The sequence below is a fragment of the Elaeis guineensis genome, chromosome 8 (assembly GCF_000442705.2).
Source record: "Elaeis guineensis isolate ETL-2024a chromosome 8, EG11, whole genome shotgun sequence".
Taxonomy (NCBI): domain Eukaryota; kingdom Viridiplantae; phylum Streptophyta; class Magnoliopsida; order Arecales; family Arecaceae; genus Elaeis; species Elaeis guineensis.
This window is the reverse complement of record NC_026000.2, coordinates 129,487,716-129,549,314: the sequence shown is the minus strand read 5'-3', so window position 1 is coordinate 129,549,314 and position 61,599 is coordinate 129,487,716. Positions and strand designations below refer to the sequence as shown.

The 61,599-nt window shown below is 37.3% G+C and overlaps 3 protein-coding genes and 1 non-coding gene across 5 annotated transcripts; 2 read left to right on the top strand and 2 right to left on the bottom strand.

Moving 5' to 3' along the window:
* Window positions 1-1,315: 1,315 nt before the first annotated feature.
* On the top strand, window positions 1,316-6,055 carry LOC140851263 (70 kDa peptidyl-prolyl isomerase-like). The gene is made up of 13 exons (XM_073242849.1): window positions 1,316-1,684; window positions 1,830-1,916; window positions 3,423-3,683; window positions 3,771-3,845; window positions 3,933-4,013; window positions 4,114-4,308; window positions 4,396-4,485; window positions 4,582-4,757; window positions 4,842-4,964; window positions 5,078-5,224; window positions 5,325-5,452; window positions 5,536-5,656; window positions 5,773-6,055. The coding sequence occupies exons 1-13, from the start codon at window positions 1,498-1,500 to the stop codon at window positions 5,824-5,826; spliced, it is 1,725 nt and encodes a 574-aa protein (XP_073098950.1). The 5' UTR covers window positions 1,316-1,497; the 3' UTR covers window positions 5,827-6,055.
* Window positions 6,056-8,884: 2,829 nt separating this feature from the next.
* LOC140851264 (FK506-binding protein 2-like) lies at window positions 8,885-19,463 on the bottom strand. Its single transcript, XM_073242850.1, has 6 exons — window positions 19,311-19,463; window positions 19,148-19,197; window positions 16,842-16,904; window positions 12,387-12,477; window positions 9,566-9,670; window positions 8,885-9,306 (listed from the first exon to the last, which is right to left on the bottom strand). Exons 1-6 carry the CDS (start codon window positions 19,360-19,362, stop codon window positions 9,212-9,214), a joined length of 456 nt encoding a protein of 151 aa, XP_073098951.1. The 5' UTR covers window positions 19,363-19,463; the 3' UTR covers window positions 8,885-9,211.
* Window positions 19,464-21,296: 1,833 nt separating this feature from the next.
* LOC105032406 (uncharacterized) lies at window positions 21,297-28,601 on the bottom strand. Its single transcript, XR_012134013.1, has 5 exons — window positions 28,404-28,601; window positions 28,114-28,305; window positions 27,900-28,025; window positions 23,777-26,043; window positions 21,297-22,317 (listed from the first exon to the last, which is right to left on the bottom strand). It is a non-coding gene; the product is annotated as an uncharacterized protein (transcript).
* A 23,886-nt stretch (window positions 28,602-52,487) lies between these two features.
* On the top strand, window positions 52,488-59,779 carry LOC105032405 (protein TIC 22-like, chloroplastic). Of its 2 annotated transcripts, XM_073242520.1 has the most exons (7): window positions 52,493-53,108; window positions 55,295-55,369; window positions 57,745-57,801; window positions 58,964-59,023; window positions 59,103-59,183; window positions 59,274-59,309; window positions 59,400-59,779. In XM_073242520.1, exons 1-7 carry the CDS (start codon window positions 52,593-52,595, stop codon window positions 59,487-59,489), a joined length of 915 nt encoding a protein of 304 aa, XP_073098621.1. In that variant the 5' UTR covers window positions 52,493-52,592; the 3' UTR covers window positions 59,490-59,779. The 2 variants fall into 2 exon arrangements, with proteins under 2 accessions (XP_073098622.1, XP_073098621.1); XM_073242521.1 differs by lacking the exons at window positions 55,295-55,369; window positions 57,745-57,801; window positions 58,964-59,023; ... (1 more) ...; window positions 59,274-59,309; window positions 59,400-59,779 and adding an exon at window positions 53,570-53,872 and having other exon boundaries at window positions 52,488-53,108.
* Window positions 59,780-61,599: the final 1,820 nt, after the last annotated feature.

Sequence of the window (61,599 nt, the reverse complement as noted above, 5' to 3'; positions counted from 1 at the left end):
ATGTTTGATCAAAGATGTGGAATATGGATGATTTTTAATAATTTTTTTAACAATATATATGCAATTTTGATTTTAAATTTTTATTTTCATCAAGGTTACTTGTACCTAACTTGTCAAAATATTTGCATTCACTAACTTCTTGACATAAGATGTATTATATTTGGAAATGATTTGATGACTCTAAGTAGGAGGATTTGTATGTGTTACCCAAAAAAGATAAATGAATTGAAAAAAAATTTGGTTCTATGAGTAGTAATAGATTTTATCAAATAAGTAATCAACAAGTTGTCAAATAAATAATCAATAAGTGGAGTCATTTTGTAGTATTTTTTGATATATATTATAAAGAGAAAAAAATAAATATAGAGAAGTAAGTATATTTTTTTTTCATATAAGGTATATTTTTTTTTTTTTTGAAGGATTCTTCTAATTATATTTATAGCAATATTTTGCCTAATGGCAACTCTAATTTAAAGATATTATCTATAAATTTAATTATAAGTCATTGATTTCTCTACATATATATTTGATGATTTTCAAAAAATCTTTGATGAATTATATTTTATTAATATTTTTCTATTTATAGAATATTGATATCTTTGTAAATCACTTATGAGCTTTTGTCTGCAAAGTCAAAAACTCATTTTGATTAGGTAATTAAAAAAATTATATTATCTCCTTTTTTTTTATAATAAAAATATGAAATCTAATGCAAAAAATATATTTGATTATTTTATTTATATTTTCATATTATTTAAATAATTTTTATATAAAAAAAATGACACATGAGAATAAATTTTCATCCTTCTTGTCCCAACTCCTACTTCTCCATCAACTTGATTTTTTCATACAACCACTAGCTCTTTAGGTCTTATTGGTCATCTCTCCATCCAATATCGAGCTACTCCTCATTCTCACTTTCTTTTTTTTTTTTACCACTCCTCCAACTTTTTTTTATTCCTGTCTAGGACATTATCCCTATCCCTCTTCCTCAATTATAATTGATCTTTATTGTAAAAAAAAAATACCAACAATACATATTTTTTATTATAAAAAATTAAAAAAAAATTTAATTTTTTTTTAAAAAATCCGACAATAATGCTCAAATGCAACCTCAACGGGTTTTTTTTTATTATCTTCTAGATTGATTTAGTAATACCAAAATTTTAAAAAAAAAATTTGAGGCCCACCCCACACACGTGACAGCCGTAGCGCGATAAAAACCCTAACTGCGAGTATTGCCAAAAAATAAAGGGCACACTCTAGAAGCATCAGGGCCCTTCGGATCGCTCTCGGCCCTTTGGAACTCTCCAGAAGACTACGATCCCGTCTTCTCGCCCTTAAAATCCCTTACCCTCTCCTCACTCTCTTCTCGCCCAATCCAATCCAATACGATCCGATCGCTCTCTCCCACCATTCGCCATTGATTGCTCGCTGTTTCTCTTGCTCTCGCTTCGATCTCTTTGGAATCCGTAGGAGAGATTTGGAGGTGTAGGGATGGACGATGACTTCGATCTCCCGGCGGGTGATGAGATGATGAACGAGGACGCCATGGATTTCGCCGACGAGAGCCCCGTCCTCAAAGTCGGGGAGGAGAAGGAGATCGGGAAGCAGGGCCTCAAGAAGAAGCTCGTCAAGGAGGGCGAGGGCTGGGACACCCCCGAGGTCGGCGACGAGGTCGAAGGTATAGCCAAAAGGCTATTTTGGATCTAAGTTTCTTCGATCTTTCTTACTAATCTTCCGCTTCTTCCATGCGCTTTTGGGATGTGGGTGTTGTTTATTTAGCGTTTTTCTGCTAGCTTCTTGAACTGTGAGGTGTTGGATTGTAGTGCACTACACTGGAACACTGCTTGATGGGACAAAGTTTGATTCGAGCCGTGATCGGGGGACGCCGTTCAAGTTTAAGCTTGGACAAGGTAGGCTTTCTCTCCTCCATTGATTTCATTTCTGTTTGATTGATCTCTGGGGTTTTCTGTCTGATGGGAAGATATGTGCAAAACTTTAAACATTGAACCGGTTGTGTTCTTTTTTCTTGACTGAAGTATATAGATTGGATGATGCTTCTGAAATGGAGAAGCGAATGTAAGGTTTATTTATAAGATTTAGCATGTATGGATCATGCGAATTATATTAAATGTGCATGTGAGATGATCCTTTTAGAGATCTGTACCTAAATTAAGAAAGTTGGTAGCTATATTGGATGTGTGCGTATCTTTTGATTCGATAACTTTTTTATATGGGCGTAAACTTACGGCAGGAACAATAGATGGTAAGTGTTATTCTTGTTGACGAATACTAGATCTTCGTTCTTGGACTCGTAGTATAATCCTCCATGGGTTTGACGAATTGGTCGAAAAGAAAATTAGATGGACGCTGTGTTTTCTTATCATTATTCTGTGACGTATCTCTCATTATCCATTCATTTATTTCAAAAAAAAAAAAAAACTAATAAGCATTGTGTTTTGCGGGTGAAATTTCCATTTTAGGCTCCAGTGAACTGGATTTTCATGTCTAGTTAACTGTTTAGGGCTATGACTTGGCTAGCGTGTTATTTTCCGTGGTATAATTTCTAATATTCGTAACTTTTGTAATCTAATCTAATACTTACTGACAATTGTGTTGGCATGCGATATACTATATTCTGTATCTTATTTGCCTAAAGTCAGAACCAGGTATGTAATGTTATCAATGGCTCCTGTGAGCATCCTGATGTCATGCTTCTTCCGACTGGGCCCACAATAAAAGAGTTATGCTGTAACATGCAAATCTTTTTAATTTTTGTAGAAAAAGAGAAGTTATCATTCTGATTGGTGCTTTTATGAGGAATTTAGATATGTGGTGAATGTAAGTAAACGACAAAGCATACAATTATCTAGACCTGAAGATGTTTTTGCCAGTGGAAATTTGGACTTTATCAGGTGCTAGAGTAAAAGGAAAGTTCTGCAAGATTCTAGTTTTGTAGTAGTTACTTACCTACGGAGTCATATCTGTTTGGCATGCAGCAATCAATTATCGAAACTTGTCTTATTATCATTTGACTATCAAACCAAAACTTTGTGCGCTCTGTCCATAAAGGTCCAGCCAATTACCTCTTCTAAGTACTCCTATGTGAACCTGTAGTTCTAGTTTTGCTTTGAGAGATGGGAACAGGAGAAGTTGCAGCTTCCAAACTTAAGCGTAATAATAAGATAATGAAAGTCTTTAATTATATTGGAGGATTGCGGACAGTTGTAATACTTGTCATGCCCGCTTGTGAGGATCAATATTCTTGTGCTTTTGCCCTTTTTTTTTTTCTTTTTTGAATGGAGTATTTGTTACTGAAATGCTAGTCCCATGTTTGGAAAGTATAGGAAGGAACCAAATAATGTTTCTTTAACTTTCTTTTACTTAATAAATTTTTGCTTTCTTTTTAACTGTTGCAGGCCAAGTGATAAAGGGATGGGATCAAGGTATCAAGACGATGAAGAAGGGTGAGAATGCCATCTTCACCATCCCTCCTGAGTTAGCTTATGGTGAATCTGGCTCTCCTCCTACGATTCCGCCCAATGCCACACTCCAATTTGATGTTGAGCTACTCTCCTGGTCAAGTGTTAAGGACATATGCAAAGATGGAGGCATTATCAAGAAGATCTTGAAAGAAGGGGAAAAATGGGAGAATCCTAAAGATCTTGATGAAGTACTTGGTACATTCTGTTGCTCTCAATTGCTTGTCACTTCCATTATACTTCTGCCTTGCTCCTGAAACTGACAATTCCCTTCTATGAATGTAGTGAAATATGAGGCCCGGCTGGAGGATGGAACTGTAATATCAAAATCTGAGGGAGTAGAGTTCACTGTCAAAGATGGTGAGTACTGGTCATTGATAGTGTGCATGTAGTCTTTTAGTAAACTGGAGGTTTAGTAACTTAACAGGAATATGTTTTTGGAACCAGGGTTTTTCTGTCCTGCATTGGCCAAGGCTGTGAAAACCATGAAGAAGTCTGAAAAGGTGCTGCTTACTGTGAAACCACAATGTAAGTTTGTAGCATAGTTAATTTGAAATGCACTTCTGTTCTGATGCTCAAATAGTTCTTTTTTTTAAGATCTTTGTTTTGAATTCTTTCTTGAGGACAGATGCATTTGGTGAGAAGGGTAGACCAGCTTCTGGTGATGAGAGTGCTGTGCCGCCAAATGCTACCCTTAACGTGGAGCTGGAATTAGTCTCTTGGAAGACTGTTTCAGAGATAGGGGATGATAAGAAGATCCTTAAGAAAGTTCTTAAGGAAGGAGAGGGATATGAACGTCCAAATGATGGTGCAGTTGTGACAGGTGATAATTTAGTGCAATGATTTCTTCCATGTTCGGTTGTTTGTCATATATTCGGGTTCTAATTTTATTTGATTTTGATGTTGGCAGTGAAATTGATTGGGAAGCTTCAAGATGGGACAGTGTTCGTGAAGAAGGGTTATGATGATGAAGCACCCTTTGAGTTCAAGACTGATGAAGGTAAAACCTATTTCATCATTCTATGCATTTGTTTCTTCTTTATCTTTTTTTTTTTTTCACATGATAACAAGAGTCAGTGCACATTGTTACGGGCAGAACAAGTCATTGAGGGTCTGGATCGAGCTGTGATTACTATGAAAAAGGGGGAAGTCGCTTATATCACAATCCCACATGAGTATGCATTTGGTTCCGCTGAATCAAAGCAGGATCTTGCAGTGGTTCCACCAAATTCCACAGTGATTTATGAGGTTGAGCTTGTATCCTTTGTTAAGGTATGCCTGATCTTGTTTCCACCGACTTGATTGCTATAGCGTGCGAGTGTGATAATCTTGAGTAATGTAATTTCTTGCTTTCAGGAGAAAGAGTCTTGGGACATGAACAATGCAGAAAAGATTGAAGCAGCTGGTAAGAAGAAAGAAGAAGGAAATGCACTTTTCAAAGTGGGCAAATATGAAAGAGCTTCCAAGAGATATGAAAAGGTACTTTTACTCGGTATTTTGTTAAGCATGCCCTTCTTTAGCCTGCTCGTCACAGTTTGGTGATTTGGTTGTCCTTTTTTTTTTTTTTCCTTAAAAAAAAAAAAATTATACAGGGTGCCAAGTTCATAGAGTATGATAGCTCATTTAGTGACGAGGAAAAGAAGCAATCAAAAGTGCTGAAGATTACATGTAACCTCAACAATGCTGCCTGCAAGCTTAAGCTCAAAGACTACAAGCAGGCAGAGAAACTTTGCACAAAGGTACTGATGATTGATTTGCAACCCATCGATGAGAGTTGCTAGGTGGCATCTCTTTTTTATTGTTATCGTCTGAATTTGTGGATGTTGTGAAACATGTCAGGTGCTGGAGCTTGATGGCAGGAACGTAAAGGCCTTGTACCGAAGAGCCCAAGCTTATATTCAGCTCGCAGATCTGGATTTGGCAGAGGTGGACATTAAGAAAGCTCTTGAGATTGATCCTGACAATAGGTATGCAAACTAGCAATAATCTGCCTCATCCTCTGCTTATTGTAAATGATAATATTAACAACCTTCTGATTTTGTGGCCTTAGGGATGTGAAGTTGGAATACAGAACTCTGAAGGAGAAGGTGAAGGAGTATAACAAGAAAGATGCTAAATTCTACGGGAACATGTTTGCCAAGATGAGCAAATTAGAGAATGTGGAAGCCCATGTAAGGCATTCAACCTGGGAAAATCTTCTATTATTGACTCCTGTTTCTGATGGTTCAGCATTGGGTATGCATATAGCTGCATTTCTAACTAAGTTTTTACTTTTGGTTGATGGTAGAAGGATGCACCAAAGCCGGAGACAGAGCCCATGAGCGTTGACAGTGCGGCTTGAGTTTGTAATGAAGCTGACTGGGATCTGTGAGTGGCTTCCTTTTTGTGGTTAAGCTGCATCCTTTGGAGTTTTAAGTTAGGAGACCTGGATTATGAAGCGCCTGAGAGAAATTGCTATAACGTTGTTATTATTGGACATACGAAGTAGCGATCTAATGATACGTAGAAAATTGCGACTTTCTGCGTATTTGTGGTTGAGAGCGCAATACTTAATCTTGCTGGTTCTCTAATTGTTTGGCCGTTTAAGTAATCCCTTTTTTTTTTTTTTTTTTTTTCTCATTCTCAAGACATTGTGTCTCTCTTGTGGTGCTTTGTCCCTGGTTTAGTGGCTTGGATGGTTTTCGAAACTTTTCGACACAAATTAATCGTTAGTCTCCATTTCTCATTTTTTGAGGTCTCTGCTGTTCTAATGCGGCATGGGATCCACGTATTGCGTGCTGCATGTTTTATAGCGAGAACATCTTCAGCATCCTCAGTTAATTGGCTTTGGCAAATGTGATGCCATGTCGGCTTTGTGCTGCATCTCTGCAGCGTTCTCAGCTTTCGGGTACAGATTGTCGCACCGTCCTGCGTAAGCCCCTGGAGTTCTATCGACCTATCCACTGTAGGTGACACTTAACGTATCTCAACGTGAGGGCGGAGCCGCGTGAGCGGGTTTGTTTCTTTTTTTTTTGTTTCTGGGTAGATATTATTTTTTTGATGAGATTTTAATTACTGAAAACTCTAATATCACCATTACTTTAACCCCAACAGTCCATGTCACTTTTCCAAGAGTCTCGGTTTATTTGAAACTCCGTAGGGTTCTCCTTGCTCTGCGATTTCTTCTTCTTTTTTTTTTTTTTTTTTTTTTTTTTAGTCTATTAATATCTTAGGCTTCTTGATTTGGATTTTTTTGGCTCTGCTTGCTACATTGTTTGAGCCCCAAAATTCCGTAGCAGAGGTTTTTAATAGTATTTTAGCTGTTGGCAAAGCACGACTTTGGATTCTACCATTATTCCTCGGTCTGCCTTGTCGGTCCTAATTAATTTCCTTAAAATTTTAGATTTTTAATGTGGATTTTTTTTTTTTTTTATCTTTATTGTGATACTACCATACTTGTCATGAATGCCGGTCTCGTTAATCCAGTGCAATTATTTAATATTTCTAATCTATTTATTTTTAATTAACTTTAACTAATTTTGATTGATCTTATAATGAGATGGATATGATTCTCTTACTCCTTGGATGCTTCGCCCCTCAAAAAAAAAAAAAAAAAAGGACTTGGTCTGCTTCTGTGAGACATGAGTGAACTCACATTGGACTGCTGAGTCCTGTCGCTGGGAATTGGCTTTATCTAGTGGCATTGACAGGTTATACCAATGGCGGAGAAACTAGAAGGATCATTGGTGCTAATTTGATAACAAATTGAAGGAGAATCGCAGGACCTTTGTAAGATCACTTTTTCCCAGCTCCAAAGTGATGGCTTTGAAATGTTCTGAACCCGAAAACCTGATTAGACTTAGAAATATCTGATCAAAGACTAGAATAGCGTCTATTGACTTTATCCCATCAAAATTGAGCTTCAAGCTCCTAGATTTTTTTAGTCATTTCACCAAAGAATGCAGGACTTCCATGATTCGCACTCTCAAGATCGCTAGATAGAGATCACGTAACATACGAATGAATATCCTAAAAATTTGAGATTGGGAGAGAAGTGGCCTTACTGATTCTTGACTCTCTGAGTGTTTCTTCTACCATTTCACTGATGTTCCTTCCACCATTTCAGTGACCCCCAACTGTGGGAAATATAAGATGGATGGCATGATTAAGCGGTACGTCTTTTTGGAAAATCATGTTAGGTAGCTTTGAGTTACGATTCAAGATTGCATAGCTTCGGAGTGGCTAAAGGCATCCTATAATTGATCTGTTCCAGTAAAAAGTCAGTTGGAATGGTGTACCCTGCACTGATGTTCTTAGCGGAAGTCCGACGCTAGATAACCATGGTGACTTGTGTGATTGCAGAATGTAGAGAATGTTAGTCATTTGCAGTCGCAATGTTCAGTGACCATAAGGCTGTGCCAGCTGGTGCCAATTCATCATTGCAGTTGCCATTCATTTACCTCTTAAGATATAAATACAAGGAGCTACTAATGAAATCGTGGTTGAATTTGCTTCATAATTAGAATTGAAATAGATTGAAATAAAAATCAGAATAGCTATTTTTTCCGACACATGTTTCATGACTGGAATAGAACCTGAATACTGAGAGCCTGAACTGGGTATCGAGCAGAGTGATGTATTTTTATTCCTCCTTAAAATCATAATAAGACTCCTCGCAACTAAATAACTGGAATAAGAGTTGTTCATTCCCATTTCCATCCTAGAACCCAATTTCTTCGGCCCAATTACTTCAAGGGCGGGCATGCCATATTCTTTTCCTACATGACTTTCTCTTGTTTGCCGCAATGCCTTTTCCTACATGACTTTCTCTTGTTTGCCACAATGCCTGGAGCCTTCAGGATCAATTTAGATGCTTCAGACAAAGGTATAGGAAGAGCTGGGTTGAGGTTAGCGCATGGCACTTCTCCCCAACTACAGTTCCTTAGGCGGAGCTAAGAGCTGCATGGAAGGATCTGGCCTAAGCAACTGGCATTCTCCGTCAATAATGTGTGGCTAAGTGGTGGCTCCATCTCAGCAGTTAGATGAATTTCTGAGTACCCAAATGGTGATTATGATCCACTTCTGCTTTAATTTCTTGCATATTTCCTCCAAAGCCGTGGACAGAGGTCCCTTCCAGCTTACAGATTTTCTCAATAACTGATAGGCGTGGTTGTCTGCGCTGTTAACTATTGTAGACAGTCTGGAATGCAAACTGTGATGCACAGTTGAGGGATCCACTCAAGATAATGCCATCCGCTCATGCGCATGGTTCACCCTTTGGAACCTTGCAGGCATGGTTAGGGTTGCACAAGTTACTCCCTTTTACCATCCTATCATGTTTGTGTGATGTATAAACAGTTATTGCCTCTTATGATACTTGTGAAATCTTCAAATTCTTTCAGAGAAAGAGAGAGAGAGAATTCAAATCAATTTGCCCATGCTCGGACTAAACTTATGAGAACAGATATCTAAAGTCTGCCAGCTGAAATATTGTAACTCAATTAGCTATTTTCCTACAAGAAGATGACCTAAGTGCTGCATAAGGTCAAGAATGAACCTTTCACACCATACGAAGAGTCATTTCCCAAAGATAAGATTGCTGCTACTTAGGTCCTATGCCGAAGTGCCACAATTTATCTCTATATCCTGTCTATTGAGTTGTGTCCATCCAGTTTAGGAGTGCAGTCCTCAAAGTTGAAAGCTAATGAAAATTAAGTTGGAAGAACAAGTGCCAAGCTCCTACAGAACTATAGCTCACTATTGCCCTCCGTGGATTTGTTGTCATCTGATGTCTTCCCATTCACGGCCACAAGCTCTGTGTCGAATATGAGTGTTGCTCCGCCTGTCAATTTTCAGGATCATTTCAGAGAAGCATTCAAAAAACTAGCATGGAGATTGAATATGAGACTAATGAAAAAAATCTATCTTCAGGATACTTCCCTTCTAGATTTTACAGTAATTATCATTGGCTTGGTTCACTCTTGAAGAGTGAGCAATGCGTGAAAAGCTTTCAAAAAACTTTAAATATATTTCAGAAGTTACCAATGTAATCGATCATATCATACTAGTAACTGCAACATGTAAAAAATATATATATATACCTGGGATGGTTGGAGGGGATCCTTGAGCTCCATAGCCAAGTTTTGCAGGTATCTTTAGCTTCCGTTTTTCACCCACGCACATCCCCAAAAGACCTTGGTCCCACCCTATGGAGCAGTATTATTTTAGTTCATGGATGAGTGAAATAGTTTTATCAAAATTAAATGCCAGAATCCTGAATGACTGAATGAGTCTGAAGCACATAAATACAAACTGTTTTACAGAAGAAAAGCTAACAGATTGATTATCATGAAACAATCGACATCTTAAATTATTATGATACAATTGATATCAATTTAAGACAAAAACATTGTGCTTTTGGTGCTGTTAACATTAAAACCAAGCTTTATACAGTTTGATGGATGCAGAACTGAGAGAAGCCTCTCAACGCCAAGACATCAATCTCTGACATTCCTAGGATAAAGCTTCTAGCTCTTTGTTTGGGGAAAAAAAAGAAAGAGAAGCTAACAAATTGGGAAAATTATCTTTTCTGTTACCATCTCCAAGATCATATAACAGGCAAGATCATATTATAGGTGCAAATTTGATAACAAGCATGATCAAATAACTAGTAGCATGCCTTGTTGAAATAGCAGCTAATCAGCTATACTTATGCTAAGCAATTAAAACTCACTGACATTGCAGGAGACTTATTAAGGAAGCTTAACAATGTGCTAGGAATCATGGACATTAGAACTCATTGACAAAAGCTACGATGACATATTTAAAAGTTCGGTAGAGCTGACTGCAACTCAATAATTAGGAGTTCCTTTTCTCAGAGGATAATTCCCTGTTCTCCCTCCTCTCTCTTCATGTCTACCCTCTTCCTCTAATCATTTTCTAACTGTCTCACACAATTTATCATCCAACCTCATTGCACTCCATCGCAAACTTTTCTGAACCAAAGATATCCTTGTATGTTCCTTTTCAGGAGGATAGAGGGGAATCTGGTTTGTAGACATAACTGAGAGGGATGCATTGGTTCTTCAGACCGATGCAAAGAGGGAAGACAAACTGTAGGGAAGAAATAAAGGAGATTAGATTTGGGGGGGATGGTCAATGGACAACAATTGCAAACAGGGACATGGGTAACCGGGCACAGGAGTTGAAAAGAAACAAGCAATAAAATAAGGGTATACTTGGAAACTGCTATTCTTTTACCGAAGGAACCAGGGGATGGTTTTCTGTCTAGCTGTTCCACTTTTGATGTTGGCTGGGCTCAGTTTTAGGTAAGGCATGGAAGGCATGGGAAGTCAATGCTTGGATACCTCATACCTAGCTTCCCTCTAGAATATTTGAGAGGTCTTTTGCTTAATAGAAAGGAAATGTTGTCATTATCGTCCTACAACTACAGTCTTCAAATTATGATGAGGCAAACGTGCTCAATCTACTTAATAAAAGATTTAGAAGTACACAATGAATTGCCGTCTAGGGATGGCAAAATCGACCTGACCCGATAGGTATGCACCCTATCCAAACCCGGTCAAACCCGAAAAATCGAGTTTGATCAGGTTTAGGTAAAACCCGAAAACTATAGCGCGGATATAAGTAGGGTACGGGTAGTACTGTTTTCTATCCGAACTCGAACTCGAATCCGAATCCGATCCGAACCTACAGGTATGGATAATATCCGAACCCATACCCGAATATATATGTTTATAATTCTGTTTTGGTTGATAATATGCATAAAATTATTTTGTTTATTTATATGTTCTATGTTGAATTGTAATTCTATTTCTATGTTTGATTTCTATAAATTTGGACTTATAAATTATGTTCTATGTTGAATTGATAATTTTATTTTGATTGATAATATGCATAAAATTATTTTGGTTGTTTATTTTTTTTGGATTTGGAATAGGCATGGGGCGGATATGGGTTGGATATGGAGAAATGGATTATCCGTGGGTATCTCCGAACCCGTTGGATATAGGGATGGGTATCTCTTTTCTTACCCGATCGGGCATCGAGTAGGGTTTGGGTATATGGTATTAAGTTTGAGTTTGAAGATGGATAGTACAATATCCGACCGAAACCCTACCCATTGCCATCCCTATTGCCGTCTTATCTACTCCTTGAGTCAAGAAATCCAATATCATTTCTTGCCTCTCTTCTCTCAGCCCTCCTCTCTCCATTCTCCTCCTTTTCCTCCATCCATTTTTATTTTGCTTTATCTTCATTCATCCTTTCTGAGTGGAATGATGTTAGTGCTAAATTTTGTTGATTGCCATAAAGTCTGGAAATCCATGACAGGTTCAACTCTAATTATCAAAAACGCCACAACTTAGGTAGGTAAAATTATTGAGTTGGTCATGTTGGCATCTTTAGTGTATATTCCATAATATTTATCACATAGCAATGCTATATTACAATAGATAGTTATTCTTATAATTTTGAAAAGCAAAAAAAATAAAAATAAAATAAAATAAATAGCATAGCTCATCATCTATGTGCATGACAACTTGTAAACAAATAATGAATAGCTTATAGCAATTGTAATTTCTTTACAAAGCACACATGCCTAACAACAACGAATTTCAAAGTTCAGATACTTAATTCCTAAATAATTATGTGTGAAATACAGACCTTAAAATACTCACATTCCAGATGATATTGGATTTAAGGATAACCTAAGACGGATGAGGCTCGAGTTTCTAGTTGCTATTTTGCTGCCATTTTTCCCAAGAATTGATTGAGCCCTTAAATGCAAATGGTATATATTTTGTCTGTCACCCATATTTTCATGGTATGCTCTTCTTCTTTCTATATCTCGAGACATTGTTTAAAGAGAAATTGACACAATGACTCGTTTATCAGAAATACCTTTAATCACTTGACCACTACCAAGCTCGAATTCAATTGGATCACCTCTTTCAAAGCTGGAATCAAATACTGTTCCATCGGTGAGCGTCCCCTGCAACATCAATAACCAGTGGTTGAGAGAATGACGATAGTACGAACCCCAAAAATTTACAACTCAAACACATATAGATAATTAAATATGATGACTCAAACATCAATGAGTGTTAGGTAGCTTGAAATGCAAATATTTAGGAAAAGATGATAACATTAATTTTTTGACTGAACATTATTATTCAGTCAAAGATCTCACAATGCGCTAACATCAAGCAAATAATCAATGAGAAATTATAAGCCAAGCTATGAGCTACCAAAGCATAAAATTTACAATGTGCAGTATAAATGACCTATTAAGTAATGAAGAGGATCAAAAATTGCTCCAATTTTTTATTATCTAGATCTGGATTACTAAATACCACAGCTGTATTCAAAGAGCAAAGAGTGACATGATGCAGATAGAGAACACAAATAATAATAATAATAATAATAATAATCATAATCATAATAATAATGCATTGGTGTCAAAAATTATAGCTAAATAACTCCTAAAATGCATTAAAGGGTGGGAAATGATAGTTGCGATGGACAAGAAACAACAAACAAACCACCATATATCAAAGGTAGATGAAGTGTGAACTTCAGCTTCAATTTGTGAGTACACCATTTGCTGGTGCAGTAGAACATTTGTACACCGCTATCATTCATGGAACCACCAATATAATGAATCTAATGCAAGACATCTACATATTGAGATGGACTACCCTCCTCTTAAGAGGAGAGGGCATCTAATTCTCTCACTTGTCCACCTGTTGGCTTTGCATTTACATGGTTCAGATCTATTCACTTTTATGTGCTTTCAAACGAGAGGTTTATGGAGTTAAACAGAATTAATCACTTTCGTTTAGAGTAAATTACTTGGTTTTGTGACAAGTGCCAAACATTAAGAGGTTGGCCGCTAGCAACATGGTTTACTTTTTTCCCTCCATCTTCTTTTCACTTCCCTTCTTTTCTTACATGTTCATTGTGGAGAGCCACCATACCAAGACAACCTACCCACCTATCATTGTGGCATGCCTTTTTCCCTTCTCTCTTCTTTTCTCCTCCAGTCTTCTTCCACCTTCATCGGCAACAACTCCATCTTCCCTACCACCATTGACTTGCATCAACTCAAGCACTTGATCAGCCCAGTTGGTGCTCCCCGCCATGTCGCTTCACCATCGATTAGCTTAACTCCAGCCACTCCATGACTACACTTTACACACCAAATTAGCATAGTAATGGCATTTTCCACCACCAGCCTTGCATCCAAAATCTTTGGTGCCACCAAACACACCATTTTGGAATGCCAAGCACCACCAGAGCCGCATATAACTCTTCCTCTCACGTCTCACCACTCCTCTTTCTTCTCTGACCTAAGCTACATCCAGTATCATCAAAGAAACACAACCAGCGACCATCACCCCAGTGGAGCTGACTTCCACCCAGCCCATGAGAATTCTAATGTTGGCCAATGGCCCTAGTTTCAAAGAAAATTTTCTCAAAAAAGGAAAAGAAAGAGAAGTTCCAGAAAAAGAAGAAAGGGAAACAGTAGTTTCATTTTTTTATTTTTTTTTCTATTTCTAAATGAGAGAAGTCTATACATGGGGCCAATGAAATAGAATAAAAGTTAGAGGCCTGAACAGCGAGAAGAGCCCAACCAGACCCTCCAAAACCTAACATCAATTAAAAATATTGCATCAAAAAGAGCTTCAGACTCCCGCCCAAATCCTTGGCTTGTCAAAAAAGAAACAAGAGGGAAAAAAATGAAAAAATACAACAAATACCCCTAAAAGAAAACGTAACTCCTGAGAGGCACCAACAATATGCCCCCTCCCGCACCCCCCTCCCCCCCGCCCCAAAAAAAGGGGGGGGGGGGTCAAGCACATTAAATGAATAAGTGAGGCATGGCCTTGAAGTAGTAGACATTAAGCAATAAGGGTCAGGCACGGCCTCATGAGCAGATCCTTAATGGTGGGGTAGTACTGAAAAGATGGTGGGTGTTAGGCAAATAGGAGGCAGGGCGAGCTTGATGTGGTGGCATTGTACAACAGAGAGGTGGAAGAAGAAAGAAGAGAAAAGAAGGAAAGAGAAAGCAAGCCATGATGCTAGCAGCCAGCCTCTTAATGTTTAGTACAAGTCAAGAAATCAAGTAATTAACTCCTATCTAAAGTACTTGGTCATGTTTAAGTCCACAAACCTATCTCTTCAAAAGCATATAAAAGTGAATAAAATAAAAAATCCAACAGCTAGAAAAATGAAAGGGCTAGATGCCCTCTCCTCTCAAGAGAAAATGGTCCATCTCTCTATTCATGAAAACATCTACCCATGGGTCATTGTTAGTATTTGGGCCAAACAAGAGCATCGATACTACAGACCTATATATTAATCAAACTATTTTATTTTCTTTCTTCGAAAGGTTCTAATCTTGTGCAAATTTATTTGATCAGACAAGCATGGAATGGTGGTGAAAGGGATTGTCCATGACAAAGCGATATAGATATAGATAAAGCACTAGCATATTTATGTGAGCGCAGCATTTCATTTTAGCTGTTTCATAATGGTTGGAATATAATAAAATATCTAGAAGAGCATAAAGGTCCAATTTTTGGCTGCCTTGTTAGGGAGAAATAATTAGTTAAGCTAAACCCAGTACTATAAGGAAACTATTTGTCACATAACTGCAATCACATCTGTTCCATACATGATTAGGGATCAGGTGCTGCCTCATAGTGTAGTGATGTGTCCACATAAATGCATATCTACTCTGTCATTGTTGCCATCCATATTTTGATCAAACAAGTGAAAAATTAGCATCCTCTCGCCAAAATTGTGCAGCCTACAAATCAAATGAATTTGCACTAGAAAAAATGTCACAGAAAAATAAAAAATTGTTTAATTAATCTTTAAGACCAAAATATTTAATACTTTCTTGTGCTTGTTAAGGTACCTACTCCTAGTTATGCCTTCTTTTGATACACCAGTTTGCTTGCTTTTTTGTTATTGATAACCATGAATTCCAAACACTAAGTGCATGCTCTTTGTGCCTGTTCTATACTATATCATGAACTCCCTTTGTTACGTCTAATTTTATGTGGACATAACCTTCCTATCATTTTTTCAGTGCATCCCAACCTTTGGCCCCTCTCTTGTTTTAAACTTGACCTTTGCACCGTACAACTTCCCCCATCTTTCTTATGTTCCCCCAATTGTCTCAATTCTCCACAATCACAATATCTTCTGAAGTCATTAAACATACCAGGATGAAATAAAACACCCATGGCTACATCAATGGAACTTGAAACATTTTTCAAAATACTTAATTAAGATTATTTGCTAGTGGGTTTGCTCCAGTATATGGCAATGATGAAAATGTCCCCAGTCCCCACAGCGATTTAGATGACAAACATGGTGTACTTCATTGCAATAGTGATTGCTCACACATGACCACTTGACTGTATAAAATTTAAAAATACTATTCCTTTACAATGATGTTAAATGGAGATCCCCATTCCATGACAATTGTTACTAATATTGCAACATAACTCCAAACTCACTGCTTAATGGTCATGCCTGCCTCATAGACTATCAAACCACTAATGGAGCTCCTTTTCAGATTTGACCTCCCAATGGCAAGCCACTTTTCATCCCTTGTGCAGTGATCAACTCATAAGCTTAATCTTCTTTGCCTTTTCTTCCCTTTACTTTCCCTGCAAATGCCATACCATAAGATCTCTGCTGCATCTTCTACTGCATCAATGAAGTCACAGCTTGTTTGGTTCTCCCATCATATTCATCTTCCTTCAAGTTCAATCTTTCAACTATGTTGGTTAGATTGCACATTCAACTTATAGACACTCAATTATCTCAACTAACCCTCAATAAATCCCTTATCTCTTGACAGTGTAATAGTAAGATGGTGCCTCTAACTAGTGATATTAGAACTAAGACCAAGAAATATGTGGTGGCATCATCGCTTTTGAGTTTAGTTAGCATTAGCATCTTCTTCATGGCCTCCAAATTAACCCTCAGCCTTTTTTGTCGCCTCATGATGAGCAGTGAATTTTGGGTAAAGATTTGCCCACTTCTCTCTATCATGAACTTTGACATTCTAAAGAAACAAATAACAAACTTGAGGCTGAGAGCTTCTTGATTCCTACTTATTATCTATAGTATATTATAAGACCATGGTGGATTACACAACACAACTATATTAACCCTGGCCCATTAGGTTTTACTCAGTAGGTCCAGGAGAAGGAAGGCAAATAGAAAAAGACAGAAAAAACAAAACATATATAGTGGAATATTTGAATCTCAGAGGCCCTAATTTATTATCTATTGCAGCATCAATTGTATGGATACATAAATTACATTACTACTTACACGATAGTGTACTTTAATTCTGTCACCTTTGTGAGCTTGGATGCTGCATGATTCCGGCTTGTACTGCAAATATGAAAGCCAAAGTAAATAAATAGATAGATAGAATAGTGCAAACAATAGAGCCGAAAGCCCTAGATATAAAAAAAATATGTATTCTACTGCATCTGTATGTTTTAGCAACTTGCGTGATCACACTGCCTTTTGGGGCCTGAATGCTGCAAGATTAAAACTCATACCATGAACAGGAGAAACCAAATCGTATTATGAGACAATGGCAATAGTGCAAACAGGAGAAACTAATGATCCAATAAACAAAACATTTTACATGGCATGTGTATCTTTAAGTTTGTATAGGCATATTGCACAACTCATGGATTTCCAGTAATGGATTGGCACATATTGAAAGAAACCTAAGTACATCTGACAGAAGCGTCATGATTTTTTCATTACTTAGTATATGAAAATATCCATCACGATTCACCATGGTGATCTATGGCAAATTTGCCATTTTACATGACTTATTATATGATAGAGCTTGTTAGGTAGTAGAACTGGTTACCAAGTCATCTCCAAAGATGAAGATAAGTTCAGATATCAATCTGGTTCCACCTGGACTTTATTAAAATGTTGGAGCACCATCTTGAAGCCTTGTAAAGAACAACAAGAAATGTACACATTTCCCTTTTCTTTTTTCTCTTCTAGAGTGAATTTAGCATGTGTCAACTACTATAGATGCATGCTGCATTATTTTCCCTACTTTAGCATTTTATGGACACATAACTATCTTTTTTATATGATAGTATATTTATGGATGTTTAAATTTTTCGGAATACTTACTTATATTATACCACAGTAGCATATCTCTTTTAAGCAGCTGTCACACATGGTACCACATGATGAAGAAATGGCTTAGAGACGGACAGCATAGAAAAAATTAAAAGCAGTAATGTGCAATACAAAGAAATCTTAGACAAAGACTTCTTCCTAAGGATTAATAAAACAAAATGCAAGAACAAAACCTGCAAAACTTTGCTGAAGAAAGCAATAGTTGCTCCAACTGAATGAACAATGTCCTAGTTCTTTGGAACTGATAGCAGGAAAAAAAATGAAAAATAGAACAATCTATGGAGTGGGGGAACAGATTTGTTGTTGCATTACAGGTTGATCTTAGTGCTCTCCCTTATCAGAAAGAATGATTACTGATTGTTGCTCAAAGCAGAAAATTAGCACCTAACGAAGGGCTGATTCATCCCTTAATCAGTCCCTTAGAACAAGGAACTGCAGCTAGGATTCTTGTTGCAGATAAAGAATGTACTTTGGATTAAGAATACACTTGACATTCTTGCTAGCTGGTCCCAACCAATTCAGTAGTGTGCAACAGCATCCAATACAATCAATCAGACCTTTGGAGCTAGCAGCGAAGTTATCAGATTAGAAGATGAGCATAAACCTCACAACTGCAACCACCGCCATGCACATCATGCAGTGAAGAACTGTTGAATATCATTGCACTTATCTCATTGACGAACTTAATGCCAAGCACACCTCTCTGAAATCATGGGTTTGGGGTATTTATATGCAGAAAAGTTTCCATCGCTCTTCCCATAATGGAAATTAAAGAATTGTATTCTTAGGTTGTCCTCACTGCAATTAACTGATCAGACCTTTTACACCCGTTGAAGTAAAATTGGTAACTAGCTACATGAACTAACTTATCGCTCCATGTTATCTGAAAATGATGATATGTTTGATCTTTCAGCAGACTGTACAAACTACAAAACCTGACCATTCCCCCAAGCATGTAATACCCCTCAACAGAGTAACATCTACATTATTTAAAAATAAATAAATAAATTCTACCGACATATGATACAAGTCTTATTTAAGAATAAATAAATAAATTCTACCGACATATGATACAAGTCTAAGTCTCTAATCTTTATCATTAACAACGAATCTCAAAAAAAAAAAAAAAGAAGAGAAAACCGAAAGGAAAAAAAAATCAACTATTCTCTTACCTCATCAGAAAAGGGAAAAGAATCTTTTTTCTGAACCAAAATCCAAATTGATCTATATTCGTTCAAATAAGATCTAATTTTTTGATTGACAAAGGGTCCCAAAAATATGATGTTCAAAAAATATATTATTTTCTTATATCATTAAATTAAAGAAAAAATCTTCATTTTTTAACCAAAAATTCAATCTAAACTATGTCCATCTATTCATCCCCAGCATTTAGAAGTCAGATTTGGAATATGACAACTGAAATGATGGAATTATCGAAAGAAATTGAGTTAAATATTTACCTTCACACCGATCTGGAGTTCCGTTACATCCCCGGATTTCTTCGCGGAAACTAAAGAAAACAAGATCGGATCAGATGGAACAAATCTCGAGAATATCGGAGAGATCAGATTGCATGCTTCGAAGAAAAAGAAATCCAGGAGTAAGACTAAAGTGATATCTCACCAAGTAGGATTAAAGCGGCAACGAAAACGACGCAGAGATGAAGCTTCGCCATGGTTTTCTCACTCGGAGCCGGCAGCCTCTAGACGTTCTCGTCTCCGCTGCTATTGAAGGGGCCTGAGGAGATATAATGCTCCGGCGGAGCACAGTTAAGTAGTAAGATCCAATGTAACGCTTTTCTCTCGTGGCGCGACCAATTGCCGACTGCCACATAAGATGGGTAAAAAGGCGGACCGGCGGATGAAAGTCACACGGAATAAAAGGTTCAGAATAATTAGGTTAAATAAAGTAAATTAGAGGGGGAAATGAAGTATTAAATTATTCCATCTTTTGTTGAAGCATGTTATTCTGATACTATGGCCAGTTTGGAAAGGCCATGGGATTTGACAATTTTATGAAATTTTTTTTTTCTTTCCTAAGTATGAATAATTTAATCATAGGATAAAAAAGCAACGAAAAGTGATTAATTTCATAAAAAATAATAATAATCTTCAAAATTATTATTTTTTTTAATGATTATCGGGCTCACCCTTTCCTTCCCTTCCATCCCCCCTCAATCCCTCATGGCGACTCCTCTTCGCACATGCGATCTCCTCCCACTTCTCCCCTCTCCAACTACGCCTCCTCCTCTCCCTCCCTGATAGCCTTGGTCTTACCCTTCAACTCTCCACTATCTTCGTCAGCCAACATAAAAAACTCCTTGATCTTGCTCTCTTTCGTCAAAGATCTCCAAGATAAAAAAAAATAAAAAAAAATATCAAATTATGTAGGAAAAAGATCTTAATTTTTTTGTCTTTGCTTTGTTTTCATTGATTTTTTCTATGTTTCCCATGATTTTTTCTCTATTTTTATGGTTCTCTGAGTCTTAATTAGGTTAATGGGTCATTTAAGACAAATGAATCGAAAATAGGGATGGCAATTAGACCAGGCCAAACAACATGTAGATTGAGTCGGATACATAGATCTAAAATCTATAAATCTAAATCTGATTTATTTATTAAATAAATAAAAATACATATCTAAGTCTGATTATTTTATTAAATAGATAATATAGTTTGATCTATAATGAGTTGAATAAGTTAAAGAGATCAAATGGTTAAGCATCGCCACCTCTAATTGGTAGGAGAAAAAAAAGGTAAAACATCTATGATGCACTTTTTTCCAAAATACATATTCTATCTTCGTTGGAAGTGCTAATGATTACTTGGATGATAAGAGTGGGAACAAGTTAAAAGGCTTATTCATCCCTATTCTGCTTCCAAACACAAGATTAGAGATTAGCACCAAGATGGCCAAGATACCTGAGCCTCCACAAACGTTATCATTGGTTAGGTCACATGTGTGAAAACCCTATCTGTTTCACCCGTTATTTTATCTGTTTGGTTTTGAAGGCTGTTTCCTCACTTAAGGCTATATATGAAGCTACCCAGAATCCCCTCATACGTTCCTAATACGAAGCTAAGCTAATCCTTTTGATGAACTAGCAACATCTGTATCAAATTTTTTTCCTGTTGGGTTCCAAGCATTCTTGCAAGAACAAAGACATCAATGAATCAGTACAAGCTAAAAGCTAATCTGAGATTGAACTGGAAAGCAGAGGAAAATCTAAAATTCTAAATGCTTTTTTAAGGTGTTCTATCACTAAACTTTCTTCAATCAATATATTCATTGTGAGGACAGGGTTTCTTGCTTCAACGGTAAATTGGAAGGCTAAAGAAACGAAATCGCTTCAGACATCCAGACTATGTGCTTGGTTAAATGGGCATCGCAACACCAGTTCTTGATCTGCTGAAGATATCCATGAATGTGTTTGCCAGCTGCAGTCTGACCAAAACCACACTTCAAAAAACCTTGGGTCCTCTGGACTCAGACCACTATAATTGATTTCTAACCCAACCACTAGCACCAAGTGGTCTGCAGGGTGATCAAATCTGTGCATGCAAACAAGCTAGTTTTCCGTAAATTAAACTGAAACAAAAAAGGCTGAAGTGTAGGAAGGCAGAAGAAAGGTGATCGATTATTAAATATGAAATAACAAGGTAAACCATTCATAATTTGGTTTAATTGAAACAACATCAAAAGATGCCTATCCAAGGATATGATACCTTGTACTAACTTGACCATTAGCATCAAAATTGCGCTAATTGACGACATAGTAGAAGTTCTGATGCTAACACTATACAAAAGCCAGAAAGGAAAGGGAACACCAAATCACCAACAAAGCTAAATACTTACAGATATCAGCAAATAAGACTACATCCAAATCTGCAATATCAGAACTCGAAGAATAATGGTTCTATATTGCAACAGCAGTAAGCCAAGTGGTGAGGCTACTGCTCCACTCAAGATGATCTGACCAGCCTATGAGAGAGCAGCCACGGGGCACAACAGATTCAGTAAATGGATTGGCAGCAAATAAATGGTATCCATGGTTGTTTTCCTTTAACTCTCTTCTTCTGGTTCTTATTGACAGGAAGCCTCGCAGGAGAATTCCATTCTCTGTAATCTGCTTGACTAAGAGAGGACTCAGTAGGCCTCTCAGAAGCTATTTTGGAACTCCAGGCCTTTGCTGTGCATCCCTCATCCTGCAAGGCCCGACTTTTGTTGTCCTCCAATGGTTTGTCATGCTCTTGGGCATTTGTTACCTTTGGGTTCTCAAAGTTCGCCTCAGCAAGGAGGGTTTTCAAGGGAACATGAACTCTTCCAGAATTTCCCCTTACAGCCTTTGCAGCTATCTCTTTATTCTTCTTTCTGGCCTCAGCTTCAACTTGTGAGCTCTGTATCGACTGGATCTCATGAGAAACTGATCGTCTGCCAGGTTCCACTTGGGTCATTAAAGATGGTTCCTTGAAAATAACACTGTTGATGTCACCGCTCTCTGGAAGAGCACCTTCTTCTACATTAGAAGCACAAAGATCTTTTGGAGTCTGGGTATTTGTGGGCAACAGAATTTGTGGATCAAGGATGGGTATGTCATTGGTTTTGTATCTTATGGATGGTACTGTTTCACCTGTAGCAACAAACAAACAAACAAATATAATTTCAGGAAAACAAGCTGAGGGCTGAAAATAAGAAAAAGCTTTATGGATATTTTCAATTGATTACATTGTTGGAATCCAAAATGACATGACAGTATACGTGTTCAAAAGCAAAGGAAATGATGAAAAAACTTGTCCTATAGAAACCTAGCCATGGCGCATGCAACAGGTGAATTCTAAGGTTATGACTTGAGACACTACTTGAAATAAAATTTCCAATCACAGGTCAATGAGACCATAATTTATACCACAAGGTAATAAAACACATTAAAGCAGATTATTAATTCATTATGAAAGGATTATGAAGACAAGGATGTGATCACATGTTAAATCAGAGGATTAAATTTCTTGACTTTCCAATAAAAACCCTTAGGACAACACAACTACTGGATGTCATAAGTCTTGCTATCAATAACTTTATACTTCATAGTCAATTGTAGCTATTGAGTGCTAAATTTTTGACTGCAGCCGTAATATTAACCAAAAAAAAGAAAGAAAGAAAAAGCCTTACATGCCAATCAAAGCCATTCTCCTGAACTAACACTTCTTTGTTCTATGCGCCAGATAATCATGCTACCTTAATTTATTGTCTTTCAGTTTTTATAGCAACAGTGGCTGTGTCCATCCTAACCTAAATTTAAAAGTGCAAGTTCCATATCATGTTGATGAGATTGTATCCATATGGACATGAAAGAGAAGCAGGTAAGCTATAACATTGAATTCAAATGTCAATGTAGGCTTGAATATTTCTGAATACATAGAAGAAAACTTGATAAGTATCTTTTAACTTGAAGACTCATCTACAATGAAAAGGATAAAATTAAAACTCGAAAACTCATCTATATTGAAAAGGACAAAAACTAAAATATATGTAAAATCATTAAAGTCAACATGCATTGTTGACCGCAAGAGAAGACTAATGCTCTTCTCGGGGTAGGCAATTGGCCAAAACTAAGTCCCAAAATTTGATTTGTTACAACCAAGTTCATCAGCTGTGTCTCAAAGGAACTCATCAAACTATTAGTTTATTCAATTTGAGTTTAAATCTAGACAAGGCTTATTTTCTTCATTTTAAAATAATAGATGCACCACCAAGTCTAAAATCCAATATCTTATTTTCACAAAGAGATAAGTACATTAGCTAAATACAGTAACATGTGCATTAATTGTTTATTAAATACATTAATTACTCAAATGGGTATGAGATAGCTAATCTTAATGTAATAAAAAAGAAACAAGCAATTTCTATATGTCAGACCCACCTTCTTTAAAAATTATTAGATATATTGATTTTTCAAGCTTAAAGCAGTTTATATCCAACGACAGGTAATTGAAGTAATTTTGTATAGAGAATAAACTGCACTAAAGAATCTCTCATTCAAGCAGCTCAGGCAGTCAAACATAACATGAAATTGAGGGATAAATTCTTGCCTGAAACAGAGCCCTGTAGCTCTTCAACACCATCTGTTTGGCCATTAGTATCTGCTGAGACATCGGGCTGTTGCTTAGGTTCCCCATGGACATGCTCTTCTTGCAGAGACTGATAACAGACACCAGAAGCAACTCCAGATATACCATCTATTTCTGAGTTATTGCAGGTGATGGGATTTTTAATAGATGATTCCACTGATGTTGAAAGACATGCCCCTCAAGTGTGAAATCTGTGCACTTTGAATACATAAATGAACACTACTTTCTTTTGAGTCTGGTTCTTCTCTAGATACTTTGGCAAGACCATTTTCTGATTGAATGCATGAAATCTGAACACCTGTTTCTGGAATGGAACAATTATTGTCAGGACCAACTGAAGTGTCCATTGAATCATCCTGAAAGCCATTCTGAGGTCCCAGCGGAGATCCAGATACATTTTCCGTATTCTCAGTCTGAACTTTGTGGTCATCCAACTCATCATGAAGCTCTTCCAAAAGGCTATTTGCTGTGTTGATGTGCTCATTTTGAAGTTTCATTCTCATATCAGGTTCTTCAGTGTCATCACCAACTATATTTTCTGTAGAATCTAGTTGAAGAAATTTTTGGTGTTCTAGTTCATCTGAATAATCTTCAGTTTTATTCTCCAAGTGTCTGGAATTTTTTTCATCATGTTCTGAGCCTAAGACATGATCCAAAAGAGTGGATGCACTTAAATCTTTGCCCTTTCCCAGTTCATTGCTCCAATATACTCATCAGGTAGGGGCTCTGATTCTCTGGTGTCATATTTTGGTTCAGGATAAATCTTTGTCAAATGACAACTTTCCTCTTCACATATTTCCTGTTTCAGCTCCTCTGTGCTACAATAATTACTAACGTTTGTTGCTTCATCAATAACAAGTTGAATTTCATTACTTATCTTAGTTGTTACACTACCTTGACTAAAATCAGATGCTGCAACACCACTGACTTCTGCAGCCAGCATATTATCACGTAACAAGAGTTCAGTTGATGAGTAGGAGTGCTCCTCAATTGAAATTCAGTTTCAAACTCCTCTAATTGGATTGATGCAACACATGTTTCCTGTGAACCAGTAACTTGATCATCTAAAATTATTTGTTGGACTCCGATGTTTCTGTAATTGTAATGCATGAATGGGTTTCAAGTCCATCTGATCCTAACCCTTCAAAACCTTCAGACAATGCCAGAGATAACCCAGCTTCATGTTCAAAATCATTGAGCAGAGTAGACCTATCTCCATTAACGTGCTCATCCTTATGACTTTGGTCATCATTCAGCTCATTGATCGCATTTATACCAACAGTGTCCTCATAAGTTGGATTGTTCTCATGAGCTGGAATGGTTGAAGGGATGCCATTGGCAACTTTGTCCGTTCCACCACTGGAACTATTTCAGGGGCTTCAACTTCCAGATGATAATTTAGCTCATTTCCAGCCTCAGAACCAGCAGAAATTACAGTTACGTTGGGTTCCACAGATCCATAATCCTCACAATATCCATGCTTCACTTTGAAATTCTCCCAGAGGAGTGCTTGATGGCATTTGTAAAGCATTTATATTCTCCATTTCATTCCCATTCACTTTCCACTTGTCAGGCTTCCCATTTTGATACTCAGTTTGATCAAAATGAATAGAAGCATCCAGGTACTCACCATCATTATTTTCCATAGGCATGATCCAGCCTTGGATAATAATTCATTTTGAGACAGTTGTCCACCTCTGTCAGTTTGTTCATCCTGTGCATGCAGATCTGAATTGGGTTCCTTTATACTTGCTGAAACTTGATCAGAGAAGACCTTCGTCAGAGCGCTTACTGGGATGATCTAGTGGACATTGATCTCCACACACGCATCCATCTTCTGTAATTGTGAGTCTACAGTAGAGAAATCACTTGCATGATTACCAAGTAGGGTTGGAGAAACAGGAATATTCCCATTAATATCATTTTTTGCATAAGTCCCTCCATTTATATCATTGACAATCATAGTGTTATTAACCGTGGACTGAGCACTAGCAAAATCTTGTCTCTCTTCAGAAGCAACCATGAATGCTTTGGTTAACACAGAAGAATCATAGCATTCTGTATGTTTGTTAGCAGCATCCATATTCGCACTAGAGACACGTCAGCATTACAGGACAATGCATGATTTTCAAAGTGTTTGTCACTTTCCAATTGACTTGCACTGCATTGAATGTCAGGACCATGAACTTGGCTGCTGTCAAGCAAAACATGTGGTTCCAGAGTATCATCTGCAGATGGAACTTTAGATTTTAAGCCCCAGAACTTTGATGCACCACACTTCCCGCAATGAATTAGTGTCAAAAGATCAGAAAGCATCATCTGAAAGTCTTACTTTACTAAGACAAACAAGAATTCCAAATAATATCGTCATGAATATCAACAAGTGATTTAGTTCATTTTTATGGTTGAAAAGCATATTTACTTATCAACAATGACATACTAAAGAATGGAGAAAAAACCCAGAAATGGTTTCCATGCATAAAGGGATAGCAATAAATAGACAAAGGTTGCAAGTAAATCTAAATGGTTGTTTAAAATTTCCCTCCAAATCATTAATTGAGCTTTTCAAACTCATATCATTTCTTTCTTCCACTTTATTCTCTGGTATATGGAAACACAAACAACACGCAACAATACTTTGTATGTTTAGAAATGCACAGCAAGAACTGAGGACAAAAAGTACATCAGAAAAACAATAAAATAAGCCAAGACAGTTAAACCATACATTCTGATACGAGTGCAATTTTATATGATAGAGAACTTGGAAGAGCCTAGTTTTGGATTATTTTAGCAGTATCATACATGGGTAAAACAGGTCATGGTTTATATTAAACAGGAAGTTTCAGAACAGATCCATGCAGTTATTTATGCATTTTAGGTTTAATGTAGGTCTGAATTGATATGTTAATTTTTTTCTTGGTCTTCTTTTCAGCTTGCTTGCTGTTTTATTACGTCCTAGAGGTCTTAGATGTAGATCTTTTATCTCAAGGTTGGGTATTTATATTATCCTGTGAATTTCAAACTGGATTTGAGGGCTAATATTTTATTGAGTTTCTGAGACATATTTTGCTTTGGATAGGTGCATTTAAGTCCTATTAGAGTTTGGATTCTCTGGAGACATCCAATGCAATCTCCAGCAATCTGTGTATTGTGGCAGGTGATTGGACTGGGTCAGAGATGACATGAACTGGACCTCTACAGTTCAAACATGAATTGAGAGGATTTAAACTATTTTATCTATAGGTTAGAGTAAGGAAATGCTTCAACTCACAAGGTTTCTGTTTGAGATTGATTACGGTAATTTTCTACGTTGGGTAACAAAAGTAAAAAATTTTGCTATGTTCTGTAGAAAAATTATAAGTACCTTGTTTGCTTCTTTTCTTACATCATTTTTATGGAAAAAAAGTTTAGAGGTGTACCACTGACTAAGGAGTGGTATTTACTAAGTCTCACAATGTCCTTTTCCACAAAAGGAAGATGGTTTGATATCAAATTCAATGATGGATTAAAATCAAATTTATTTCTTCTATCTTCTTGTTACTTCTTCTCATCTTCTTTTTTGAGCTTGAAAATAAACCCTGAATCATAGAAATGGCCATCTTCAAGAGCACATATTCATGCAGCATTTTTTGCACATAAATGTGAAAATACGATAAGGAATTTTTCAGGTCCCACCTATAAGGGGGTTCAATCTTCCAAATCAATCTTTATTAATTATCATTACTTGAGGCATCATGATCAAATTCAATATTATAAACAACAAGTTGAGACAGAAAGGAAATATATGGTACCTCTAACTCTTTGAAATAAGCAATTCAAGATCTAGCATTACGTGCAAGGAAAGAAAGCATGACATGACTTATTTATTATACTAGTGTTAAAGGCATCTTTTTATTTTCAAGCAACATCGACCTAACAACATAAATTTGATGTAGATACCACTGCAATCGTGCCAACTTCACTTAAAATTTATATTGACAGCACAGAGCCAAAATTGTTCGACACAAATCATAACTTGAGAAAGAACCCTGAGAAAACTCATTACATTGCATCAGGAAGAATATGAACATAATAATCCACATACCAGCATTGTTAGTCTCCAAGATCGCATCTTTACCCAAATTTCCGGCTTCTCCATCAGATCCTACGCCACCTTTTACTTCTTTCCCCTCTTCAATCGCTAGCTTCAAATCCTCCACCATCAGTTCAACTGCCAACATCAAGAATTCAGTCCACAAAGCCACCAACTCGTGCATAATAAAGAGCCGAACTGGAAGAATAAACCAAGAAACCCGTACCAGAGTTCTTGCGTCGGTCTTCGTCGGAGAGCTCCTCATCCGAGGCCTTCTTCCCGTCACCACCTCCGGCCGTGGACACGGCGGCACCGTCGGTGGTCCCACAGTGCTTCCGGTGGGCCCTACGCTGCTTGGCGCTGGGATGGGGGTTGGGGAAGACCCACCCGCACTTGTGGCACACCGCTCCCTCATGCCCTTCAAAAAGAATCACCAAAAAAAGAACTCAGAGTCGAAGAAATCCACACCCAAGAAACTCCAAACCAAGAAGAATCCAAAGGAGAGAAGAAGAAAACCTGAGGGCTGAGGCCTTCGCTTCTCCTCGATGTCCATTTCACGAGAACTCGGCAATGGCGATCCCGGCGCTTCCTCTCTTCCTCCTAGGATTCTTTAGAGGGAGACCCGGGAGTCGTTGGGGAGTTTAAAGGAGACGCGGTGAGGGAAGGGACGGGAGATTATATATGGAACCTCAGTGTGGTGACGTTTTTGGTGTTTCTGTATCCGTTGGATTGGATTTGATCGGGTTATGGATCTTGTGTGCAGATTCGGGGAATCCTGATCGGACGGTCGATGAGGGACTAGACACGGGAACTTACCATGTGGAGACAAGAACACTATCAGTCACGGATGCGGTCGAGCTGTTCCCCATGTGCGCGCGCATGAGGGGAGGACCCGGGGTCAACTGTATCGTACGTGATTGCGCATAGAAGTGAATATGCGGGAATTGGTTGACCGTTGGATGCTCCACTGAAGGCTTGAAGGATGGTAAACATATGAGGGACGCATATAATTTATATGCAGAGAGTGTGATAATAGTCTAAGGTAAGAGCCTGGATATGGGATGTCGTTTTACTGGGTTGAGGGGAGGCAAATCACGGGATTCGCCTTTATTTGTCACTTACTCTACCTCCCCTATTTGTTGCTTTGATTAGGTCACTGTGCTACTAAAATAAGGGAGATAGTGTGACACTTTTGGCTTTTTGTTGCAAGACTAGGCTTAGGAAGAAATTATAGCCTACACGTAATGCTCCATATGATTATTTATATTGTCAATCACAACCACTTATTTTTAAAGTACTGTATCGAAATGAGCACTAACGAATGAGATCTATGGGAAGGAATGGCTGTGATGGGCAGTGTTAATGGCACATGATGCATCCCATGTAGGATATCCAACAAAGGAGAGAAGATTCCTGACAGGAGCCTCAAAGTTAGGCATAAATGAATTGTGTTTTGCAGGACCATTGATTTCAAAGGATGGAAAAATTTTATCTGTTTCTCCGTGATCCTCTTGGATCCCATTGCTAATATAGCTTGTGTTGCTGAGGATTTATTGTCCTTTAGTATCTTATTGTAGTGGATGCAATAAAATTTCATAAAGTAAAAGCTAGGATTCCTCAAAAGAAAAATATGAAAGATGGTAGTGCTAAGAATTTAATATATGATATCGGATATATAACAATTGAACATTGATGTGATGTTTTCATTGGTGCATCACAAGTACATACAAGAAAAATTATTTTTGAACAACTAATTAAGAAAAGATGTTATCTAACGCAGTGCTATTGTATGCAAGCCATAAATTGACTAACTGTTTCAATCTATAATAACAACAAGATACTATTATGGTATTCTTGGTTGATCGATGCTTTTAGAAATGGGCAATTTTGATGAAGTAAATTGTGATATCAGATTGGTGGTTGAAACACTAATTTGAATAAGAAAAAAATAATTGTGTGGAAATAAACTATAATTTTGATTTTTGAATTTAAACTTTAAACTATAACTTAATATTTTGCTAAGAAAAATTTTATATATATATATATATATATATATATATATATATATATATATGATTAACTAGAGTTGTTGTCATTTCTCCCCTTCCCCTCTAACAAGGGATGAAAAAGGCCTCAAAATCAAAGGTGACTAGGACAAAGTTCAAGACTTGACTTGGACATGGTGGTGCATCACCTTGTCGCCATAAATGTACATTAATTTGTCTCATGGAATGCCGATCTTGTCATCCATAATAATGTTTGTGCTACTTTTTAAGAAATGCATGCACAGCGTGTTCGCATATATAGGTAATTTTTCTAAAAAAATGATCTACCTACCTACCTTATACTCCATATTATCTATCAGTAAAGATATGGTGTGTTGTTGGACCAAAGTTCTGATTGAATTATTTTACCACACTCAAGTAGATGCAGCATGTTAATGTTCTCAGAGATATTAAGGGAGGAGGGGCACAATTGAGTCCCTTCTTTTTAGCCCAGAGAGAGAGAGAGAGAGGGGGGTGGGGGTGGGCTGTTTTTTCTGATGTTACATTAAAGTGTACAGATGATTCGCTCTCTCTTTTCTGCATTAGAAGCACACTACACGGTAACCGGGTTATTTTAAATTTTAAAATATTATTTCTATGTAATTTTTGTAAAAATATTATTTATATCCAAACTACTGCCAGAAACAAATATATGATTCTCAAATCCACCCATGGAAAAATAGTGCTTATCCTTCTGTTTATCAATATTACCCATCATCCTCTTTTGGCAAATGACCAAATAAACACACTCATCTTTTCATGAGACTGTCTAATGACATTGTTGCAGATAAAGGCTCGTAATATTGTTGCGAGTTTCTCTTGACTTACAACCAATATGGGATTATGGTGCCTTTCTTATTATTAGAATCTCCGATGTGTACAGTCCAAAGAATCTTACAGTCAGCCGAGACGGATCTCAGCCCTAGAGAATAGAGACGGACCTCGACTCCTTCCTGACGCGTCATTATTACGGACAAGGACTCGGCCCTGTTAGATGTATGCCTTAGATGCCAGATCGGCTGACACATTCCTGTACAGATCTAATGACAAATTTGTAATTTTGACTATAAATGAATAAAAGGGTTATTCTTCTATCACATTGTGTACATTGTGTCTGTTATACAACCTTTGAGTTAATGGGAATGTAAATTCATATTTTTAAAAGTAGAAAATTTAAAGCATGAATTTACATAACTAACTCATAAACAGCTCCTGACCATAGGATCATCACGAGGATGATGACCGATCCGGAAGGTTAGTGTACGATCGTTTCCTTAGGATAGATGTGTCTTGAGTCTATGGTGTGGAGACACCGGAGCGAGAGTACAGGTATTCGTTGAGAACGAGAGTATTGAGCGTGACCACTTCGAGCAGTCGTAAGGAAGTCTACCTTCTCGTCAATGACTAGCTCGATGCTGCAGTTGTGTGTCTAGTTCTTTGATCTGAGGTGCATCGACAGTTCACCTTGAGTGTGTTATAATTTGACTACACCATAACTCGATCTCCTAACCATTCGGAACCCTGAGGTGTATGTTGGCTGTAGCATATTCATTGTAGGAACTAGGTCGCACCAAGATGGGATCTATCAACCTCGGTAGATGAGAGGAGTAGTCCTATAATGATCGAAAGATCGAGTCCTTAAGCCCATGGCCATGGCAGAGTGAAATAATGGAAAAGAGTTTTCCATTGGGGTTTCACATCGGACTCGGATCGATCGATTAACTCATATGACTGATGTTGGGTTTGACGAGTTCACCTTAACCCTAATTCAGTCGGGACTCATGATAGAGGAACTCAATCACACAGGTAGCTGCACCAAGAGGTTCATCTTCAGTTCTGATGGGTTGCCACCACATACTGGTAGGTGTCACTGGTGGATTTTGAGAGCAATTAGAATGATATTGATGATCGATCATTCTAATTGTCTGAATCAGAAGAGTTCTGGTCCATCGAAAGGAGTTTCGATGATGTCGATGATGAGATCACGACATATCTCATTACCATACGGAATTGAACCTAACTGGGTCACACAAACAAGGGTTAGGGTCTGGATGTCATCAATTGAGCTAGCTCAATTGATTTGGATAAGATCCAATTAGGTTCAAAAAAATCGTGCTAGCACACGATTGAGCCTAACTTTCTCTTCGTGTAATCTTTTCTATCTCTACTGAGCCAAATGTGATTTGACTCATCCAGAGAACCTTAGGAAGGTTTCTCTCAGTCTAAATGAAGCTTGTCCAGCTCAGAAAAGGCTTGTCTTAATTCATGAGATGAATTTAAGACAACACCTGCTAATTCCTAGCACCTGCCAATTTTATTTTAGGACATCTGTCAAAAGTTGACATATGGGTCTTAAACTGAAGAGGGCTTATTGGAGGATTTTTGTAGAGTGTCCACATGCCAAAACCCAATCAAATTGGGTGCCATAATCAGATTATGGCATGAGCCCAATTGGATTTAAGTGGGCGCCCCAAATGGATAAGAACCAAAGAGTCCTGATAAACTTGGACTCTTTGGCACCACCTTGATTGAGCTTATCCATTGTTGGCACCAACTTAGGAGAGAGGGTGGGGGTTCTTATTTGATGTGATCAGATGACATCACTCCACCAATCAGAATTTTTTTAGAATTTATTGGAATTTTCTGATTGGTTGAATGATGTGGCACTGCGCAGCATACAGGATCTATATAAACCCTGCTGCACCTAGGGTTTCGTGGAAGAAATTATTTTATGCACAAAACCCAATAGCTTCCACCCCCTACCCTCTTCTCCACATCCTCCCTGCTCTCTCCTTCCTCCCCTCTTCACATCCAAAAAGTTGGACGTCCATCTGGCAGAGATCTAAGGCGTGGTGACGCCTGGAACAGAAGACTGCAGGACATCTTCGACAGGCTGTTGCTCCAACTTCAGAAGGAGTTCTGAAGTACCTTCAAATTAGATAAAGATCTGATTTTTGGAGCATAGATTCGCGAGGAGAAGATGTTCCAGATCCTACCCAAGTGGATACCGATAGAGGCCAGGCGCTTGTGTAGCTACATCAGAACCTCGGGCTATGCAGAGATCATCTACAGGGTGATCAGATTACCCTTGAGGTACTTCTTCTTTCATCATAGATTTAGATTTAATTTTAGATTTTAAATATCAGATAATAAAATTAAATCTAAAGAATTAGATCTGAAATATGTAGGATAAATTTTTTTTAAAATTATTCCGCCCCAGATTTGATGAAATCTGGAAGATCCTACGCGGAGAAAACGTTTCTCCTCCTTTAGGTCCGTCACATAAGGTATTGTCCGCTCTGATCCATAGGCCTCACAGTTTTGTTCTTTAAAATACGCCTCACGTGGAAAGAATTTTTTTCTCCTTATAAACGTGAGTCCTCCTTGACTCACAATCGATGTGGGACTGTTGGTGCCCTCCACATTATTAGAAGCAGAACAGACATCATTAATCTAAATACTAAATAATACAACCAATACCAACCATCATAACCCATGTATATAGCACTTGTCATTTAACAATTCAACATATCATTTCAATGCAATGGATAAAATCTAAAGTTACTATGATATACTAATAGTTGTTATAATTTTATAACATCCATGGCCTGGCTAGATACAACCAAGCCCCCCTCAATCCCCAAAACTATAGATTGAGCCATACACTGTCCACTGCCACCAACTAGGCCTTAGCTTTTGGTTCTCTGCTCCCACGACCAGAAATCCCATGTCATACTAGAATGAGAGTGGTGAAACCTGTTAGATAGGGGCCATGTTTTGCCTTCTCTTAGCTCACCAAAGTTGGTACCTACCTAGACTTGTCCACTACTAGCCTGGTGTGGGCTCTCACACTCACATGTCTCTGTCCCTTGGTCTATCTGTGACTGAGACGAGACATGGCTGCCTTGGCGTCTTTTGGCAGTGGTGACAATTAAAGATTGCCTCTGGGTAAAATATAGAGTGGCAATGACTTGAAGCAGAACAAGCTTGTGTCAGGTGAGGGCTCCATGCAAGCATTTTAGACTATATCTAATCCAACTCAATATCAGATCAAAATTCGTCCAACCATTCTCAGTCATGATTCGACAATAATAGTCTTTAACTTAGGACATAATCTGATCATTATTGTCTCAGACTTATAATTATCTATTTTTCTAGGTTCATTTTATAAGACAACCGACATGTCTAACCAAATTCTTATAAACTTTTAGTGATTTATTCTAAGGTGATTTGAATAATTAGCATTAGAATGGACCGACTATTTAAAACAAAGGATAAGGCGATTGCTTTCTATGATCATGTAGGTAGCCTGAGTCTGGTGAGGGCACCATGCAAGCAATTTAGACTTCATCTAATCCAACTCAATATCAGATCAAACTTCCTCCAACCATTCTCGCTCATGATTCGGCAGTAATTGTCTTTGACTTAGGACATAATCTGATTATTGTTGTCTTAGACCTATAATCTATTTTTCTAGGTTCATTTTATAAGACCACTGACATGTCTAACCAAATTCTTACAAACTTTTAGTGACTTATATTCTAAGGTGATTTGAATAATTAGCGTTAGAATAGACTAACTATTTTAACAAAAGGATAAGGCAATTGCTTTCTATGATCATGTAGGTAGCTTGTATATTAACAGCAATCCAAAAAGCCTTCCTCATAGCTTTTATTTTAGCAGCAAAGGGAGAGCCAATTGACAGGTTCCTTGCAATAATACTTGTGCCACCAGCCCTGCCACTAAAGAAATATGTTAGGGTTTGTTTGGCTAATCCTGTTAGATTTACAGGATTGGGTAAGTAAAAACTCATCAACATGACCCTCCAAGCCCATAGCATGTAGGAAAAAACATTTGTTAGTCTTTTTTATTTTCTTGCATTCTCGATTTTTGGTTAGGAAAAAATATGCCTCTCCATCTCTCTTATCATCGCCAAACCTATGCCCTCCCCCTCTCCTTCCCTTCCCGCAACCCCTATTCTACTCTCTTTCTTTGGTTAGAGAATATCTTATACGTTATCCTTGTAAGATTACCCAAATAGGACCTTTATGTTGATTTTAACTCATGATGTATATGGTAGTTCTTATTGGAACTAATCAGATTTTTGGTATGATATAACACTTTGGCTCATGCCTTACAGTGAGATACTGCTATTATCGAACTCTTTTTTATCATCTTATTATAGGTTCTATTTTGTCACCAAAATATATAGTGTTATGTCCATTTAATTTGTGGATGATGTGATAGCATTTTATGAAATTGAAATAGACCAAATTTTCCATATCAAGCTTGTTTTATATGAATTTGATTTCATCTCAAATTTAAGGGTTTTGTTGGGGTATTTACTCGGAATCACGACCCAGTAGAGATCCAACCTTCCTATCCAAGTAAGAACCGATAATCACTTACATCATTAGACCTACTTGAACAACTATTGACAATGCTCGAAAACTAGTTAGGCAATGCAATCGGCTCATAGACCGACAACTATATTGATGTCAAATCAACTATCTAACTTAGATATCAACCAAGTATCTAACTCGAATGTCAACTGAATATCTACTAAGAAACTGAAATCTATAATCCAAAAGATTGAGGGTTAGTAGAATGGTTATAACACACGACGAGAGTATTAACTACTCATAACTAAAAAATCGTGGGCTAGATTAACTACCCACTGAATTCACTTTGAATTTAGTAACTCCTACGTTTTCAGACTTCAAGAGACAAAAATTACAAAGCAACGGCATATCTCATCTCTATATAGAGGGAGGTAAGAGAGAGATCAGGATGAGCTTTTTCTAGCTTACAAACCTCTCACTTCTATGGTTTTTCATCTGTTCCCTAAACTCCAGCTAACTTAAGTATCAAAGGATCCTTCATCAAACAAATTCTAATAAGAGAATTTTTTGTAGATACATTCTCCATCGAGAGCAAGGTACACTTACTCGATACTCATCAAGTACCTCCTCGGAGTTTAGCGACCGCAGCTTCTTGTGTCAAGTTCTTGAGGTACAAACTTGATAAATTTCCCATCATATATTTTGGGCACAACATCGAGATTCGAAGAGTTTCAAAAAGCTGATTAGATGCTAATCATATACAGTATTGAAGGGAGATTAGTTGGATGGAAAAGAGAGTCTATGTTTATAAGAAAAAGATTAATCTAATTAAATGCAGTTTTGATGGCTCTACCACTCTATTATTTTTCCTTTTTCAAGCCTTTAAATTGGGTTATCTCAAGGATTGATTCACCAAGAAGATTCCCTTTTTGGAAAGAAAAAAAAATCAAATTAATAGAGGTTTACGAATTAAATTATGTCCCTCTCATATACATTCATTGCGCAAATCAAAGGATAGTAGAAGGTCAAGTTGGGAAGTCCCTCTTATGTACTATTGATTGATATTATTAATAATAGCAACATTCAAATTTCTCCACAACATTCATATTTTATACCTTTTGTGAATCTATTATCTTATTTTGGTGAGCAAGTATAAAAACTCCATCTATTAGTAACAGGAAATAATTGATCAAGCATAATAACATATGGATCTGAGTTAACAATAATAGAGATAATAGTTGATTATCTGGTATCTTATATATGGATTCAATATTCTATAGGGATAGCATCACTTGGTTTTTAGCTAATACTATTATGCAAGTTAAAGGTCGCCATTATAATATATCATAAATTAGAGGCTAATTTACAACTCGGTTCCAATACAAAAACCAACAAAATTGGATGGAATGCTGCTTTTGATTCAGCCAATTCCCAGCAACCAAATGCTAGAAGTCTAAAAATTATAATTATCCAGCATTCACTTCCCAGAAAATCCAAATGCCCAAAGTCTCATTCTAGAAAAAGTGATTCCTCATAACTCAAACTTCTCCGGGTGCAACCAATTAGACCTCAAGCTTTACTCTCTCTCTCTCTCTCTCTCTAGTCCATTAGGATCATTAACTTGAAATATTGAAGGAAAATGGTAAGATCCATTTGTTAGCATGCATCCAAAGCTAGCCATTACCTTGTGCATGCATAAAGTAATTACAGATTGGTCAGCAGTCCCAACATGCCCATATCCATGTCCCTCCTAATAATAATCTCATTACTTCCAGGACTTATTTTAGCTCACGGAAAGAATATTTTTGCAACAGAATGTTATTTCTAGGAAGCTAATTTTTAAAAATATGATGCCTGAGAAAGTGATTTTAGTATATTTGGTTGACCATGAAAATAGATTATTTCAGATTAACTTATATTTGATTGAGCACTACTTTCTTGAGAAAATTGTATCAAACATCTATTATACCCTTCATATAACGAAAAATCTTACCTTATTCTACACATTACCATTGTTTGCCAAAAAAAAAAAAGCAAACTATGATGGTTAAGAATATTTTTTGGCTATAGATCATAGTAGAAGAGGATTTACGGTGTTGTGACAGAGAGAATATTTATTTTAGCCATAGATTTTTTGATGGTTTAAAAGGATTTTTTTTAAAAAAAATCTCCAATTCTCATTCTATGTAAAAGCTAAAAATTCATGTTCTATATGAATTTTGCTTTCTTATGTAACATCAGCATTCTGTTCTATAGAAAACATTTTTCAATCTCTGTTTTTAAAAATTTCAACTAAATAAGAATTTTTTATTTTTTATGGACCATATTTTTTTGATAAGACGATTCATTCAAACAACTCTTATATGAATACAACCAAGAGAATTAGAAAACAAAAGATCCCAAAGTGGCTTGGGAACCACCCCCACCTCAGTCCAAAGGACTTTTTCCGTATGCTTAACTACATAGGCTACCACTAAGTCTGCTACAGTGTTTGCCTCTCGAAATACATACCGAATAGCCAAAGCAGCACATCCCTCCAACAAAATCGAGACATCATGTAGTAGGGGATGACTGGTGCCTTCTTGAATGCAGCTCTATAACCAGGTCACCATAGTGGCTGAGTTGCCCTCAATGATGAGCTGGCCAGCACCAAAGATCTGCCTGGTAAATACAATCCCTGCCCAAGCCATACGAAGCTTCACACCAGGTATTGTGGGCTCAATTAGATGGTTCCTCCCAGTAGCCACCAGCCTGAAATCGGGCCTACAGATCACAAAACATGCCCCATCATACCTTCCTCTGATACTCCTATCGACATTGATCTTTAGGTACGGTGGAGGAGGGGGGCTCTCAGATAATGAACATCCGACAGGTCACTGCATAAGCAGAATGAGAGCCTCAAATCTCTAAAGATCTGGAAGTCACATCGGTCAACTCCACTACAATGGTCAAGACTCTCTCTGAAATAAACCTTACTAAGCAAAGCCTGGATTCAAACACTAGGCTATTCCTACCCAACCAAATGTGGAGGGCCATATAGGTAGCATGGATGCCCACCACTCTGAAAGTCTCACCTCCAATACTTCAGTCCAAGGTTGGATCCTCCACTTAAACTATTTGCTGGTGCATCCCCATCAAAGACCAAATATATCTCACCCTCGGACACTAGAATAGAATATCTTCAAGTCTCCTTCTCCAAATCACAACAAGGACAAGCCGTCTGAATATCCATGCCTCTAACTCTCAAGAGAGATCTAATCGAGAGCTAGCCCTATGCCACCTTTCAGAAGAAAAAGATTATCCTTAGGTGCATCCTGATCCTCCAAATCCATGCAACATCCCTGTGCCTAGTAGGCTCCCTCCTATAGAACAGGTAGAGATCAGCCATCATAACCCTCGGAGTGTAGAAATATCTTCAAACCCTGACATCTTGTTCGCTATGAAGAGGAATCACAAGGGATGTCACCCATTCCCCCAGCTGCTCCCTTAGATGAGACACTACTGCCCGATTCACCCTCCTACCATCTATAAGGAGAAGATCAACAATCCTCATGGAGTTAGTCACCTCAAAACTGATAAAGGTCGGCCATTGGCTCAAGGGCAGGTCTCCAACCCACAGGTCATGCAAAATGCTCACAAAGTGACTATCCCCCATCAGCTATCTCATCTGGGAGATCACATCAGGGGCTCGGACATAGATCTTCCTCCACAAGGAGGCACTTTGGTTGGATCGAATCTCTCCACAAGCAAGCCACAGTTCATACCAACCCTCATAATTATACTCCATAAGCTTTCTGGGCTAAGCAAAATTTGGGTAACATCCCATACAATCAGGGCTTTCCTCCTCATAACTAAGGATTGGATACTCAGACCGCCATCCCTTCATGGTTGACACACCATGTCTCATGCCAATAAATGGATACCGCCTCCACCTCCCGAGCGGGAACCCATAGGAAACTCTGAAGGAGCTACTTTAGTTTCACCACCAAAGATCTGAACAATATTGTATTCAAGAGTAGATAACAGGCACGGAACTAAGAAAAAATCTCACCAAAGTGACCTGCCCCATCATGGACAGTGCATATATATAGGCCTGCCAGCCCTCTAGCCGCTTCCAGATAGTCTGCTTCATATCCACACACTTAGCTCTCCTCAGCCTGTACCCAATGATGCAAACTCTCAAGTATTGAAGCATCCACTGTGCTCCCAATTCTGAGATTGTCCTCGATCGTAAGCTACAACTAGGCCAGCATCCTCAGACTAAATACAACCACAGATTTAAGAAGATTCACCTTCTAACACGATGCAACATAGTACTCCTCCAGGATCTTTCAAAAGTTGGTCGCATTTCAAACACAAGTCTAACCCACCAATAGATAGTCATCTACAAAGAGAAGATGTGAGATCAACTAGGCACCTGGGGCTGACATAAAGGAGTTTAAAGTCTCCTCTCAGACCGTAGTATGAATGGCTCATGAGAGAGCATCAGCACAGATAATAAAGAGGTTTGAGGATAAGAGATAACCTTTCCATAGCCCGACTGTGGAGCAGAAGAAGTGCGAAAGTATCCCATTAATCAAATTGACAAAGAAAGAACCGTGCACACAAGCCATGACCCAGCTAATCCATCTAAGATGAAATCCAAAGTTTAACAAGGCCCGCTCAAGAAAACTCCAACTCATGTGATCATAAGCACACTCCATATCAAGCTTAACCGCCTTAAGGCTGCAACGGATAGTAGCTCATTGAAGATCGTGCATAAACTTCTGAGCAAGAGGATTTTGTTGGAGATGCTGTGCCCACCAACAAATATCTCTGCTCCAGACAGATCAATCGAGGGAGGATGGGCTTCATTTTGCTCACCATCAATTTGACACAGATCTTGTATAGAGTGGTGGATAAGCTGATCAATCTGAAGTATCCTAGCTCCGATGCATTCTACCTCTTTGGGACCATGGTAATGAAGGTCTACTTCCACAAGCCAGGCATCTAGTCGATAGCAAAGAACTCTTGCACTGTCGTGGCACTGAATAAGGGGCCAGTATCTCTTATAGAAGAGTGGGAGAAAACCATTATGACCAGTGGCTTTGTCCTCAGATATGGTCCAAAGGGCTCTCCACACCTTCTCAGACATAGCCTCCATCATGTCCCTATTCTCCTCCTCCGTGACCACCTTATTGGGAGGGAGGAAAGCAGTCCAACCCCCTCCCAGTGGCTTTATCTATCGAGATCTAAAAATTTGCTTGATCTCCTATCTGATCTCCTCACCGTAGTCAGCCATTGTCCTATGGTTTTTCTGATCATCGTAATCTGATTCTTATATTGTCGGATGATTGTAGATTGGTGGAAGAACCTCATATTTCAATCCCCCTCCCTTATCCATTGCACCATTGACTTCTACCTCCAGAGAGTCTTCTACTGCCACAAGGGGGAGTGATGTGTAGACAGTAAGCCCCAAAAGTCAGTTAGCTCCTCCTCCGCAAGCCCTCTCTCGCGATCCTCATATTCCTGAAGCTCTGAGATAGAGGCCTCATCAATCTCCATCCTCCTGAAGATGTCTCCCACCTCAACCCTATTTCACCTTAGCAAATGCCTCCTCATCAACTCCAATGTCATGGTCACCTGATATCGGGCATCGCCTCAAACCAACAATCTCTAAACCTCCCTTACAATCTCCCAAGATCTACGATAAGAGAGCCAAAACTTCTCAAACTAGAATGGATTTTGATGAGAGGGAGAAGTATCAGAGACCACCAACAATGGGCAATAGTCAAAGGCAATCCTCGAAAGATGGTGCATAAGACAAGTAGGATAATGCTAGATCCAACTAGTCGTGGCAAGGACCCTATCAATCCTTTCCCACATCCTAGCAGCACCCAGACAGTTGTTGCATCAAGTAAACCTCGATCCCACAAAATCAAGATCCATGAGACTGATAGATTGGATAAAATTTCTAAACTCTCTAAAGCCTGCATCCTCCACAAAGGGCCTGCCCCTCTTTTATCCTCAGGGCCAATAACACAATTGAAGTCATCAGCCACAACTGCAGGAATTTTTTGATCAATTAAACTAACTACCCCCTACCACAATATCTTTGTTTTTCTATACTCAATACTAGCATACACATATGACAAGAGGCAAGTAAAATCATTCATTTTAATAATAACAACAATCACTTGTTGAGTACAATGGTAGAACATATCCACCGAAGCAACCCCAACCCACCAAACAACAATGATTCCCCATGACAGACCCTGGGACTCCACTACATAGAGCCCCCAATTGGCCGAGAAGCGACGATGAGCAGGAGCCAAGCTGGGCCCCAACAATCTAGTCTCCATAAGAATACAAAGCTCTAGGTTATGTTACTGCATGAGTCTTCTCAAGATGGAGTGGAAGGACAGCTTCCCCGCTCTCCGAACATTCTAGATAAGCATCTCAATAGGTACATATGATGGGAAGCAGGTGAGCCCTTGGTAGACCCCTCCAGAGTAGCACCAACATCCTCATCCTCCTCACAATCACCATGCTTGCCCATCTGACCACCCATGGCCTACAAGGCCATTTTGAGCCGGCCCATTGTCTCCATGTGGCCCACATGGGCTCCTTCCAATCTCTATGCTTGTAGCCATGGTAAGAGTGGGGGCAAGTGTTCTTCAAAATGATTGGGTTTAGAGGGCACGTAGGCTCCTTCCATTCCATCTGTCAACTTTGTTGCTATCGAGGAGGGAGCATTGACGGTCGGGGGTGGCTCTAGCTTTTTGACTTCATCACCTTGTGCACAATCCCCACTAATCACCATTTGCCGACCTATTGAAGAGGTCCCCTCCACGCATGATTAGGGAGGATAGCCAGCTTTTGTCTTAGTTTTCATCCCAAGGCTGTCGGTGAAGCTATCTCTGATCAATGTGGGCTGTTGGTGGTGATGGAAAGACTGATCACCATTCGATGTAGGCATTTCGGATTCCAAAGATGACAAGGACATAGTGGATATGCTCTCCCCCACCAGCTTTGACCCACTAGCCTTCGACCCTCCACATGGGCTCACCTTCTAATCCTCCACTAGGCCTACATCACCAACCTGGGTTGGGGCCAACTTGGCGGCTCAAGCTCCTAGTCCATTTTAAGAAGAGCTCATTCGCCTCCAGCATATATTGGTCTTTTGGGCTTGGGCTTTCCTCCTGGCCCGCTTCCATGTATCCTGACCCAGGCCCAACTCAATCAACATCCTGAACCCAAGTTCAAATTCACCCGCATTGACTCGGCTAGCTCCCAACTTGCTCCTTGATTTCTCTTGCAAATGCCGTTGGGTGACCTTGGTTGGCATTTGCCAACCATCAAAGTTCGATGGTGATCCAGACGAGCTCTCCCTTAGCCATGGTGAGCTTGGATGGGATGGATAGGAGCTTGGGGCTGAGAAATCGGGGTTGGATTCATTCGCCTCCCTAGGTTTCACCGAAACCCTTGCTGGCCAAGGCTGCCAGATCCAGGTGGTTGCCATCCATAGCCCCATTCACAATTGAGTCATGGTGGTTGACTTCTTGCTCGCTGCCTCTCTCCCGCTACAATAGAAAGGACTATTTGCGACACAAAAAAATATCGCAAATACTAAATTTCTATGATAAATATTCATTTACGATGAAATTTTATCGCTAATACTGCATCGCTAAAAATACAATTGCAGATATTATTTTGTGACAAAAAATAAATTTCATTGCTAATAACATATTATTTGCAATAAAAAATTTGCATCACAAATTTTTTTTATTTTTTAAATTATTTGCAATGAAATAATTTTCATCACAAATATAGTCTTTTATGATAAAAATATATTTTCATCATAAATAAGATTATTTACGATACAAATTTCTCATTATTGATAATTTAATAAAAAATTTAATATTTTTTAAAAAATAAATAATTTTTTTTTCGACTAAAAATTTTTATCATCAATATTTTCATTGTAAAAAATACTATTGGTGACAAAAAATTTACATAGTAAATAATTTTAAAAGTAATTTTTCAATTTTAAAAACTTATTTGTGATGGATCATTTTCATCGTAAAAAAGCTTATGTGCGATGCATTATTCATCGTAAATAATTTCACAACTAATTAAAATATAATATTTTTTTAAAAAATAATTCATAAATATATATATATTTTTAAATTTATATTTTTAATATTTATATTTATAATCTATAAAATAAAAATAAAAAAATTTATATAAGAGATCAAAAAATAAATTTAATCATTTTATTATATTAAAAATAAATTTAATAATTACAAGAGATCTAAAATAAAGATATAAAAATAAGTCGCTGATCATTAAGCATCAGTATCTGGAGAAGGAAAGCGGATGGAGGAGCTCAGACCAGTCTGCTGCTGCCTTATCAGCTCCATCATCTGTGCCATCCACTCCATCATTTACCTCATCAACTATCGATCCTCATCAGTGCGCTGTCGATCCTCATCAGCCTATCTCTCTATCTCCATCAGTCGGACATCGCAGGCAGTATGGACATCAGCCCGAGATGAGCATGAGAATGAGGGAGCTTTGATTCTATATCCTAGCTCTCTAACATAATAGAATCTCGTACTAAGCACTTGATCACAGATCTAATCATTTATGGGTGTGGTCGAGCCCTCAGAGGTAGGTTGGGATCTAATCTTTATCATACGATCCTAAAAATTAAAGTTATAACTATTCTAAATTTATACTAAAAATCAAAATACTAATAAAAAAATAGTTAAAAAATTTACGTAAAGCTCCTGACTCTCCACCATCCACTTCTCTGACCGTTGTTGGTAGATCTTGATCCTACCAGGAAGCTCGCCACTCTCTACATCTCTCTGTAATTTGAGAATAATTAATAAAAAAAAATTTAAATAGTTAAAAAGTTAAAATATGCTAAATAGAAATTACTTACCATATGCTCTATATGGCGAGAGAACGACCTCGAACCCCCATAGTGTGCGACGGTCTGTCTCACTCGAATGATGGTATTTTGGATACATCAATCCTATACAGTTAACAGTTAAATTAGTAAGTAACTAACTGAATTTAAAAATAAATGATTTAATTATTAAACTCAAAAAAAATAGATGCTTACCTAATATGCTGGATCCTCGTACCAGTAGTATATGACAACCCAGTCCTATTATTTTCTTTCCTTTCCTATTATCGATTTTGTTCCTAGGCTTACCGCATTTCGGACATTCACATGCTTGTTTGTTCTTTTTATAAAATAATATACAATCATTTTTGTAGGTCTGTATAGGAATATAGCCAAGTTCTAATTTCCATATGTATGTTTTTACTTTAGAATATGATTTTGAAAGTCTCTCTCCATTGAAAAGAACTACTTTAATCAATGCCAAATTTTAATCAAATGACTTCTGACTCCATCAATTTATGATTTTAAGATGAAGCAATTTGATCAAAAACTTTAATTTGAAAAACTTTACATAATTTGGGTAAAGTAGCTCTCGTGCATCCCTTACCAACTTTGCAAACTGTTCAGAAGTCCTTTCTACCTTATTAATATTGTGTTCGTGATTAGAACTATCTTCGAATGTACTAGTACTCATGGATATATTTAAGTGAACATTCTGATGTAACTCATCTAATAGTGAACCTATACCACCATATTCGATAGGTTCAGCAGTATCACTATCATCTTTAATATCGTCATCATCGCGCATAACTTCATTCGAATCATCCTCCTCATGCCATATCTAGTGAATATATTTCTTGTCCATACCATAACGTAGCAGATGTTCTTCAACAAATGATATATGATGATATACTATATTGACACATCTCTTGCATAGACACTTTATCCTATTGGCACTATCAGCCTTACACCGTGCAAACTGAATAAAATTTCAAACACCCGTTCGATATTCAGGCAAGAAAATATCTTTGACATTTATCCAACTTTTATCGATATTTATCTTATAACAAAGAAAATTATTAACAATAAAGAAAATACCCCTGGCATTTATCCGAATCGGATCTCGATTCGGATCTCGAATCGAATCTCAGACTAGATCCCGATCCAGATCCTGACCCGAATGTCGGATCGGATCTCAATCCGAATTCAGATCGGATCCCAAACTAGATCCCGATCCAATTTTCAATCTGAATGATCAATTGACCAATGTACATAATTTATCCAACTTTTGTCGATATCCATCTAAAAACAAAGAATAATGCTTAATGAGTCCTAACTCCACCAACTCCTTCCTAATAGGTGTGGTCCTATCCCTTTGAAAAATGTATCATTTTTATTGTTGCCACAGCTTTGTTCTTTGTTCCATATCCGAAAAAAATTTGCCAGCATCTCTCTGCAGTTCTTCAAATACACGATATAGATGGATCATATTTTAATTACATCTAATATGTACTCGAAGAACAAACGAGATAACTGTGATGAAATTTCCTACAATAAAATAAAGAATACTATGACAACAATAAAAAAATTGATATATTTTTAAACTACCCAAATAGGGCATTCAAGAGCCATTCACAGAGTCCATTTTGGAGACCTTATGACCGACTCTTGAATGAAAGTCTAAGGTTATATCAATGCATGAATTAAATCACTATCATATATCTTCTTATGGAAATAAAGAGATGTAGCTAGATCCCGACCCGGATCTAGATCAGATCCCGATCTGGATCCCAACCCAGATCCGAATCCTGACTGGATCCCAACCTAGACTCTGATCGGATCCGACATGGATCGTGATCCGAATCCAGACTGGATCTCGACTAGGATCTCGATCCAGATCTGATTCGGATCTCGGATCGGATCCACATCAATCCGGATCAGATCCTGGATCGGATCTCAATTAAACAAGCAAAAGCTAACAAGCAAAAGTAAAAGCATTAAATTATTATGACAAAAGTAAAAGCATTAAATTTTATAATATTTTATTTGATTTTATTTATCATTACTATTTTTTAATAGTTATTATTATTATTAAATTATTGTTATTATTTTTCTTACCCCTCTCCCACCAACCATCGCCCCCTGGTCCATCACCACCGCTTGCCCCCCCACGCGGTGCCCCTCTGCCCCCCACCCACCATGGTCCCTACCTCCCAGCCCTCCACCCCACCTCGCATCATACCCACCCCCTGGCCCACCTTTGCTCCACCCCCGACCCACCTCCGCATGACCGGCACCCCCTTTGCTCCACCCCCTAGCCCACCTCTACCTTGGGTACAAAAAAAAAAGCCCCTGCAGCCCCACTCAAAACCCCCACCCCCTCGGGCTCCTCCGTCCCTGGCCCATCTCACGGTGTGACCCACCCCCACCAAACACCCGCCCGGCCCTGGTGTGACCCACCCTTGCCAAACCCCCCCTCCTCCGACCCCAGCGTGCATGACCCACCCTACCAAAAACCCCCCTCCCTCTCTGGGCCTCTGCCCTTATGAAACCCCACTCCTTCGGCCCTGACGTGACCACCCTCCCATCCCCCCCGGCCCCTCCCTTCCCCATGGAACCAACAAAAAAATGCTTTACCTTAAAAGTTGGTGGTGTTTTCGACGGTGGCAGCATCGACGACAGTGGTGACATCGACAGCAGCAGAGGGGGGCTTGCTCGCCAGTGGAGAGGGTTTCATGGGAGATGGAGAGGGTTTTGAGAGAAGATTTCATGGGAGAATGAGTGGTAGATGGAAGTGACCGACGGCACATTTATTTTTATATACTTTGAGTGACGTAAATTTTTCATCGCTAATAATTTTCGTCAAAAATTTTTTTATTTAAAAAATTTTTTCATCTAAAAAAATTTTACCAAAAAATATTCATAAAAAAAGATATTTATGATAAAAATTAAATTTACATCGTAAATACGTATTACTTACAATGGAACTTACATTTTCATCGCAAATAATTTTTGCCAAAATTTTTTCCCCTAAAAATTTTTCTCTTTAAAAAAATTAAACCAAATAAAAAAATTATTTACGACACAAAATCTTCATCATAAATAATCATAAAACTCCAAAATTTTAAAAAAATAAATAGCAATTTATTTGTGACTTAATTAATTTACATCATAAATAATAAAATATTTGTGACATAAAATAAATTTTTCATTATAAATATTCAATTATTTATGATGCAAATTTTTATCATAAATAATGGATAAAAAAATAAAATTTTATAAAACATAAATAGTAGAAGATTTATGATAAAAATATTTTATAAACTAAAAAAATAATTCAAATATTTTATGATTAATTTTTTTGTTATAATTTTTTTAATATTTTATAATTAAAAAAAATTAATTGTAAATATATTTTACAATCGAACATATTTTTTTTTTATTTTTTTTGAATCTGATATAATTTTAAAATTTAAAATCTATCTTAACCGTTCATTATCTAAATAATTATCGTTAGAGTATGATCACGAAAGACCATCTCGATACAATAGCCCTAGCTATGTCAATCAGTAAAATTCGATTTTGACAGTCATGAACGATTGTACGATGATCTGACAGATAAAGACTACAGATAGATCTGAAAACATACAACAATGATCTCGATGATATTTATAGCATATGATCAAAATTTTATTTCAATCAGATATCATTATTATGGTCAATTTAGTACAGAATAATTTGAGTCGTTAAATAAAAAATGAGTGATCAAAAAGCCAAACAGCATTCGATTATAAGGTAATTTTTATAGATAAATGATCTTTGCTATTACTTTATTCATCTGTACGGTGGTGATCATAAAATTCAAACCATACATATATGAACTATTCAAAACTATATGTCTCTTGATACTCATTCTTAAAGTCCTTAAGTAATTATACTTATATTTTTTTAAGATCTACTTAACATAGATGGTTCATATACATGCAGTTTAAATTTTATGATCACCACCATACAGATGATTAAAGTAGTAGCAAAGATCATTTATTTAAAAAATTATCTTATAATCGGACGTCATTTGATCTTTTGATCACTCATTTTTTTATTTAACAATTCAAATCATCCCATGCTAAATTGACTATGATAATAATGTTCGATTGAAGTAAAATTTTGATCATATATTAAAATATCACCAAGATCATCATTGTAAATTTTCAGATCAATCGGTGGTCTCTATCTATCAGATCATCATACGATCGTTCGTGACCGTCAAAATCAAATTTTATTGACTGACATAGCTAGGGCTATCGGATCGAGGCAGTCTTTTGTGACGATACTCTAACAATAATTATTTAGATAATGAATGGTGAAGATGAATTTTAAATTTTAAAATTATATCATATTCAAAAAAATAAAAAAAATTATATACGATTGTAAAATATATTTGCGATCGATTTTTTGGTTCCCAAATATTAAAAATTATGATTGAAAAATTGATCATAAAATATTTAAATTTTTTAATTTATAAAATATTTTTATAATAAATTTTTTGTTTTTTTTTTAATTTTTAATTTTTTGATAATTATTTATGATGAAAATTTTTATCGCAAATAACTGAATATTTGCAATCAAAAATTTATTTTGTATCATAAATATTTGATTATTTATGATATAAATAATGTATGTCACAAATAATCTACTATTTATTTTTTTTAATTTTTAATTTTTAGCAATTATTTACAACAAAAATGTTGCATTGCAAATAAATTTTTTTGAATTTTTTTGGTTAAATTATATTAGAGGAAAAAATTTTAGGGGAAAAAATTTGATAAAAATTTGCAACGGAGATTTGCATCATAAATAAATAAATATTTACTATAAAAGATTCATTTTTATCACAAATATGGTATTATTTGCATTGCAATATTTTTATCGCCAATAATCTACTTTTTTTATTTTTTATTTTCATCAATTATTTATGATAAAAATTTTGTATCACAAATAACAAAATATTTGCAATGCAAATCAATTTTTCATCATAAATAATAATTATTTACGATGCAAAATATTTACATCGCAACTCATCTGTTATTTATTTTTTAAAATTTTTTTTATTTTCATCGGTTATTTATGATATAAATTTTTCATCGTAAATAATTTATATTTATGACGCAAAGTTAATTTTGTGTCACAAATACTTTTTATTTGTAACAAAAAAAATTTTCACGACAAAAAATATATTAGTTACAATGAAAATATTTTTGCATCATAAATAAAATTATTGATGATTAAATAATTTACATCGCAAAAAATTTCGTGGTAAAGAACCTATTTTGTTGTAGTGCCCCTTCCACTGCCGTGGGGGAAACCAAAAACTTTTTAGGTTGCAGCGATCTAACCCTATTTTTCTTCTCCTCCAATGAAAATTACATTCGTCATCAACATGGCGTAGCCGACCACACCGCTAACAAATGGCCGCCATGTTCTTGTAGATGAATGGCTACCAAAAAAATTTTTTGTGACCCCGAATCGAGATCTTTAGCTTCAAAGATTCCATCGAGTCGAGCTCGACATGGAATCTCGCAAATTCGATCTTTCAGTAGCAGTCTGTGAATTCATCCGCCACCACTAGTTTTCCTACCTCCATCACGATCCCTCTCATCATCTTAGGCCTCCAGAACTCCATAGGCAATCCGGGCAACCAGACATAGACCACTATTCTCCCGACTATGTTCATCTCTGGGATGAAATCGGGCACCCATGGCTCAATTGCAAGAAATTGGCTGGCGACAAACCACGGCCCCTCCTAAAGAACACCCTTGCAATTTGCTGCCGCTCGGAATCAGATGAAATGGTGGTCCTCCACCAGAGCAAAAGCCTCCAAATCATACAAAAGTTTTCTCGGATCCTTGAATTCCTTCATGATCCGCTACAATAGCATCCACCAACTGAGGCTACGAACCGAGATGGAGACATCCTCCCATTGTTTTTGGGACTCTGCCATTTCCTCCTTTGGAAACTTGAGAACCTCCGTAAGTACTTTTGAAGTTGCTCAAGCTCCACTAGCGTAATCTTATGCTCCGTCCAACGAGGCTGCCGCAGCGGCCCTTGCATAGCGCGAGCCCAAATCCTCTCCCCCCATACAGCTCCGGTGAGGATCAGTCAATCTCACTTCAGCCTTTCTCCTTGTCACCCATTGAACCACCAAAATGGACAGCCCACCCACTATTCAACTGAAATCTCCAAAGACTGCACGATTTTTAGCAAAACTGCACAATCACAATAAGCGAATGCTCTAATTATTTTTCTTTAATCTTTTTGGTCGACCATACTTTCGACGGACCAAATGAGTTTCTAGTTTTGCAGCCAAAATACAGACTATTTCCTAATTGGTGTCATCGTATCCTTTCTAGCCCGAAACTTTCACATGATTTTTAGCAAAACTACACAATCGCAAGAAGCGGACCCTTTAATTATTTTTCTTTGGATTTTTTTGTGAACTATACTTGCAATGGATCAAATAAGTCCTTAGTTTTTGCAGCCAAAATATAGGCTATTTCCTGATTGATGTCATCGTATCCTTCGTAGCCTAAACGTTCCCCATGATTTTTAGCAAAACTGCACAATCGTAATAAGCGGACCCTCTAATTATTTTTTTTTAATCTTTTTTGAGGACCATACTTCTGGCGGACCAAATGAGTCCTAATTTTTGTAGCCAAAATACAAGCTATTTCCTGTTTGGTGTCAACGTATCCTCCGTCGCCCGAAAGTTCTACACAATTTTTAGCAAAATTGCACAATCGCAATAAATGAATCCTTTAATTATTTTTCTTTAATCTTTTTTATGGACCATACTTCCGACAGACCAAATGGGTTCCTAATTTTTGCGGTCAAAATACAGGCTACCTGATTGGTGTCATCCTATCCTTCGTAGCCTAACCGATGGAGAAATTCTTTGTGTACCGTGCGAGCAGTGTAAAAAATCTGATGTGGAATCCATCATTCTGTTTGATTAGTTTATGTAGTCATCACTTTTAATATATATTTAATAGCTGCAGATTGATTTTTTCATTTAAAAATTTTGTATGATAAAAATATCTCTATCTTTTGAAAAAAATTATGACATCCTGTGGAATATTAAAACTCAAGATGTCATAATATGACCTAGGATATCATAATATAGAAAAATATTTTTATCCAACTATTTTTCAATACGTATTTCACGCATGCAAATTGACTTTTTCGTTTAAAAATTTTGAACGAAGAAAATATCTTCATTCTTTAAAAAAAAAAATTATGACCCTGTGCATATTATGACATTCTACGTTATATTATGACATACTATAGACAAAAATTATAACTTTTTGGATACAGGATGTCATAATATGCATATAGGATGTCATAATTTTACCAAAGAATGAGGATATATTTATTATATAAAATTTTTAAATGAAAAAAATCAATCGCCGGTATTAAATGTGCATGGAAAAGTGGTGACTACATGGACTAATCGGACAAGGTGGTGCTCTTTATGTCAGATTTTCTACACTGCCTACGGTGCACAAAAAATTTACCCTAGTTGAAAAACCGAATATTGTCCTTTGAGAAATTCTTTGTGCACCACCTATGGTATAGAAAATCTGACGTAGAGTGCACCGCTTCATTTTATTGAACCACGTAGCCACCACTTTCCAACGCACATTTAGTGTCCGCAATTTTATTTTTTCGTTTGAAATTTTAAATGGCGAAAATATTTTTTTTAAAAATTATGATATCTCTTTTTAAAAATTATGACATCCCTTCACAAAAATTATGACATCCCTTTTCTTCCGAAAAAATTATGATATTCTTTCCCTTTCTAAAAAATTATAACATTCTGTGCTGATATTGTGGCATCCTGCGTTAAAATTATGACTTTCTGTATAGAATATCATAATTTTTTCACAGGATATCATAATTTTTGTGAAGGGATATCATAATTTTTATGAAGGCGTGTCATAATTTTATAAAAGGATGTCATAATTTTTTTGAAAGGAAACGAGTGTTATAATTTTTGTGAAGGGATGTTATAATTTTTAAGAATGGATGTCGTAACTTAAAAAATATATATATTTTCATCATTCAAAATTTTAAATAAAAAAATAAAATTATAAATATTAAATATATATCTAAAAATAATAATTATATAATTTAATAAAATGAAGTGGACGTCAGATTTTCTACACGCAATGTGCAAAGAATTTTTATTATCCTTTTTGGGCCTTGGGTGCGATGCCCTTGAAAGCCCACGCTTGGGCCGAAACAAAAACCATTCCTGCAGCCCTCTGCCTCACTAGTCCCCACTCCCCATCTCTCGGCTTGAAATACTTCCCTCTCTCGCAGCTTCTTCTTCTTCTTCCAAACTCGCTGCTTCTCTCCCCACAAAATGCCCTTCCCCTGGACTAAGCCCCATCCCAGAACCCCAATCGAACCACAATCGCACCCCCCAAACCCTTTCCTCCCCATCCAAACCCACCTCTCCGCCTTCCTCTCCTCCATCTCCAGCTCCAATCCCCTCAAAACCCACATCGATTCCGCCTTCGAATCCCTCGGCAACGCCCTCCAATCCGGCCTTTCCCGCCTCGCCTCTCCCTCGGCTCCCCTCCGGAGCCCCCCGTGGGCCCGGCTCACTCCGCCTCCCCTCGCCGGCGATGGCCCGGCCCACCGGTTCGACCTCGCCATGTCGACGGAGGCCATCGAGGAGCGCCTCGCCGGGGTGCCCGTCTACGCCCTCAGCAACTCGGCGGAGGAGTTCGTTTTGGTGGCTGGCGTCGGTAGCGGGAAGTCTCTGGGTTTGTTCTGCTTCAAGAAGGAGGACGCCGAGGCTCTCTTGGACCAGATGAGGTCGATGAACCACGACATGCGGCAGGGTTCCAAGGTTGTCGCCCTTGCTCTCAGTAAGGTGAGGAAAATTCTTGGAGTTTAGAGTCAAAATGACATGAATTCTTAGTGCAATTGAATGTTTCTCTATAAAGTTGATTACTTGCGCTTTATTCATAATGTTTTCGAGAGAATGTCTATTGGGTGGTGACAACTAGATGCTAAATGTTGAATTTGACCGAGTCAGATAGATTTTCAAGGTGTTTGATAATTGAACTGTAGATATATATGTCAATCTTGCTCTTACTGTTCTCTACATGGTGCTTATTTGTCTCCGTGTGTGGGAAATTTTCTTTTATTTCACCCCAAAAAGAGTGTTTTCCCTCTCCCTCGAACCGTTTTTCCATAGCATAGACTTAGAATACATAGTTTTAGGTGCATATTGTTGTGTATATGAGCTGATATTTTTCTCTATGATAAAGTAAACTATTTCACTTTCGATGGATCTGTAATCAGGAATCTTTTGTTTTGATTAAATTTTAGTGTGCAAGGACTGCATGCAAGGGTCGCATGATCTCCATAGCGATGTTATTGTTTCGGTTGATCTTCTTTCTTTTCCATCTCTCTGCTTTGTTCCATGGTGTATTATCTTTGACATTAGCTGCAGAGGAAGCATCAGGTAATAATTCAGATGCTTATTCTTCCAACTTTGGGCGGTCCATGTTTTGTCTTTTCCTTTTAAAAGTGAAAAGATGGTTGGGGACAAGGCTTGATGATTTTGGTTGTTTTCTTTTTCCTTTAATTTTGTTTTTAAGGCTGAAAGAGTGTTGACTTGGACCACCCCAGCTGTTCCAAAGTAGTTGAGAAGAATACATGGCTTCTTTTGGAGCAAGTGATTTCAAATATGCATACTAATAGTTCATGTACTAGACCTCGCTCGTCTCCTTAGCATTAAAGATAGAGATGAAACTGGTAAAGTCAAGTGATAAATTTGAGGGGTGAAGCTTTTAGGGTCAAATGTTGATGTCCAGGAGGTGGATAGAGTTATGTTGCATTTGAATCTGGAGTAGCTCATTCAAAGCTGATTCTCTCATCCTCTTCTGAATATCATGTAAATTCTTGCATAAGATATGTCTGCAATTTCTTAAATGCTATATCACCTACAAACTGCTTCAGATAAGATATGTTATATTGCTATGATTTTCTTCTAACTTTGAGAGAGAGAATGCTCGTTGCTTAAAACTATTCCTTATTTTGTCCTGTGTTAGAGCATTCTCATGATTTTGAGTGCTGACCATCCCCAAGGACCATAATCAACAGGTGGAAATGACTTCTTTGTTGTATTCCATCTACATGAACACATAAATTCTCATAATTCTTTTCCATCAAGGTTCAAAAGTTAATTGTTACAGAATAAATGTTTGCTTTTTACTAATCCTACAGTGAATCCTTTGAGAGTAAGATTTTCTTTATTGATGATAATTGGTTCACTTTATGTCTGCTGATTTCCCCTGGATGTTGTAAAAGTGAAATTACAAGTGTTAATAATATCTCATGGTTGAAATCCATGAGGCTGTGGAGAAGGATGGATCATGTGAACCTTATCCAGGGAGTTTAATGTTGTCAAGAATTCTTACCTAAGCAACTTGCATTCTAGAAGTCACCAACTTATGCAACAATCTCAATTATGCAAGAAAGGGAATCATCCTTTCATGATACTTGCTGAAATGGAATTTTTATGAGTTCTAAAAGAAGGTAATTTAGTTGCTTAAGGGATTTAGTTTTTAGATTTCAGACTTTTTATGATTGTGCAGCAGGTCGTCAATTCTATATACTATACATATCATTGGAGTTCCTGATCATAATCACACAGCCTTTGTGACTTGAAGCATGGCTTTTTAAGAAGAAAACTTTTATTGCTTTTCATGTCCTTCCCTGTCGTCAACAATAATAGCCACTCCTTTTTCCTTAAATCAAACCATGCATCACACCTTTCCAATACTATGACATTTAAAATAAAATATAATAAGTAGTTTTGGAGCTTTCTGTAATGTATGTTCTGTGTCTTTACACATCCTAAGTTCTTGCTACTGTTATTTATGTCCAACACAAGAAAAAGCTTGATAAGCTGCTATGACTTATCTTCCTGCACAATCTGGATAGGTCCTTTGCCCGTATTCGTTCAGCTATTTTTCATTGTCCAATATGTTTGCTTTTGTCTGATAACCAAGTAAGCCTTTGGTTAATCTTACTCAAATATGGCTGCAGGTTTTCCAGCTTAAGCTTGATGGAGTTGCCTTCCGATTCATTCCAGATTCATCTCAGGTGGCACATGCCATTAAGGTGAGAGTTCTGGTGATATTGTGGTAATACTGTAATAGCATATGCAGAACATAATTTTTCCCTACATAAATGATGAGCTATCATGGTCCTAATAAAAATCGTTGCTTTGTTTTGGTAATAGTGCATTAGCTTCTTCATGAAGCTTAACAATCTGATATGAAAAGAATAACACCCTACAATTGCATTTGATAGGCTTGATATCAGATATGGTGGTTGTGGTATATATCTGTTCCAAGTTACTTTTAGTGGAATTTGAGGATCTGAGAAAGAGCAACTGTATAACTTCTCTTACATTACTTGGGAAAAGAAGGCCTGTTCTGGCAGTCCAAGGATGTCAAGAATTTCCGGTTAAGCTGCAAAGTCTGTTTAACTGTCATCTTACCATCATGAACTCTGAATCCCAAACTTTGTTTGTCAACATGATCAGGCAAATTTCAGGCATGATATTGTACCTAGTGAATGACGACTAATATGCCCATATTGAATCTTGCAACAAACACGGACATCTGGGCATAGCAAACCTGACAAAAGCTTTCGATTGAGTAACTTATTTCATTTAGGGGCTCTCTTTCTGGAAGCTGATTGATCATATATCAGACTTGGGCTTGTTGTAGTGGCAATTAGCTGATATTTAGTTTTTTTATTTATTTATTATTTTATGATTTTCACAACAATTTGAGTTCGAAAGATTATGTCAAGGTTAGTTTGTAATTAGTAGTCGTTAGATAAATTATACGGCATGCTAAGTCGCTCTGTTCATCAGAGGACCAAGGATTCAGATCCCAATAGGACGTCTCGTGAGACACCAGGACGGGGTTTTATCCCATGTGTTGGGACGGGACCGTCCCGTTAGCATCCCAGTGTTCCAATCAGGGCGCCTTAGGACATCCTCTATCTTAAGTGTTGGGATGGGGTAAGACGGCAACGCATCCCATTCCATGAGAAAATCGGGACAGTCCTGTCCCATAGGATTTAAAACCTTGCAAGGGACAACCTAATATATCTTGAGAAAATTTATCAATTGTCTTTAAACGTGAGCCAATGCTTTAAAAGAATTACTCCTGAACTCTTTGCCAAGACAACACTAATTACTCCTGAACTCCTTGCCAAGACAACACTGGGCAAGAGAGAGACACGGTCATGAAATCCAAAAAACAAGTTTGTATGTAAAGTTGACTATCTTACTAGTTGCATAGCTTAAGGCCTTAAGCACATGAATCATGATATCAGGAAGCAATGGCTATCTTGAAGTCAAAATTATGACCTAAAACATGAAGTGGAAGATAGTTGTCAACTTGAATTATACACTAGCTTAAAATACTGGAAAAAAAGTTTTTTTTTGTGTGAAAATAAGTCCCTGTAATCCTCTGTATTTGCATACTATTCCCCATCTTCTTTATATTTACATACAAATCCCTGCAAACTGCTGCTTCTGTGCAGACTAGTCCTTCCTGCTAGTGTCCCCGGATTTTTTCCTATCTTTGTTGTATGGGAATCACATGCTGCAAAAGCACTTTTAGTGGTCTTGAACTCAACCTGTCTGCCTCTGGTTGGGTTTTTATAAGATTTTAAAATTTACACTCTTCCACTGGGTCGTCCTGTTCCATTTTAATGCAACAAGGTATAATTTGAAGGTTTACAACATGCACCCAATTGATAAATCAAATAACAAGTATGCTTGTGCTGGAAAGAAGAGCAGAACGATAACGATAACTTGTCCTTATGTGAGATGGACTCTAATATTTTATCTAGAGGCTTAGTATCTGAACTTGAGCTGAAAGCTATCTTTTCTAGCATATCAGAGAATGAATCCTTAAGCTTATGCTTATTCGAGAAGCATGGTTAGATTAATGTGGGCAAACTGTTAATTTTTTTGTGGAAGGCACTTGTTTGCCTTGAACTCTGTAAAAGAAGTTCCTATAACAAATGCCAAGACACCCTAACAAAAACTCAAAAAAGACATACTTGTATAAGCTGGGTGACAATGGAAAAAATAGAAGTAACATGAATTGGTAATCTTTCACTTGGCATACATTCTTCTTTTTTTTTTTTTTTTCTTTTTTTGTTGTGGTTGGGAGGGGGGGGGGAGGAGAATTTGCTCGTCACGTTCCTTCGCTGCTCTTTCCTTTGTTTGCAAGAAACCCAGTGGGGGTGGAGGGGCAGATTTGCAGTTTTGCACTAAATGTTATCACTGACATTATTTCTTTGCATATAATAAAAATGTTCTACTAGTTGCGGTACTTGTGAAAGTTGACATATTCGATGTTCCCAAGTTTTTGAATTTAAATAACACTCTACTTTTGGCCTCTTAGATGCAGGCTTTATTTATTTATTTATTTTTTAAATGATTATGATTTCTTGATTTCACTTAACAGGTGAAGGAAAAGGTGGGGAGTTCTGTAGATGGTTTCTCTGGAGTTCCAGTTTTTCAGGTTCTAATCTTATTTTACCAATATCTTGTGGATATTATTAACCTGTAGAGGATGCTCCACTAGATATCTATCATTACACCTCTGTATCTTGAGAATTTTGTTGTTGCAAGTGATTTTTGGCTGTAAGAGCGTCATGACTTTTTCCAACATTATTGTTTATATGCTATATTAGGAAATTTAAGGACAAATACCATGCGTTTTAAGGACCGCATTAACTAATTAGAGACAAAGGTGATTCTCCAATATCAATTGCCTCACAGATACAGATTTCTGATCTGCTTGTTTTATACCTACTTATGTATACAACCTTTCAGAGGCTTAGTTGCATGCAAGAGATATGTATAAGAGGGAGAGGGAGATTGTTTTGGCTTGTAGATGGTTCTCTTCTATAGTTTCTTCTATGTCTATGGTCATATCTTTAATGGATGTATTGTGTATTCATGTTACACTTTGGTCTATTGTCTTTTCCTTGCTTGTATCTCTCTATTCTACTGAGACTAGTAGACTACAAAGTGTCAGAAATGGCTGCATGATAGTTGAGAAGGGGCATTGCTGTTCTTGTATGTTGTGTCAATCCTTGAACATAGTATTTCTTAGTGAAGTACAATAATTATTTCTCATTTCCCTCTTGAATGCAAGCAGCTTGGTTGCACCTCTTTATCTTTTGTGTTTTTAAGGATTATTTATGCATTTGTTTCCACTCTTTTGTTGAATTGTTCTTGGGATGTAATTATATCAAGATCGACAAAAGCAAGAGAACTATGAGCAGTTGTATGGCGTCAAAACCCTTTAAAAAAAAAATTCTGAGAAGTGGTATTAGTACTCAGGCACAGGCCAGTCCGGTAATGACAATGAAAGCATCAATTGTGATTATTGGGTTTAAAAGTAAAGTTGACTTCTAGCAAAGAAGAGCCAAAAACACCTTCCCACCCCACTTTCCTATCTGTGTATGGATCTATATCTGTCTATCTACATATGTATGCCGATATATATTTTTAATGTACATACATATAACATATGTGCTCTTCCAGGCCTCGTGTCATATATTTGTTACTGATTTGAGCAAAGCATATCGATGCTGGGTGAACTCTGTATTTTTGTGGATGCATCTTTGAATTAATTCCTTGGAATAATGCTAACAATATTGCTCCGGTTATTTCAGTCAAAGAGTTTGGTCTTAAGGAGTGGGAACAAGAGATACCGCCCATTTTTCTTCAGAAAGGTCAAGAAATAGTAAATTTATCATGTTTTCTTACTGTCTAATTCTTCTTGGGAGTCTGAATTTTGTTAATTCAATTAAGGAGGACCTAGAAGAGTCACTCTTTAGAGCTTCACGCCAGCAGAATAAGTTAAATCCTGCCTTAAGGACCGGTGACATTCAGGTAAAGCATCAGGTACCTCTTCACTTGTTTGTGATTGAAAGGAATTTCAAGGCTTAGCTTATCATACGTTCTATTATGTTGTCTTCTTAGGTTCGTGTCCTGGAGGAAATTATCAACACCATGAAGGTAAATAATTCTGAACTCCTTTGACATGCCCTTTTGGGGATTATGGAATTTGCCAGAGAATATGCTACAGCTTACCAATATGTTTTGCAGGGAAGCTCTGTGTCAAAGTGGGATGATGTTGTGTTTATCCCTCCAGGTCTCAATGTCTCAGTTGGTGTCCGTGAAACAGCTCTTGGATAGGCAAACTTTTGGACATCGGACAGTGCTTGTTGACTTGCTAGCCAGCCCTTTCTTTTTTTTTTGATTTAATGAGTTGCTCTGCTCAGTGAGCTTATGAGATTATCTCACATGTAATTGGTCCACCGGATTAAAATGAGAGCACTCACAGGAATTATGATAGTTGTCCATCACAATTTTGTGAGATATGATGTAATGTTGTTTATTTGTCTCTGCACCATCTGTAGCCGTCCATAAAGATAACAAACCATCCATTATTATCAAAAGTCAAATTCTTATTCGAGTTACAGTTACATTTTCCTCCTAATGTTTAGTGAGCTTGAGAATTCACATTCATTGTCACTTGCATTAACCTTTTGCTCATGTCCAGCATTTTTATGTTCTTGCTGTCGTATTCTTTTTGGTCACACTAGCCAAGCAGTCCACTCTGATGTTAAGTATGGCAAGCAGGTTTCAACATCCATGGAATCATGTTATAAGGTATTGGTCAAAGTTTTGTTCTTAGAGTTCACTGGATTTTAATATGTTACAGTTGTATGTTCTAATGCTAGTCCGATCAATGTGCTAGTTATTCCTGGCGCCTGCTTTAAAGGGAGTACTGTCAAACAGTTCCATTTCTCCACCTTCAGGCCCTCTTCTATCTACTACAGAAAGAGGTGAGCTACTTGCACCTGTGTGGTCGATCTTATGCTACTTACTGCCTTTGGTTCGCACCAGATGGGGTTTAGTTAGCATTAATCTGGGGATTTGTTATACGAAACCTACAAGAGTAGGATGCTTTTTTCTCTCCCTTCCGGTTTGGGTTGGATGAGGGAAGGATTCCCCACATTACGGCGAACGAAAAGGATGCCATGGTTCTATCGAGAAGACGTTAAAAGGATGCCATGGTTCTATCGAGAAGACGTTAAAAACTTTGACCTGGACCTGCCAATCTGCACGAATCTGCTTGCAAGAAAACTGGATTTCAGTTGGTCTATAGCCGGCATGACAAAAATCTTGGTTGATTTGAACCCCACGGAGCTACTAGATGGATGGAGTAGTTTGAGAATTGTGCAGATGGATGAATGACAAAAGATAGGATGCTTTGATATGCATGCAAGTAGAGGAATAATAGATGATGGAATGCTTTGAGATTATGCAAATAAATGAATGATGGAAGATAGTGTGCTTTGAGCCTGTACAAATAGATAAATAATAGATATAAAGTACTTTAAATTTGTGTAAGCAGATGGATGATAGAAGATGAAGTGCTTTAAGATCTATATAAACAAATAGAAGGTAGAGAATGGAGCGCTTTAGAATTTATGCAAATGAATAGATCATGAATAGATTGTTTTGATATTTGTGCAGATGGATAGAGGATAAAGTATGGACTCTTTGAGATCAGTGCAAACTGATGGATGATAGAGGATGTAATACTTTAAGATCTATATAGATGGATGGATCATAGAGAATGCATTGCTTAAGATCTATATAGAAAGATTAATAATCAAACATAGAGTGCTTTATAATCCATCTAAATGGATGAATGATAGAAAATGGAGTTCTTTGAGATCTATGTAGCAGATGAATGCATAGGGAGGAGCACTTTAAGATTTGTTCTGACTGATGAATGACAGAAGATGGAGTACTCTGAGATTACATAAAAATCATAACATGTTCTTCCTAAATTAAGGATATTTTTATCCTTTTTCTCCCTCTATTAATGGTGTTTGGACCTAGATAGACGGTTGGGTAAGACTAAAAATAGGCTCAGGCTGGACCAGCTTCTGTTTGGGCTATGAGTTAAGTTTGAAAAAGTTCAGATCAAGTTTGGACTTAATATTAGAGTAATTCTTTGTACACCACATCTGGTGCATAAAAAATACACTGCTCCACCTGATTGGGCACATATCATAACTTTTCAATGCGCATTTAATGTTTGCAAATTTTTTTTTATTTGAAATTTTGAATGATGAAAATATTCTCTTTTTTTTGAAAAAATTATGACATCCCATAACCATATTATGACATCTTGCAGTCAAATTATGACTTCCTATATAGGATGTCATAAGGAAAGATGGGCATTTTTGTTATTTAAAAAATTTATAAATTTACAATGATGAAATACTCT

Excerpts from the sequence above, each read along its gene's own strand:
- LOC140851263 (XM_073242849.1), top strand. The coding sequence starts at position 1,498 with ATGGACGATGACTTCGATCTCCCGGCGGGTGATGAGATGATGAACGAG. Across the intron at positions 4,965-5,077 it reads CTTCCAAGAGATATGAAAAG|GGTGCCAAGTTCATAGAGTA; the intron begins GTACTTTTACTC and ends AAAATTATACAG. Across the intron at positions 5,225-5,324 it reads CAGAGAAACTTTGCACAAAG|GTGCTGGAGCTTGATGGCAG; the intron begins GTACTGATGATT and ends GAAACATGTCAG.
- LOC140851264 (XM_073242850.1), bottom strand. The coding sequence starts at position 19,362 with ATGGCGAAGCTTCATCTCTGCGTCGTTTTCGTTGCCGCTTTAATCCTA. Across the intron at positions 19,198-19,310 it reads TGCCGCTTTAATCCTACTTG|TTTCCGCGAAGAAATCCGGG; the intron begins GTGAGATATCAC and ends TGTTTTCTTTAG. Across the intron at positions 12,478-16,841 it reads GAATTAAAGTACACTATCGT|GGGACGCTCACCGATGGAAC; the intron begins GTAAGTAGTAAT and ends TTGATGTTGCAG.
- LOC105032405 (XM_073242520.1), top strand. The coding sequence starts at position 52,593 with ATGCCCTTCCCCTGGACTAAGCCCCATCCCAGAACCCCAATCGAACCA. Across the intron at positions 55,370-57,744 it reads AGGTGGCACATGCCATTAAG|GTGAAGGAAAAGGTGGGGAG; the intron begins GTGAGAGTTCTG and ends TTCACTTAACAG. Across the intron at positions 59,310-59,399 it reads AAATTATCAACACCATGAAG|GGAAGCTCTGTGTCAAAGTG; the intron begins GTAAATAATTCT and ends TATGTTTTGCAG.